Source organism: Jaculus jaculus, chromosome 5 (assembly GCF_020740685.1).
Source record: "Jaculus jaculus isolate mJacJac1 chromosome 5, mJacJac1.mat.Y.cur, whole genome shotgun sequence".
In the NCBI taxonomy this organism is placed as follows: Eukaryota; Metazoa; Chordata; class Mammalia; order Rodentia; family Dipodidae; genus Jaculus; species Jaculus jaculus.
Window position 1 is genome coordinate 18,383,224 of NC_059106.1, and position 72,089 is coordinate 18,455,312.

The following is a 72,089-nucleotide window of genomic DNA, read 5'->3' on the forward strand; positions in this document are numbered from 1 at the left end:
TTATAATGTTGCTCCTTAGCAAGTCTCCTTCGTACATATCAGATCCCATTTGGATGCTGATTTTCAACATATTTTATCCCCAATCTCTAGCACATATTGTATTTACTCTGGACTCTGCAGGTTTATTTCTCAACAAAACAACCTTATTTTCTTGAATTCTTTTGGTGATGTTTAAGTTGCTTTTAGAATAAACTTTAAGTTGAGTAGAGTACTCTCCAAATTTCTGCATTGTTTCACACTTCCTTATCTCTCAGGCTTCACTTCTCATTGTGACTTCCCTGGCTGTCTTCATTTAAACCACTTCAAGTTGGGAAAGAAGCCAAGCTTCCCCTCCCCCTACCTGCTGTTTCTTCCTGGGAGCTTCATTCATCCTTCCTTTATCACCTACCACCTGTAGGCTCTAGCTTTCAAGTGCTACTTGGAAAGAAGAAACTTCCATCTTCCACCTCTCTCGAGTTCTCCCACTACTCAACCCCGTTTCTCATGGTCCTCAACACATTTCTACCGCCCTTAATACAATTTGTCTGGCTCTCCACCAACCTAAGAATGACAGCTTATCTATTCCCTATCCCACTATATTCAGGGTCAGCGTGTTCTCTGCCATAACAGCAGGTGAGAAATACTTTTCTAGCAAACCCATGAATATTGTTAAAAATGAACTTAAAAGCAATATTTCACACCCCAAGTCAGCTTAACACTAGACTGTGCCATTTTTACTAGGGCATCCTTGCTTAAGGAAAGTAACTTTATTACAAAGATCAGATGGCTTATCAGAAGACAAACCTGATGGAGAAGACAGCTATTAATCTTCGTTATTTATGTGGGAACCTAGGAGCTTGTTGGAAATGCAAAATCTTATGCTCCATTGCAGGCAGACTGAACACTCTGGGGATGTGACCCAGCAAAGCATTTAACAAGCATTCCAGGTGACTGGTGCACACTAAAGTTTTTAAGACATTATTTCAGGCATTTAGGTTTGCAATGGAAAACACACACACCCACCCACCACCTTTTGTTGTTGTTAAAAAACTCATTTATTGGTGGTACTATGTTCAAAGTAGAATCCACTACTCCTGAAGGGAGTCCTCACCTCTAAATCCTGAATAAAAATCTACTTGTGCAAACCATATACAATAGAGAACTGCAAAGCACAGCTCCAGGAGCCCGGTGCAACTGCAATCTACGATGCAAACGTGTAACTTTATAAAAACCTCAGAACAAAGCCAAGGGCCAAGGTGCATTCTTTTGTCCCTCCTGTTTTCCAGCTGTGCATCCTCGTTCTTGCGTCCCACCCAAGCGCTAAGAACGACTGCACCTCGTTGACCACGTTTTCAATGAAGCTGTTTCCCCTCGGGCCTTGGAAGATTTTTCATGGCTGCGAGACTCCGCTTCTATTTCTTCCTCAACCTAGCACAGAAGCAACTGAAACCCCAAGACGATGGATTAAAAAAAAACACAAAAAAAACCAAACCCACAAATAAACCAGAAATAGAAGCTCGGGCGGAGTTCCCCGAATCTACTTTGCCTTGAAAACTCGAAGCAGATTTTCCGAAAATCGGGACCGGAGCTACAGTCCACCGGCGCCCCTGCCGCCGCCACCCCGCGGCGCATGCGCAAGCACGCTCGTCCCGCCCACCCGGAAGCGGAAGTGGGAGCGCTCTCAGCCCGGGGCGTCGGCACCGGCGGCCATCTTGGCTTTCCGGCGAAAGGCGGCGCGAGGGGGGGAAAGAAGAAGAAGTTGTCGGGTGGGGGCGGGAGTGAGGAGGAGGGAAGGGCGAGAGCCGGGAGGAGGAGGCCGCGGCGGGGCAGGGCGGGGACTGCCTGCCTGCTAGCCAGCCCGGGTTGCGGAAGTGGTGGCCGCTGACCCAGCCTGCTGCTCTCTCGCTCCTGGCCTGGGCGTCCCCTCCCCGCGGACAGAGGGCGTCCCCGGGCTCGTGGATGGTCGCACAGCCTGCCGCTGTCCTGCCGCCCAATCCCTGGCCGCAAGCAGCAGCACGGAGCGAGACGGAGGAAGATGGCGGGGCGGCTGCCGGCCTGCGTGGTGGACTGTGGCACGGGGTACGCGGGGCCGGCGCGGGCTTGCACGGAGGCGGGGAGGACGGCGGCGGGCCGGGGAGGAGAAGGGGCGGATGAATGGGGCGAAGGCGCCCTTGGGCTCCGCGAGGGCTGGGGCCGGGCGCCGCGGTGCCCCCTTGCTCGGTTCCCGCGGGCCCCCCGCCCCACGCGCGACCCCTAGCCCAGGCCCTCGTCGCCCCGCTACCCACGAGGAGAGCCCGGGTCGCCTTGCTGGCCTCGCCTCCCCGGAACCTGGCTTGCAGTCGCCGGGCTCGGGGACCCCGGGCAGCGGCCTGGCGGAAGGGCGAGGAAGAGCAGCGCTCCTTCGGAAGGTTTTGTCACATTGCTGTGACAACTCCGGGTCCTGGGTGTGGGTGGGGAAACGGACTGCTCAGGCTCTGACCGTGGGCACCTAGGATGGGCATTGCATATAATAGACCCACCCACCTCTTTTCGACTCCCCTTTGGCGATCGTTTCCATCTTCCCCCGGTGTCTTAAAAAAATTTTTTTTAAACCGGTGAAGGGAGTCACATTTTAATTCGAGAAAGATGTCATGGGTTACTTCTCTGGCTTCAAAAAAAGTCCCCCCCCCCTCCCCAGTGAGCAAGCGCGCTGCAACTTCCTTAGTTTTGTCAAAGCCGCTTCCTGCTTTCAGGCTTTTATGGCCTTATAAGGTAGTTTTTCGTGTCCAACGTGAGCACATCTTATTACAACTTTAAAAATTAAGCAGGTTGCACAGTGGCTGTGTGACTGGTGCTAGCTAGATATCAGTTGGTTTGAACTCTGTCAATGTTCTTGTGTTCACAGAGAGGGAAGGGAAGGGAAGGTGCACTCTGGAAAATAAACTAAGGTCGTATACATTCATTCCCTGACAGCTGAAGCGAGGTAGAAAGGAATGTGTCTAGTCTGAAGTTCTTGTTTGTGATGGATATGACATGAAGCTTGTTAAAATAAAGGATAGCTGTAAAGTAGTTTTTTTTTCCGAGTAATAGACATTTTAGAGAGCTATAACACACCTTTTATAGTGACCTAGAGAGGAGACTGTATATCTCTAATGGAATTCTGGGCTGAAATATTAGAATTTCTTTGCAGGGGGGGGATGATGCAGGGGAACATATGCTGATTGCATCCCTTTAATCCCCCAAACAGCCCAGTTTCTGAAGGTAGGTAGGGGTGATTGCCAACTCTGCTTTCCCTTTATTAGTCATCATCTACCAGTTACAAAGATGCCTTTCCTCTTCACTACTTAGCATATAGAAAATTTCTGTCATTACCTTTATCTCTTACCTTTAGGACAGCGGCAGTTTCCAAGATTCTACTCAGGCTGAGGTTATCAATGGACTTTTCGTTAATTTCCCTTGGAAATACTAGCTTAGTGTAGCCATGGAATTTCTATATATTTCTTTTAATCCAGTTTAACTTTCTTAAACCTGTATGTATGTATGTGTATATGACTGATGAATAATTTTACGTTTAGGGTTAGATTTGAAGTAAATTCAGTGTCAGTAGGGCTTTTCAATTGTGTTGTTAGAATGACAAATACTACCACATTATACTCATTGCTATAGAAATCACTACTAGTGAAAATTGTCACCCTTATAAATAAAATGGTAACATCTTAAGTGGATTTTTAATGTGTGTTGTTTTCGCCTTTTGCAGTACAGTTTTGGTTATTTTTGAATGAGTGTATTATGTATCACATTGAGCCTAACTGTCCTTAAGTGACCTCTTTTCTGAAAGGGCAACCTTGAATTTTAAAATACATACTGAGTGAGCAGGAGTAGAGAGAGTGATTCAGTCTGTACCTAGGCTGTTTTTATTTTAATATCTCAGTCGCTTAATCATTACATTGTACATTAATTTCACTGCATAAGCAGAGATGAACTGGACATTTCTTACCTGAAAGGAACTGATTAGAAGGCCCTTTCTCTACTCAGTATGTCACAGCTGGAATTCCCAGTTTAGAATTTTACTTATTTTAGTTCTCAAGGGGATTTTTGGGTTTTCCAATTGCCTATTAAATGTACCTGGAAAGTTACACCTTCAAGGGTGTTTGTGCATAGAAGATAAGTCTTGTCAAGGACTCCTAAGATAACATCTCTAAGAATGGTCATAGCAAGGACTTTTGCATCTAAAAAAAATAACTATGGCTCCCAAGTGCAAACTATATCCATACAACTTATGCATTCCTTTTTATGTTTTAAAAGAATGCATTCATCTCCCAGGTATCTAATTGTAGTTACCACTTAGTGTAAGTGAGAAATTATAACCTGAATCAAGTGTGCATTCCAGTTCTGTATCGTTATAGAATTCAGGCAGTAAGTGGCAGTCTGCTGGATTTGTTGGTGGCCTTAGAAGTGGTAAAAGTTAGGACACATTAGACTTAATTTCAAAACGTTAGGTATCCTCCAGCAAAATTCAACATCAAAGAATCACCAATCATGAAAGAAAATACTCTCTCTGGATAGAATTTAGAAAGAAATTCCTCATATTGCTATCAGATGTACATACCTTTTTGGTATATATTGGAAAGGATTGTAGAATGGTAGATATTTGGGCAAATAGTTTTCCACTGACAGGGCTGGTTGCTTAAAAGCTAAATTACATGGGTTGGGAGCGTACCTTAGTGTAGTGTCATGCACAAGACCCTGGCTTAGTCCTCAGAAGCCTAATAAAGTAAATGACAGTTATGAGAAAAGCAAATTTTAAGGCATTAAAAAATGTAATATATAGTAAAGCATAAATTTTGTTTTGCCTTTTACTGTAGTTTCTCTAACATTCAAGGGACTTAGGGAACTCCTTATGTTTTTCAACAGTGTCTGGTTTGGTTACAAAGCTTTTCATTGTGAATTTTCTCCTCTTAACATGCATTTTGTTTTTCAGTGATAAATACTATTTTGGCAGATCATTTCCATTGATTGTAATAACAGGCTAGTTGCTTTATTTTGCAAAATCCTTGGAGAAATTCAGATCTAGAATGATAGGATTTTCTGACACTGACTTAAACTGTTTAGCAGTTTAAAAATGTAAGCATAAATTTTTTGTTGGAGTTGGTGAATGGGGAGTCTCCTTTATTCATTTGTGGCCAAATTCCAGAAGTTAGTACAGATAAGGATGATCTTGTTTGGAATTAGCAAGGAGAAGCCAGGTGGATGCAGGAAAGCATACCTGAAAAGTTCATTTTTCTTAGTGAGTTCTGTATATGTCTAACAGCCTGTCCCTGTAGCCATCTCCAAATGCAGAAACATTTGTGACACCTTGTTAACAAAAAATATTTCTTTGCATGTTATTTGATATGACAGGTTGCTGTTGAGAAGTGTTTGTGATTGCTATTTGTTTATGTATTAGTGTGTGTGGTGCATGTCTGTGTTTGTACACAGATGCATGCCCCTGTGCACATGTGTGTGCTGAGACCAGTGGAGAACTAGGTGTTCTCTGTCACTCTTCTGCCTGATTCTTTGAGATGGAGTCTCTCACTGAACCCAGAGTTGTTGTTTCTGGCTAGACTGATCAGTGAACTCCAGTGATTCTCTTGTATCTACTCCTCACAGGACTGGAGCTGTTAGAGGCTTATGTTGCTACATCCAGCTTTTTATTCAGGTGCTAGGGAGGTGGTCTCATGCTTGTGCAACATGCACCTCAGATTCTTTTTATTTTATTTAATTTTATTAGAGGTGTGAGAGAAACAGATAGAGAATGGATGTGCCAGGGCCTGTAGCCACTCCAAATCATGTGCCGTCTTGTGCATCTGGCTTTATGTGGGTACTGGGGAATAGAACCTGGGTCCTTAGGCTTTGCAGGCAAGCACCTTAACCACTAAGCCATCTCTCCAGCCCCACCTCAGAAACTGGTTTGGTTTTTTGAGGTAGAGTCTCACTCTAGCTCAGGTTGACCTATGTAGTCTCACGGCGGCCTGGAACTCATGGTGATCCTCCTGCCTCTGCCTCCCAAGTGCTGGGATTAAAGGCGAGCACCACTACACCCAGCTATCCTACCTCAGGTTCTTAATGTTCATTCAAGTCTTAGTTTCCCGCCTGCCAGCTTTGTGTTGAAATACGTATGTTGACTTTGGATTGTGTATGTATTTTCTCTAATGAACTTTCCAGTCTTGTAAAACAGTTCAGGATTTTTATTTTTTAAGAAGGAAAGGTTGTCTGGTGGAGAGCATAGTGACCAGGCTTTTTATTTGCCAGGTCCTATTTCACCCATGATAGTGATTTTTTTGCTTCATTTTATAAGTAGGAAAGAAACAGAATTTTAAAATATAAATTATTTTGTTAGTGTTAGTAAATTAGTAGGTAGTGGAGTTGCTTTTTGTGTGTTTCCATTGTGAGTTCTTTTCCTTTTTTGTTATATTGTGGGGATCCCTGAGCCTGTTTTAAGAACTGTATGTATGCATTGCTTTGTTTTTTGTTAGTAGAATTCTGTTTTCTGGTTTAAAGTGATCTTATAAAAGTAATTCTATCCATATGGGTTTGATTCACTTAATTAGTGAAATCTTTTGGTATTTTTTTTTTCTGGAAATGTAACTTCCTAAGCTATTTTGTTGTAACTTTGCTTGATAAGAGTGAATATCAAGAGTGAATATCAATGTAACTTTGCTTAAATTTAGTCTGATATATATATATATATATATATATATATATATATATATATATATATATATAAATATAATTTTCCCCCCTCTCTAGGGCTTCTCAGGCAATGATAGCAATCAGTTTGTAAAAGCTGTGTGTAAGTCCCTCAACCTGATCAGTATTAGTATACTGACTGTAGACAAGAAAAGTTAGGCTCTGAGAGATTAAGCTACTGCCTGATGTGTTGTAGCAAGTCAGAAGAGTGTGGCATCTTCCCCTTGTAAGGGATGAATGAACCTTTGACAGTTTCAATTTGATTTGAGGGGGATAACTTATGATAGTATAGAGACCCAAATCATGGTTAGTAACTTGAAGATGACTACAGGCAGCCAAGGAGATATACTGTTCATTGAGGCTGACTATACCCAGCAGGAAGCCAGTCACTCTTATTACAATGAAAATGATTAGTATAGTCTGCTCTTGTGACTCTTAATCACATAAGAGCTAAAATCATTAAATAAAGGTGGTAGATAAGAAGAAACTCTTCTCTGTTTTCTTTTTGTTTGCTTGCTTTTGTTGTTTGAAGCTGGCTTTCTCTCTTAGACACTTGGTAGCTCAAACTGGACTGGAACTCACTATATAATTCAGGCTGGTCTCAAAACTCACTGTGATTCTCCTTCTTTGACCTCCCAATGTCGGGGATTACCTAGCTGATATTGGCAGTTAATCAAATGTTAGGATATGTTCTTTTTAAACAATAATAACTATTTGTTGTGGTCAGGGAGTCAGGAACATTGCAGTGAACATCATATTTGAACTAGTCAGTGCAGAATATTTTATGGATTTTTGAATAGGAAGACATGTTCAGTTGAAAGGGAAGTAGGTCCCACTTGTTTTTAGCCTGACATACTGTATACTGCTTCCTTCCTGTGTGAATTGAAGTCTATTTAATGACATAACATGGATCTAGATTTTGTAATGTGCATTAACATTTTTGGGACACCTAGTCTAATTTAATGAAATAACATGGATCTAGATTTTGTAATGTGCATTAACACTTTTGAGACACGTGGCAAAGCTTTGATTGCAAACGAATTTTACTTGATAGGAAATGAAATAAAAATCTTCAGCTAGAGGAATGAATGTTAAAATAAGGCTTTTGGTACCTTTATAGAATGAAACGTAGTAGAAATATATGTAGAAGAGGTTTGAGATCAAGTTATAGGGCTGGATGCATAGAAGGAATTTAAATCTTCATTGAATGAGCAAATGAATGAATGAACAGATGGACAAACAAGAATCAGGAGTATAGTTTTGTTTGTTTTTGAGACACACTGTAACCTTCAACTATATAGCCAAGCCTGACCTTGAATTTGGGATTACTCATGTCTTCATATCCAAAGTTGGTTGGTTTTTGAGGTAGGGTCTCACAATAGCTCATGTTGGCCTGGAACTCACTCTGTAGACTAGGCTGGCCTCTGTCACAAGGGAGCCCTCTGCCTCAGCCTCCTATGTACTTTCATGCCCAGTTTCCTAGATGACTTATAAGTAGCCCACCAGCTTTGCAAGACCAGCTTTGTGGAAATTCTGTGATAGAATATTGACACTACTGATGACTGAAGATACACATTTGGGGAAGACTACCTCTTTTACTCCTTCCTCATGCTGGGAGTGCTTTGCAGTCAGTTGTGAGTCCAAGCTCTGCCACTTCCTACTTATATGATTTTGCACACTTGAAACTTGGTAGGTCTTATTTTTCCTACCTGAATCAGAAATCATAATACCCACCTTATTTATTTTAGTTTTATAATGCATTCAGTACACAGAGTCTAGCACACAGCAAGAAAACAGTCCAATTATAATCATCGGTTCCTTCTCTTTTTGAATTAATGTTCCTGAGAAAAGGAACACAATGTCTTGTGTCTGCTTATTTTTTAATCTCACACTGGCCTTGCTAATACAGTTGGATGTTATCAGTGTGTTTTTGCTGATTTAAGGGATGAGACTGAGGCTTAGCCAGGATTTAGACGCTGATTGTAGGATTCTAGATGGCATTATAAAGATTTCAAGATTGTGTTATTGAGACAATCAAGGGGTTAATTTTAGTAGCCAGCAGAATTGGAATTTATTGTTGAATTTTCAGTGATGCTTTCTAACTTAAAATAAAGCTAGTTAAAAAAAAAAATTCAAAGAGCAGAAAGAGTGAATATCAAATTTCTTTAAAACATGTGGGCATGTGATCCAGTGTCTTGAGCATCCTAGAGAATGAGTGAGCACATTTGGCTGGTGTTGCACCACCAGTCAGTCAATCTTTCCTTCATCCTGTTCTCTCAGAAGCCAAATCTCTAATCAGGAGAGTTGAGCTTAAAGTAGTGCTATGATTCCCTGTCCAACAGGTTCCAGTTCCCCTCAGTGAAAATAGTGTTGGCCTAGAGGCAGAAGTATTAATGGTTAAAATGTAGCTTCAAGCAGTAAGTGACTTGCAACAAAATTCCACTGATTAATAGAAGCTTTTGAATGCTCCCTGTAATTCTTTTAGAACTTGTAACCATTTTCTTAATGATACTACCTGTTTGTTCTAGCTACATGCCTGAAAAAGCAAGAACAAAGCCTGTAACTACTAACACTACAAAATGTAGAGAAGCTTACCAAGCACTTATATTCATGAACTAAACAGTGTGAGAAAGGTGATATTATTGGTCTGTTTTAAATTTGTTGATTTAAATAAGATAGTGATTAATATTACCTTGCATGTTGGTTGTTGTATAATTTTGGGCCTATACATCTTAAAACAAAGGATATGCGTGATTATTACTGGAGCAAAAAGACTAATGATGTTATTATATTTCTAAAAAGCTATTGTAAAATTTGATAATTTTATTTCAGAATCCTTTTCAATGTTGCTTTAAAATTAACTTTATTTGTACTTACTGCTAGCAGAAAGAAATAGCCATGACTTTGTGTAGTCTGTTTTTTTTTTTGTTTGTTTTGGTTTTTGAGGTAGGGTCTCTCTCTAGCTCAGGGTGGCCTGGAACTCATGGCGATCCTCCTACTTCTGCCTACTTCAGTGCTGAGTGCTGAGATTAAAGGCATGCACCACCACATCCTGCATTAGTCTGTATTCTTTTACCCAATTTTTCACCCCAGCACATACTTAATGTGTTTTGATACAGAGTATTCCATCCTTAAGCATCCTTCTGGATTTGATGCCTCTTGTCCTTGGGAAAGGATGTCTTTATGCTGTCATTAATAGTTAACATGAATCAGCCATTTCTAAATGTGGTATAAAAGCCCATAAGGAAAATTAGAGCACAAAAGACCTTACTTGGTTTAAGCTAGTTTCAAACTAAAAATCTCAGCTATGTTTTTTAGTATTGGTCTATAGTAGAACACAAATATTTACTTAAGTTGTAGAGATTGTTAGGTGTTTTTCTTTAACTATGTGATCATTAAGAAAAGTCAATTTAAGATAGTATTGAATGTATACTTGTGAAATTTGCTCTAGTGACTCATGTGAAGTGTCTATAATGCTTTCCATAACATTGCAGACCTGAGGTCTGGGGCAGTGGCTCAGTGGCAAAGTGCTTATCTACCATGCACAGGCCCCTAGATTCCATTCTAGCACCGCAGAGAATTCCAGAGCTGAGCATTTGAGAAGTAATTTAATCCACCATTAAAAAAATGTTTAGTTTTCATGTTTATATCATGTATACCTTTGATGAGAATATATTCAAGTTGTATATACTTTTTTCTCCCGATATTGAGGATTGAAGTAAGGGACTTGGGCATGGTAGGCAAGCATTCTACCATTAAACTGTATCACCATCCTTTAACCCAAACTGTATTGACAAAAGAAGTAGGTTCAGAGTTGAGAAATGTCTTTTAGGAATGTACCCAGTTACTAGTTGATATTACTGTTAAATTCTTTTAAAATCTTTATTGAGTTTGCAGTAGTTGAAATTTCTTCTTGGTAGTTGGAATAAAATAGTACATAGTATTTATAACTAAGGTAGTGTTATTTGAAGCCTGGTCCGGCTCATCAGATTTCTTTAGTGTTTTGTCTGAAGAATAATGTGGGGTACAAATTTTTAAAAATTGTGTTATTTTTAACATTTTATTTATTTGATGTGTGTGTGTGTGTGTGTGTGTGTGTGTGTGTGTGTGTAAGATAGAGAGATAGCTATGTAAATATTCTGGAGAGCAAACCAAGACCTCACACATTAGGTAACAACTTTACCACTAAGCTGTGTCCCAAGTTCTCTCTAGCATTTATTTATTTATTTAATTTGGGTGAATACTTTTCTTTTTTGAGGCAAGCCCAACAGACTGACCTTTGTTTTTAATGTGGGGGTAGGAGAGAAATGAATAAATTGGCATGCCAGTGCCTCCAGCCACTGTAATCGAACTCCACATGCATGCACTGTCTTGTACCAATGTGTGACCTTGTATGTCTGGCTTATGTGGGATCTGGAAAGTAGAAGATGGGTCCTTAGGCTTTGCAGGCAGATGCCTTAACTGTTAAGCCATCTCTCCAACCCAAGGGTGACTAGTTTGAGAGAGAGAGAGGGAGGGAGAGAGCAAGAGAGACAGACAGACAGACTTGTTATGTAGCCCAGGCTGGACTTGAATTTATAACCTTGCCACTCCTGTTTTCCCAAATATTTAGAATAGAGACATACACCACCTTGTCTGGCTTTAACATAACATTTTAAACCAAATTTAGAAAATTAGTTTTTCTTTAATCCAGAGATACAACAAGGAATATTTGGAGTATAGTCTATTTTACAAAGTAATTACATAAATTGAATATTTTGTTGTTTCTAAGTAATAAAACACTGGAAATAATGCCTGCTTTAGGAAGCTTACACATATATAACTAATGCAACCTACTATAATTCTGCTGGGCATGATAGTTTATGCCAGTACTCGCACCTTGGAAGGTGAGGCAAGTAAGGCAGGAAGTTTGCAGGTTCAAAGCCAGCCCCCAAATCAAAACCAAAACAGTAAAAAAGAAGAAAATTATATAAACATATATATGTGTGTATATATATAATATATATATATAACTATATATATATATATTTTTTTTTTTGAATGCCTTAACAGATATAAATGAGACTTTCTTGGAGTCATAGGCAAAAGGAAACTAACATTTTCTAAGGAGAATGGGAAAGGCTGCCTGATGGAAATGATATGATTTAAATGGCTGTTTAAGGTTGAGTGAAAATCATGGTAGGTAGAGATCAGGCTAATGTACCAGGTAAAAGAAGAGTGGGAAGAATGAAAGGGAGGTAGGAATATCTGGAATGTGGCACATGATGTAGTGAAGGAGCGATAGATTGTGGCACTTCATAACTGATACTAGCATTGAATTAAATTGAAGACAGCTATGGCGTGGGGTTGTGCAGACCTGTAATCCTAGCCCTCAAGAGGCTGAGGCAAGAGAATTACATATCTGAGATCAGGCTGCTTAGATAGGAAATCTCACAACAACAACAAAAATAGCAAAAAGGATGTGTTGGAGACTAATTAGAGAGATCTGAAAGTTTTTGAATTCTATACTTGGGTTATTTATGTTGTAGACAGTTTGCAAGGCCATGACTTATGAGAACAAGAAGCATGTATCTGCTGACTTCAGTCTGGTGACTTGTGATGGTAAAAATAAGTCACACGTGTACAGTGCATACTATATGCCAAACACTGTTCTAATTGCTTCCATATGCTAATTTATTGCATTCCCAATCCTATCAGGTAGGTACTGTTTTCTTTTATTGATGAGGGAACTGGTACTCAGGGCAAATTGCTTACCAAAGATCTCATGCTGTGTGATCATGATAAAATTTACCCTTTTATAATTCAGCACTCTTTAGATTATTCACAAGGTTATACAGCCATTCTCAGTTAGTTTGGGACGTTTTCAACACAAAAAGAAACCTAGACCCGTTTATAACCTTCTATTCCATCTACCCTTAACCTTGGTAAACATTACTTTCTATCTTTATGGATTTACCTATTTTTGGCCACTTCATAAATAGAAACATGTAATTTGTGGCCTTTTTTTTTTTTTTCCTTTTCTTTTCTTTTTCAAGGTAGGGTCTCACTCTAGCCCAGGCTGACCTGGAATTCACTATGGAGTCTCAGGGTGGCCTCGAACTCACGGCGATCCTCCTACCTCTGCCTCCTGAGTGCTGGGATTAAAGGCGTGCGCCACCATGCCCGGCTCTTTGTGACCTTTTTGACAGACTTCTTTCATGAGACAAATGTTGCTGCAATCTATGTTTTTAGAGGCGATGAACTGGTGTAGCAGCACAGGGGTTGGGAAAACCTGAAAAATCTTGGGAGAATTATTACAGGAATGGCTAGATGGATAGTAGTCCTATGGCAGAAACAATGTCATTCAGGAAAGGATATGTTTACTGCATACTTAGTAACTGTTATATCTTAAATTTTTGACAGCCTTATGAATTTAGGCTGCTATGAGCATGTTTGGGGACAGTGATATGTTTATATGATCCAAGCTAATCATTGGTAGAAGAAGCATCTATTACTTGTATCTGATTGTCTGACAGCCTAGCCCAGTAGAGCTGGGGCAGTTTAGTTTGGCATGGAACTGGCCATCTAGCACAGGCTTGCCTCAAACTTATGAGCCACAATACTCAGCTCATTCACACCTTTGTATTCTATGCCTCCCCCATTTCTCTCTAGATTTTAAGAGTTAGGCTTGAGAAAACTGGAAGAATGTTTTTTCTGTTGACATAGGCATCCAGGTTGTCCCCACTCTGTATTCTATCCATCGTTTGTGTAAGATTAAACATTTACTTCCATGGACTGAAAAAAAAAAAAAATGGAGGTCCAGAATTGGAAAAGCTTTCTAAATAGTTGGAGTTTATCCTTATATTTGCTACTCTACTTGGGTAATTTCCTTGCAAATTAGCCATTTTTATTCTAAGAGTTCCTAATACTGGATTGCTTTTTGGGTTTTGTTCTAGTATGAAGAAACTTTTTTTCTATACTGAACAAGTTTTTAAAAATATTTTTTTATTTATTCATTAGAGAGAATGAGGAAGACGTGACTCAAATAGAATCTAAGCAATATAGAAATTATACAGATACAAACCATTACTTAACAACTTGGAAAATATTAGGATTGTACTGATTTTGCTGGGGAGTTACTATGAAAATTAAATGTATCCAAAAAGTATTTTTTTGTTTTGGTCTCTTATTTTTATTATATATTTAAAATATACAACATGATACTGTAAATATACCTGGTGTAATATACCAACAAATTAACCTGTCCTTTACCTGGCAGTTACGTTTTATTTATGTGTGATAAGAATACTCAGTAGCTCCTTTAGGAGATTTCAAATATGTAGTGCATTACTACTGACTGTAGTTACCAAGCTGTTCCTCACCTCTGTAGTATTTATCATCTCACAACAACATGTGTACTTTCTGATCTGCATCTCTCCATCCTCTCCATCCCATCTCAACTACCATTCTCTAGTGTTTTCTAAATGTGACTTTTAGTTCATCTTTTATTTTCCATAGCTTACCTTTGATATACAGAAGTATGGTTTTCTTTGTGCTTATCTGCTTTGAGTTTTCTCAGTCCTTTTACTAAATTGGGAAAGTTCTCAACCACCTCTCCTAAAATATATCACTTGGCATTATCCAATGAATCACTGAGGTCATTCCCTCTCTCTCTCTCTCTATGTTTAACCCTCTCCTTTCAGAGTTACTAATTTCTCCTGTTCTCTTGCGACAAACCCAGTCACTGCCATTGTGCTGTTATGTTTATTCAGTGATTTTCTTTTTATAATGTGATACTGTGTTTTTTACCTTTAGTATTTCACTTGTCCTTTGTGTAATTTTCATTTTGTGGCAATTATTCTATCAAATAGAAGAATTGTACTGGTATTAAATACAGGTAGTTTCTTGTTTTACTCATTATAGTAGTCAAAGTTCTTAATCTATCTGATAATTCTCGCATTTGGATCACTTTGGGATTGCCTGGCCTAATAGGTCACATCCTTGTTTTTCGTATATGGATCTTAATTTGAGCTGATTATGGAGTACCTCAGTACTCAGCTCAAAAATTCAGAAGATCTTACAACTGTTTTAATCTGCTGGGCCCTTTAGGAACTATTTTATAGTAATAATCTTGAAGAAACCAACAAGATTGTACTCTTATCTTGTAGGCAGTAGATTATCTTTCGAAGAGGTTTTAGTTAGGCAGTGATTTCTAGAGATTACTTTGTTCTGCTTTCAAAGATCTTAGAATTCAAAGCAAGACATCCTGTTTTAGAGTATTTTGGTTTTAACAGTTTCAGATTATCTGTGTTAAGTGTCTTTGGTATGGTGTGTTCAGTTGCAATTGTAAATCATATATTTCAGGCTCCTCTTCCTATTAGCAACCTATGCTGTTTTAGGTATGGTTTTATAAAAATCTTGTCTTTTTTTTTTTTTTTGGAAGGTATCCCATTCCTGACACTGAAATTTTCTAGTAACAATCCCTATCTTCTAGGCACACATTCTCCACCTTCACTCAGATAGGTCTGTCCAAACTCTCTCTCTCTCTCTCTCTCTCTTTTTTTTTTTTTAACATACATATTACTGGCTAGTAAAGAAGTAATCTTCCATATGGCCATCTCTCCAGCCCTTCTCCATTTCTTTACTGCTACACAATATACCATTTTAAAATCTTCCCCTTTTAATGGGCATTTCCATCTCTTCTTATTACAAGCAAGATGGTAGCAGATTATCTTACTATATTTTATTTCACACATGTGCTGACATTCCTAGGTTCAGTTTCTGAAGTAGAATTCTTTTCAAAATCTATGGACATGAGGCTGGGAAAATAGTTCAGTGGGTTAAGTACATGGTACAGATAGCTAGTCTAACCTAAGTGCTTAGTTCTAGGCCATTGTCTCACAAAGGTAGATGATATTTCCTGAGGAATGTCATCTAAATTGTCCTCTGGCCCCTGTGTGCACACACATGCAAAGAAAACAAGAAGGCACTCTGGGCATTTCGTCTGAGGGTATAGCTCAGTCATAAACACTTTACCTAGCATGCTCAAGGCACGATGGACTTAGGCCGTAACTCAACACACACACACACACACACACACACACACACACACCCCAAACAAATAAAACCAAAGCTGGGTATGGTAGTGCATGCCTTTAATCCCAGCACTCAGGAGGCAGAGGTAGGTAGATTGCCATGATTTCAAGGCCACTGTGAGACTACATAGTTAATTCCAGGTCAGCCTGGGGTAGAGAGCAGGACATTACCTTGAAAAACCCAAATCAGTCAATTCAAATCAATAGGCCAAAAACAAAATTATGGTCATTTATGATTTTGATATAATTTCAAATTATAGATGTTATATGAACTTAAGTTGGAATGTTATATACAATGAAATTTTGCTTAATAACATAGGAATCTAAGAGTATTCACTAAAGTATTAGTAAAATTTTATAACTTTTTTTTTTGCAGGTATACAAAACTAGGATATGCTGGAAATACAGAACCACAGTTTATCATCCCATCCTGTAAGTATTTCTTTTCATTTACAAATTAACTGATTTAAAGATTTTCCACATAGTCAAAGTAAAATAAGTAACCATGTTTGCCATTCCATCAGAATCAGCCCTTAGGAATGTGTGCCAGTTTGTAGATGTTTTTATTTCTGTATCTCTGGACTATTGCTCTGCTATGTATACCAGTTCTAGACAGCATCTTTTTAAGGGAAACAGAACAACAGAAAATAGGCAAAGGAATGGTAATTGAGTATTTTCTGCTTAGAGGCTATTGCTGTTGCTAGTTTCTGGGCCTAACTTTCCCTGCATACAGCTAGAGCCTGTCCTTCGGTTTATGCACGTGGTGGTTGTAGGACCTGTCCTTGTGGACATTCCCAGTGACAGCTCATGCTAAGATGAAGACAGCATGTCACCTTTGAGATAACAGTCTCAGTAGCTTATTAGTTTTCTAATATCCATAAGCATACTGTTTTTTTTTCAGACTGTTTTTGTTCTGTTAAAAAAGTATTTATTCACTTGAGAGAGAGAAAAAAAGACTTAACAGATCGATGAACAAATTCCAGGTACATGTGTCACTTTGTGCGTCTGGCTTTACATGGGTACTGAGAAATCAAACCCAGGCAGTCAGATTTTACAAGCAAGTGACTCTACATCTCTCTAGCCCCTTGTTTTCTATTTTTGTTAACCTTATCTTTAATACCAGTTGTGTGTTAGTAATTTTTGTTTGCTTATTGTTTTGTTTTTTTTTTGAGGTGGGTCTTGCTGTAGTTAACACTGATCTAGAACTTAACTATGTCGGACTGATCTACAACTTAACTATGAAGCCTGTGCTTGAACTCACGGTTATCATCTTACTTCACCCTCCCAAGCACTGGGACTGATGTTGTATACCACCATGCCCACCAAGTTTATTATTATTATTATTATTTGTTTTTTAATTGTCACATTGGTTGGTTAGAACTTCTTTATTAGTATAGCTTAACCTAACTATACTATTGTACTTTTTAAAATTTTTTGGTTATTTTTATTTATTTATTTGAGTGCAATAGACAGAAAGAGAGAGAATGGGTGCCCCAAGGCCTCTAGCCACTGCAGATGAACTCCAGATACATGCGCCACCTTGTACATTTGGCTTATGTGGATCTTGGGGAATTGAGCCTTGATTTGGGGTTCTTACTCTTCACAGGCAAGCACTTAACCATTAAGCCATCTCTCCAGCCCAATTCTTGTATTTTAGATTTTCAAATAATTCATCTTTTTTGGGTAGATTATACTGATAACACTTCTTATCTATTTGTTCTACTGCCATATTGTCTTGTGTTGTATGATAAACCTTTTTAGCCAATGCTTATGGATGCTGTGTGCTAGTTCAATTTTAAGAGCATCACTAATTTTTTTGTAGCAATATTTGACTAAATATATTCTTATAATATTGTTCATTTATGGAAATAAAAAGGAAATGCAGAAATGAATATTTAGAATTAGAAACTGATCAGGGTTCAAAGTCAGTGCAGTGGAGAAAGAGTAAAACATTTTGCCTCAGACTACAAGGTATTTAGTCTCAATTGGACACTGAATAGTTTCGTTTTGGGTCGTGAGGATATTATTTTTTAAAAAATTTTTAATGTATTTATTTGAGAGCGACAGACACAGAGAGAAAGACAGATAGAGGGAGAGAGAGAGAATGGGCGTGCCAGGGCTTCCAGCCTCTGCAAATGAACTCCAGATGCGTGCGCCCCCTTGTACATCTGGCTAACGTGGGACCTGGGGAACTGAGCCTTGAACCGGGGTCCTTAGGCTTCACAGGCAAGCGCTTAACCGCTAAGCCATCTCTCCAGCCTGTGAGGATATTATTAAATGTGTGAAATATGATAGGCTGAGAAAATTCTCTAAAAGAGAAGTGCACTTAGGGTATATGTGCATACCTGTACAAATACACATTTTTTTTTCATTTTCTGAAAACTTGCTTGATTTTTATACTTATCATTTTGTAATTTACTTTTCTAGGAATTGACTATATGTAAACTTAACTTAGGCTTCTGCTTAAATCTGATACTTTTAAAAAATCAAGTATATTTTAGATGACTCATGGAAGTAGTTCATTAATGTGAATCTTGTGGATTTAGTTTAGTGATATTACTGCTTCCCTGCCCTTTGAGTTAGAGAATGGCCTCAAGCTCACTATGTAGCTAAGGATAGCCTTGAACTTGTGATCCTCCTGTCTATATCTCTAGAGTACTGAGATCACAGGTATGCACATCTTGGCTGGTTTATGCAATACTGAGCATCAAACACTGGGTGTTCTATACCCTAGCCCTTTGTATTTTATTCATTCATACACACACACACACACACACACACATACATATACATACATACATACATACACACATTTCTGTACTAAAGAACAAGTTCACTGTTATTTATATTTTTTTCTCCACAGATATATATCAATATGTTGACTTTTTTTTTTCTATTTTAAGAATTTTATGACTGGTGTTGGCTTGATGCTGGCTAATGTAGATGTTCTGTGGGCTAGTACTTGAGCTTAGCTACAATTGTGTTTAATGTTAGACCATTGTGTACACTTGCATTATCTTGGGTTCCTAAGTCTGTTATAACAAAATGCCAAAAACCCAGTGGTGAGTGGCTTATATCGAGATGCTTAAACTCCTGGAGCCAAGGGGTAAGTAAGGGTCATGCTCGTGCTAATGGAGCTCTGGTCTAGAACCTGTGCTGTCTCTGTCCACACTTCCTCTTTTGTAAGGGGTCTTAACTATGCTAGATACAGGGCCATCACAGTAACTCCATCCCTATTTTCAACTCAAAAGTTCCTATTAAGGTTACGTTGTGAAATTCTGGGTATCAAAGCATCAATATAATTTACTCCAAGTAATGCTAATTCTGTGCTCACTTAATTTGTAACATCTGAGACATTTTGTTGTGGTTGTGATTGGGATTATTACAGTGTTGCTACCATGTTCTGTGTTGTTTCTGTTCACAAAGAGCTTAGTTTTTGTTGGAGGCCCTTATAACCTTTATCATTTGGACCTTGGGATCTCATCTCATTTAGATCCATTCTTTGTTTCATCTCTCTGCCAAAATGTTCATTCTAAGTTTTCATTCTCTGACGAGAACTTACAGCATGCTAGCACTTCTCTGCATACTGGGAGCTGAGTTTTGACTTTTGAGCTCCCCCCATTCAGCTTCAGTGCTGCAGCTGCTGTGTTCTTAGTCAGCAGACACAGACATTGCCTCTGGCTGTCACTAATAAGTACAGGCATGTCTCCTGGAAAGCCAGTGGAGATAGTGTGACGTTCTTTCACATGTCTATGTTTTCCAGGAAATGTACTGTGAACCATCTGGATATCTAGGTACAAAATATAAATTGCTGCAGAGATTCTCTTACATGGAGTAGAATGGATTTATAACTTTGTTCCTTCAGTTATTCTTAAATGAAAGAAACAGTAGAATGTCAGATCACTTTAATTTTGTTCACATAATTATTGTGAAAGAAAAGCTGCTTAACTTGAAAAATTCAAAAAAATCGTAATTTAATTTAAAAGCACATAACTGGTTTTGCCTCTGGAAATATACTTGAGACTTGTGAAATTATGTAAGTGATTATTGTGAGTTTTTCCTAAATTAATTGAGAAAATTTTATGTGATGAAATTTTAACAGATTCCTAGTACATCTAAATCACTAGACCATTGTAATGATACAGTAAAGATAGGAAGAAAGATAGTGTTTAAAAGTTCTTGCAGATTTCCTCTTTTCAGTTGTTGGTGGTTTGTACTAAGTATATATTGACTTGGTGGTATTATAATTTAAAGCTCAGGCTTGGTGTTACAGTCCTGTATTCCAGTCATTTGAGAGGCTGACACAGGAGCATCCCAAGCCTGCTTTAGGACTTAGTAAAGCTCTATCTCAAAAAAAAAAAAAAAAAAAAAAAAAAAAAAAAAAAAAAAAAAAGGGTTGGTGATACAGCTTAGTGATAGAGGATAAGCCTACTGTGTATACATGAGGCCCTAGCCTCGGTGCCCAGTGTAAAACTACAACACACACACACTCAGAGTCAACTTTACATAGTTTTTGGAAGTATAACTGAAACATTGCTATAGTAGTTCCTTTCCTTGGTATTTGCACTTGAGACCTCTCTCTCAATGGCAATTGAGGCTTCATTCTGTAAAATGAAATTGTCACAGGTTTCTTGTGACTGTTGTTCAATAGTTTTCTAGTTATACTAGTGGATATAACATTTTATAATAGAAAAAGGACAAGTTAAAAGTGTGTCTTTTTTGAAGAAATGAAATTTTTGAAATGTACAAATAACTTATTTTCAAGGTATTGCTATTAAGGAGTCAGCCAAAGTAGGCGATCAAGCTCAGAGGAGGGTGCTGAAAGGTGTTGATGACCTAGACTTCTTCATTGGTGATGAAGCAATAGAAAAGCCTACGTATGCAACAAAGGTATGTTTCTATGGTTGATGTAAGTAAGTAACATTTCTCTTACAAAAATTAGTTTATTCAATGATTATGCCCTATGGCATTTCACTCTGTTACAGACCTAGCACTCTCATCCTTTTAGCCACAGAAATTTCTTCTTCCCTATGTCTTTGATTCCCTGCACACACCTGCCCAAGGAAAACATCCAGCTATTTAAGTGGGCAAATTGACTTTTCTGTACTCTCCGGATGTCACGGCCTCAGTGGGGTGGGCTTTGCTGTCACAACCACATTGACTCCAGAGTGGCCTCCTTCTTTTTCCAAGTATTTGTCATTTCTCTTTCAAGGTTAGGTCACCTGGAATACTGTTCTTTCTCTGTTCTTATTCTAGTTTTCCTCTTTTACTTCCCTGCCTTTTCTCTCTGTTTCTTCACTGAGATATAATTTATACAGTCAACTGTGTAAGTCTTCATTGTACAGTTTCAATTTTTGTGACTGATAATACTAGTTTTAGAATAAATTTAACAAACTTGCTTTGTTCATGTCCACAACCAGCACCCTAGTCTTCTCGAAAGGAAAGTCCCTCTGACCACATCCATCTTGATTTTGATGTTGACCTTCCCTAACCTGGCATACTTTCTCCTTGGCACTTCTTCCTTCCCTTCCTTCATACTGTATTTGTTAATGGGAACCACCATCTACATAAACATTGGCAATTTTGCTGTGTACTGAGAATACAGTGGTAAGAACAACAGCTTTCTTCCCTGACTTTTTAAGGCTACTTATAGTGTAGAAGAAAGGGAGACATTGAAGAAATTACAAATGTTAACAGGGTTAGTAAGAGGAAAGCATAGGATTTTCGGGACCTGATATCATAGGAATAGCTCACCTCTTTAGGAATATAGCACTCCTGGGGAAATAAATGTTTTATTTTTGTTTCCTGAGGTAAGCCCAACAGACTTCCATATTTTTTTTTATGCAAGCAAGCAAGAAAGAGAGGGTGAGGGGAGAGTGAATTGGCACATCAGGGCTTCAGCCACTGCAGCCAGACTCCAGACACACGTGCCTGCCATCTTGTACCCAGGGGTGACCTTGCATGCTTATGTCACCTTGTTTGTTGGGCTTATGTGAGACCTGGAGAGTAAAACATGAATCCTTAGGCTTTGCAGGAAAGTGCCTTAACCACTAAGCTATCTATCCAGCCCAGAATAAATTAATCTGAGCCTTGTCGAATGAAACAGAGTTAGCTAGGTGAGACATGCAGGCAACCTTAGGCGAAGAAGCCATATATTAGAGGCTTTCAAAGGTGAAGGACAACACAAACCAGTGAGGGTAGCATAGAGAAAGAACTACAGAGACCCCATAGCTAGGCCAGGAACTGTAACCCAGAAGCAATCACAGGTCTGCCTTTGCTTGTTGGATTAGGTCTGTGTTGTGTTTAACTCTGCAGTGTTACTCAGTGACTTAGCTTTCTGCATTTGAATTTATGTATCTGTGTGGGAGCATTCTTAGTACTGCAGGGTTTCTCTGACCTTAACCAGGTAAGAAACTGCTGCAGTTCTTTCAATAATGACAAGTTGTTTGAGGGAAGTACTGTGATTGTGGAAACGCGAGCGACAGCATGGGTGTCATTGACTTAGATGACCATGGTGGCAGTGGGGAAAGAGAAATGAGGACTCTGTGCCCATGTTCACACATATATGCATTAAAATTTTATTATAAAAATATTAAAAGACCCCAGTATGCCCATCACTTAGTCCTGACAGCGACCTACCTGTAGATAATCTTTTTAGTTCCTTTTTCTCTAACGATTATACAGTAAATCACAAGTACTTATCTATCTCCTCATCATGTAAACCTAATATCTAGTTAATCCATGGTAAATTTCTGTTTAGTTCCTATGTTGGTAAACCTCATTGAATATATATTAAAATAAAATTTAGTCATTGGACTTTGTTAAGTCTTTTGATCCATAGTTCTCTGTATATGTATTTTATCTTTTTTCCTTACTATTTTCTTAAAGAAAAATATGTAGTTGTCAGTTTCCATATTCTGGGTTCTAATAACTCATCACATCCTCATTGAGTCAGTTAACATGATCTACCATTTCTTAGGTTTTTTAATGTAAGTTATTTATTTATGAATGAGAAGGAAGGAGAAAAAGAGAGATAGACAGAAGAAGAGGCCGATAAAATAGGCGTGTCAAGGCCTCCAGTCACTGTAAATGAACTCCAGACTACCTTGTGCATCTGGCTTATATGGGGCCTGGGGAGTCAAACCTAGGATCTTAGGCTTTGCATGCAAGTGCCTTAACCGCTAACCTCTCCAGTCTACTACTTAGGCATTTTTGCTATACAACGGTATTTAAAAGTGAAAGTCTGATATAGAAGTACATGAAGGTTTTACCTTTTTAAAAATTTATTTTATTTTATTTTTTATATTTTTGGTTCATTTTTATTTATTTATTTGATAGTGACAGAGAGAGGGAGAGAGAGAGAGAGAGGCAGAGAGAGAATGGGCGCAGCAGGGCTTCTAGCCACTGCAAACGAACTCCAGACACATGTGCCCCCTTGTGCATCTGGCTAACGTGGGTCCTGGAGAATTGAGCCTCAAACCGGGGTCCTTAGGCTTCACAGGTAAGCACTTAACCACTAAGCCATCTCTCCAGCCCGGTTTTACCTTTTTTTTAAAATTTTTAAAATTTTTATTAGCATTTTCCATGATTATAAAAAAAATCCCATGGTAATTCCCTCCCCACCCCCCAAACTTTCCCCTTTGAAATTCCATTCTCCATCATATTACCTCCCCATCACAATCATTGTACTTACATATATACAATAGCAACCTATTAAGTACCCTCCTCCCTTCCTTTCTCTTCCCTTTATGTCTCCTTTTTAACTTACTGGCCTCTGCTACTAAGTATTTTCATTCTCACGCAGAAGCCCAGTCATCTGTAGCTAGTATCCACATCTGAGAGAGAACATGTGGCGCTTGGCTTTCTGGGCCTGGGTTACCTCACTTAGTATAATCCTTTCCAGGTCCATCCATTTTTCTGCAAATTTCATAACTTCATTTTTCTTTACCGCTGAGTAGAACTCCATTGTATAAATGTGCCACATCTTCATTATCCACTCATCAGTTGAGGGACATTTAGGCTGGTTCCATTTTCCAAGCTATTATAAATTGAGTAGCAATAAACATGGTTGAGCACATATTTCTAAGGAAAGTGTTTTTATTTATATATTTGAGAGAGAGAGGAGGGGTCGAGAGAATGGGTGTGCCAGGGCCTCCAGCCACTGCAGACATACTCCAGATACATGTGCCACTTTGTGCATCTGGCTTATGTGGGTCTTGGGGAATTGAACCATTGTCCTTTGGCTTTGCAGGCAAGTGCCTTAACTGCTAAGCTATCTTTCCAGCCCAAGTTTCACTTTTAAAAATAAAATGGATATTTAAGGACTAACAAGGAGTGATGAATGATTACTGGTGGTAACTAGGTGTAGTAATTGAGTTTAATTTCTAGTTTCCATGTAGTCTTGTTCCTGTCTCCTGAGATTAGGAACATTAGAACATTTGGGTGGTGTAGAGAAGAAAGGATGTTACCTGTGAGACATCTTGACGTATAGCTGGACAGTCCTAAATGTGGTTTTTGAACTCAGAACCTGGTAGTTACAGACAGATTAGGAAGGTCATCAGTTACCTTGGGAGGTGAATGCAGTTACCTAAGGGTGGATGTAGTATGAGAAGAGCCTAGATGGTATGTAGAGATAAGCAGTGTACCATATCAAGTAAGATACAGAGTAAGTTGAGTGCATGTATCATTTGCTGTCTTTGATTATGAGGAGATCCTCCCTGACCTTTGTATAGCTTCAGAAGTGTAGTCCACTCTAGAAAGCAGGTTTATGAATAGTAAACCAGGAAAAGATGACAGTAAATGTCCAGTTCCATGAGGTTTGGACTATGACTAGAAGGGGGAGGTATCTAAACTAGAAAGGGGAGGTATTGGATGAAAGGACAAGCTATGTGATTAAGATGAGATTCGTTTGAAAATGCTTTAAACTCATTAGTAAAAAAATTAAAAGGAAAGGTGGGGCAGAATTAATGACTCCCAGGAAGCTAAAGGAACAGAGTTCAGATCATCAATTTCATATGAGGAGTATCTCTGATAGTAGAAGTTCCACAGATTGGGTGAAGTGAGGTTCGATTTATGACTGTTAGGTTCCCCTTTGTGAGTAAAGGACATTTGGCATTTTACTGCTGCTCAGAGACACTGTTCTTGGGAGAAGGTGAAATCAGTGAGGTCAAGAAAGTAATGAAAGAGTAAAGATGAGCCAGGTGAGCAGAGAGAAATGAGAGAGAGAGGGAGGGAGGAAGGAAGGGAGGGAAAACTGGTATGCCAGGGCCTCCACCCACTGCAGACGAACTATAGATACATACTCCACTTTGTGCATCTGGCTTTACATGGCTACTGGGGAGTCAAACCCATGTCATTAGGCTTTGTAGGCAAGCCATCTCTCCAGCCCTGACATTTAGGGTTCTGATCGTAATAAGGAAAACAGTTGATCCTGTTTCAGACAGTTTAGCACACCCAGGACCACCGTAGGGTCTCCTGATACCTATTTCATTTTAGACAACTTAATGAGAACTTTAAGGCTCATAGCATGAACTCCTCCATGTTTACTTTTATTGCTTAAGCCACCTGCCGATCTCAATCTTGGTGCTTTCAGTGGTAGTGTTGTAAAAGTAAACAAATCAGTTACCAAGGATTAAAGGCAGCTTTTTCTTAGAGGCTGTTACAGAAGACCTAGGACATATCAACACTGTATCATTCTGTGTATCTGCAGACACCATCTTAGAAGAGCTGAGTTGTTTATCCACCTACCTACATAATATTTTCAGTATTCTGGGAACAGACAAGTTTTTACTGTAGGATCATAACAGGTTGAGTTTGGGTAGATAGACCAGCAAAGGGAAATGTGAAATCAAAGGTCACTGGTGAGGTGTAAACTCTGCAATGTGTTTGATGACTAGGGAATCTTAGAACAGTGGAATGACGATCTTAATTGTAATCAGAGATGTGTATAGAGGTGGTGTCGTGTGCGAGAATAAGGAGCTGTGATCAGACGAGGAGTGCACTTGCATTTCAAGCATTGAGAGGTGATCAGGAGATCTAATCTGGTCAAAATGGAAAATCATGGAATGAGATGAAGTCAGTGAGCTAAGCGCAGTGGTTCCTTTCCACTGCTTCTCTCCCACACCTTTTTAAATCTTTGAATTGGTACAGAGAAGCCAAAGCAATAAAACTTGTCCAACTTTATCCTGTCTCTGTCCTCATCAGCTTAGCTATTGCTTTTTAAATGAATTTCAGCATATTTGCTCTTTGTTAAGTCAAATTATATGAAAAGTCCTTAGCGTTTTTTTAAGGTTTTATTTTTATTTATTAGAGACAGAGGGAGAGAGAAAATGGGCATGCCAGGGCCTCTAGTCATTGCAAACAAACTCCAGATGCATGTGCCACCATGTGCATCTGGCTTATGTGAGAACTGGGGAATCGAACCTGGATTCTTAGGCTTTGTAGGCATGCGCCTAAACCGCTAAGCCATCTCTCCAGTCCTTAGCATTCTTTGATTTGTCTTTGTTCAAGGAATCACTCCATTCTCTTCCTAACATAGACCATCAAAAAAAATTTATTTATTTATTTATTTATGTTTTTCCAAGGTAGGGTCTTACTCTAGTACAGGCTGACCTGGAATTCACTATGTAGTCTCAGGGTGGCCTCGAACTCACTGCCTCCCAAGTGCTGGGGTTAAAGGCTACCATGCCCAGCTAAAATTTTTTCTATTGTCATTGATTCTACCTTTGCTGACACTTGAAATGCTAGTATTCCTTAAGTACCCTCCCTTTCTTACCTTTCCCACACTCTTCCTCTCAATAATTTTTCCAGTGTGTTGGTATAATACTCTAACTCAAAATTCAATTTGTTTTGTCATTTCCCTGCTTTAAAGTTTCCACAGCAAGCCAGGTGTGATGGTGCACGCCTTTAATCCCAGCACTCGGGAGGCAGAGGTAGGAGGATCGCCGTGAGTTCAAGGCCACCCTGAGAGTCCATAGTGAATTCCAGGTCAGCCTAGGCTAGAGTGAGACCCTACCTTGAAAAACCAAAACAAAACAAAATTTCCACAGTAGCCTACTTATAGAATACAACCCAAATGCAAAAGCACACAAGCTTTATGAGGATCTTTTTTTTAAATCTAAAATAGGTTATAACCCTTCCTCTCAGGCTTTTACCATATGTACTTTAATTTTTTAGTTTTTTTTAATTGGTGTATTGTGCTGAGTTTTATTATTTTTTTCTATTCTTTGTTGACATGTCTCCCTCCCCCCCTACCTTGCCCCTCCAACCCAAGAAAAAGAAAATAAAAACAAGGGCTAGAGAGGTGGCTTCGCAGTAAAGGAGCTTGGTGGCAAATCCAAAGGACCCAAGTTCTGTTCCCCAGTACCCATGTAAAGCCATCTAGTACAAGGTGGTACGTGCGTTTGGAGTTCATTTGCTGTAGCTAAATGTCCCTGCATACCCATTATCTCTCTTTCTTCCTTTCTCTCTTTTACTCTCAATAATAAATAAATAAAATCTAAAAAACAAAACAAAATGAAAACAAAAACCTGAGATCTTTATTTTAAGACTCAGATAGGGCTTTCTCATTGGAGTTTTCCTTCATAAGCTAGTGTGGTTGGTCATTTGTTCCTGGGAATTTTATTTCTTTACAGTACATGAAGAATTATAATGTGCTGATTGTGGTGGCAGACACCTAATCCCAGCACTAGGGAGGCTGAAGCAGGAGGATCAATAGTTGAGGTCAGCCTGGGCTATATTGGCAGTGTGAGGACAGCTGATCTACACTATAGCAAGACCCTGTCTCAAAACCAAAACCAACCAACCAAATAAAAATCTACAATGAAACATGTGTTTATGTGTACTTTGTTCACTAGAATGAGTTTTTTGTACCAATAGTTCATATTTGGTGTAGTGTGATAATTGATGAAGTAACACTTGGAATATTTAAATGAGTAAACTTCATTAACATACAAAATGAATGATAAGAGTACATTATTTCCTTCCCTAAAGCAAACTGAAGACTATAAGTCTTTTGTTCTTTTGAGACACTATCTATCTCTATAGCCCAGTGGGTTCAGGATCCTCTTGTCTCAGCTTACAGCTATCTTAAAGCCATTTACATCATTAGGATCTAGCACCACAGGATATTGACCTTTTTACTCATTTATCCTTAGGTGTTGGATGTATTCTGTGTTTATATAAGGACACTTACTGCAAAATACCAAGCTTTTCAAGGCATTTAGGATCTCAGTAACTTTTTACAGTGCATGTATGTAGCAGTTAAGTAGCTAGATTAAGTTTAAATAATATAGTATTAATATTTTAAAGTACTTAAATTGAAAAAAAAATTTTTCTTTGTTGTTATACCATTAGTATGCTGTGGTCCGATGGTCCTTATACACTTACTCAAACATGGAGTCAGAGTGGATATTGTTACTTTTGTCTTGTTTACATGGCTAGTTTTTGTGCATGATGCTTTTTTTTTTTTAAACCACCAACAACTGAAAGCCCAGATTTTTATTTTATTTTTTTAAATCTTTTTTTTTTTTTTTAATTTGAGAGCGACAGACACAGAGAGAAAGACAGATAGAGGGAGAGAGAGAGAATGGGCGCGCCAGGGCTTCCAGCCACTGCAAACGAACTCCAGACGCGTGCGCCCCCTTGTGCATCTGGCTAACATGGGACCTGGGGAACTGAGCCTCGAACCGGAGTCCTTAGGCTTCACAGGCAAGCGCTTAACCGCTAAGCCATCTCTCCAGCCCAAGCCCAGATTTTTAAAGCGTTGTTGCCATGGAATGGAATATAGCATTATACTGTGTTGAAACTGAACTCTAGCCAAGTACCTCATGCAGCTCTAACTGATGCTCTCTCCAAGGGAAATGTAAAATCCTTGTGGGAATCATCCTTGCAGACTGTGCTGTAATAAACTGGGATGCCCCAGCATAGTTTGGGAACATGACTTTATGCAAATTTACATGACCTTTCTTATAAAATCTATGTGCTTAATTTTTATCTTATCCTAGCATATACTTACAAGGATATTTTACCTGCTTTTTAATTACTGCTTTGAGATAGAGTTTTACATGTTGCCCAGGGTGGTCTCCAACTTGTGGGCTTAAGCAGTCCTGCGTCAGCTTCTTGAGTAGCTGGGACTGTACACGTGTGCCACTGTGTCTAACTACCAAGTGTTTTGTAGATTATGTTTGCAGCAGACATTAGTTAATAAGCCAATAAATTAAAAATTAAGGGAATTGTGATATACTGTGATTTTATAGGCTTAATTTTAAACAAGTGCCTTTAATCACTGAGTTACTTGTCCAGCCCAATCAGCTTAATTTTAAATGGACTCATTTTTCTCATTACGTTTTCAAAAATCTGAAAGGTTAGGGGAAGATGGCTCATTGGCTAAAGGTGCTTACTGACAAAGCTTGTTGACCTTGGTTCAATTTCCAATCCACCCACATAAGCCAGATGAAAAAAAAAAAAAAAAATCTGAAGTCTATAACTATGACCTTTTGTCTAATTTTAAAATATCTTGACATCCATAAAAATTTCCATTGTGGAAATAATTTTATTTATAAATACTTAACTATATGTATGCTAAGGATGACCTATAGTATTATCATACCTAAAGAAATACATCTTTTTTGAATTTCCATTAATGAGCTGATATTGTCAGTTATGTATTTTAATTAGACATAATTTGTGAATTTTGTTTTAATAGTGGCCAATCCGCCATGGTATAGTTGAAGATTGGGACTTGATGGAAAGGTTTATGGAGCAAGTGATATTTAAATATTTAAGGGCAGAACCTGAAGACCATTACTTTCTTTTGGTAAGTACAAATTATAATTTTATTGGGGCTTTTTTTTCTTTTTCTTTTGGAGACAGGGTTTCACTAGGTACTCCACTCTGGGTTTGAACTCAGAATTGTCCTGCTTCAGCCTTCCAAGTGCTGGGATTACAGATATATACCCCCTTTGCTGACCTATGAGGAATATTTTTAAATGGCCTAGTGAGAATATTTATTATTACATCTGTTGTAACTACAGAGCATACTTAATTATTTGTTAAATTGTCATAAGCTTTAAAAGGCTGATACATAAAGCCATATTTTCTTTGTGATATCTAGTTGCAGGTTGTGACTCAACCAAGTCCATTCATCTAACTCATCAGGAGGTAACTTCATTGATGAGGTCAGAGCCCTCAGGATGCAGTCACCCTCAAATGCCCTTCAGCTGAGTCAAGGGCTTCACACATGAATCTTCACTAGCCATTTTATTTATTTATTTTAAATATGTTGCTTATTTGCAAACAGAGAGAGAGAGAGAGGAGTGAACGTGCGTGAGAGCAATGAGTATGATGATAACGATAATGGGCATGCCAGGGCTTAGTGCCACTGCAAATGAACTCGAGAGACGTGTCACTTTGTGCATCAATCTTTCACATGGGTTCTGGGAAATCGAACCCAGGCTGTCAGGCTTTGCAGTCAACTACCTTTTACCACTGAACAATCGCTCACCTAGTAGCCAATTTTGGATTAAACCATAGTTATAATATACTTGAGGCACTTTCCTCTCTTGAAAAAATATTTGTATTTTTTAAAGATTACATTATCACTTCATTGGTTATTATTAGTAGTAAAAATATAATTGAATTTTAAGCTCTTTTAAAATAATCGTTGTGCTATAGAGGTGGCTTAGCGTTTAAGTGTTTGCCTGTGAAGCCTAAGGACCCCAATTCGAGGCTCAATTCCCTAGGACCCATGTTAGCCAGATGCACAAGGGGACACATGCGTCTGGAATTCGTTTGCAGTAGCTGGAGGCCCTGGTGCGCCCACTCTCTCTTTCTCTCTCTTTGCCTCCCTTTCTGTCTGTTGCTCTCAAATAAATAAATAAAATGTTGCATGGACTTTTTCTGGGTAGATATGAATTTAAATGTTTTTCAACCCCCCCAGATATGGCATGATGGCCAATCAGAGTAATGATTCTATCCAAGTCTAACTTGGTGAATCATTGAGTTAGTAGGTAACCCCAAAGCAGCAGTTCACCAAAAAAAAAAACAAAAAAACATCCTCAGCATCTCAGCATGGATGATGACTTCCCTGTAGCTGTAAGATGGCATCCCCCTTCAGTTAATCTTCCTATACTGTATATACTCCATCACCTCAGACCCTGTGCAGATAAGGATGGAGCCCTCTCCCTTTGGTTTACCTTCCTATATCCTACATTTCTGTACCTCTGAAACCATGAGAGTTTGTGCATCCTCTCTCAGTTATCTTCTGTACCGTATACTCTAGTCTGAGACTGTGGGGGCATGTGCAGCCAGGCACAATTAGTACAGCTGCAGGAAGGCACAAGGAGGAGGGACTGAGTTTGCAGGTGAGGGTCCCCATCTCTCCTATATGGCCGTGTCAGCTTGCCCCGTCTTCATGGTGCTCTGCCTTCAGTGGGCCTTCATAGTAGTCACAGCTGCTCTGAGGAAGAATGATAATGGTGGTTAGTCCCAATGACAGCATTGGGTAACCATAGTTCATGTTCATAGCTTAAAAATATCAAATGGTTTTAGAATAATGTTTTCCTGTGTCATATTTCCTAACCTTGGTTTATATTCACCAAATGCCAACACTTTTATTTTTAAGAGTTTCTCTGATAGTTAAACATGTTTCTTTCATTTCTTCTGTGCTTTTTAAAACATTAAACATCTGCTAGCCTTCTAAGTAGGATAGATGAGGACTTTTTTTTAAACTTCTTTCACTCAACAGAGAAATAGCATCTTGTTCTCTCCTTCATTATAGTAACATCATAATTTTTTTATTAAAACAATATTCAATATTTTATTGTTTGCTTTGTGAAGACCTACAACCATACACCTAAAACCTAACATTAAAAGTTAACATTTTAGTATAATTACATTGTAGCGTGCTTGCTTTTGACATTTGTCCATCTGTTCCATCCATCCATCAATCCATTTGTTTTTGAATCATTTCAGAGTGAGTTGAATCATTTCGTGCCTAAGTACTTCAGCATGCATGTCGTCAGTTAATTATTTGCCTAGAGTTATTCTTTTCATATAAAATTTAAATGTGATAAATTAATAAATCTGAACCATTCTGTGGATTTTGACAAGGGATTGGAAAAAAGGCCATAAAAAGAAAGAAAAATAAAATTTTACTCTGTAGTTTGTTTGGTCACTGAAGGAATTGAGAGCTTAATGGGTTTCTGTCACAACTACTCACCCATCCAGCTCTACTGTTTAGCGCCAACGATACTTCAACAGTAGACCAAATGTAAATGAATGGGTGCCAGTAAAATTGTATTTGACAAGTAGGTAGCAGGCCAGACGTGGTCCCTAGAATGCAGGATTTAGTTTGATCCATTTTTTTGTTGTATTTTTCTCACAGTTATATACATACTTAGGAACTGAACCATTATCAGGATACCTAACATATTGTCAACCTGATAAATTTTTATATGTCCTTTCCTGGTTAGTCTATGCTTCTCGTTCCCTAAAGGCATCCTTTGTTCTGTTTTGTTTTTATTTTCCCCATGTGAGATTAATTTTGCCTGTATATGGGTTTCATATAAATGGAATTATTTAGGTGTGCTCTGCTAAAACTTGTCTCAAACATAATCTTGATTCCATTGTTTTTGACTTAGAGTTTGGTTGTACTGAACATTCCTGTACAGTCTCATGTTTGTGTTCTCTTGGGTAAATGTGTATATTTGATGGAATTCTTTGTTAGGTGGCTGGTACATATTTGGTTTTATGTGAATTAGAACTCTGTATAGGGGATTGACCCTTTCTACACACCCACTACCAGTACGTTAGTGATCTGATTGCTTGTGTATGCTATCTAAGATGTGTTCTTTTTAATTTTATTTTTTCTGTTAGGTGTACAGGCCTTCTCAGTTTGTTTTTAATGTGTTCATGGTGATTAATATATTGGACACACTTCTTTTGCTTATTAGCTATGTGTCTTTTTTTGAGAGGTTGTCTGGTTATATTTCATCTCATAGAGCTTCTCTGTTTCTACACGTTTGCTTAATTTTGTATGTACCTATCACTAGGTTATCTTCAAACTTTTTTTATTTTTGGCACAGAGACCAGTTTTATATTGCAGACTGGTTTCAAATTCTTGGTATCCCTCCTACCTTGGAGTCTGTAGTGCTGAGATTACGGGTGTGTACCACCATGTCCAGTGTCACTCCAGACTTTAGAAAAAAAAATAGTTCCAGTGTTTCCAAGAAAGGTGAATTAGAATCAAGAGCTTAGCTATCAAAACTTTCATGTATAGAAAATGTTGACTCATCTTTTTTTTTAACCTTATAGTAACTTTTTAAATTAAAAAATATATAGTGAGTTCAGCATCTAATTATTCTGTGAGTTGTGCTCTTTGAGTTGCAGAAGCCATTCTTCTGTAAAAAATACTTTTTTATTTATGTAATAAGGAGAGAGACAGAGAAAGAAATGGACAAAGAGCATATGGGCCCTCTGGGGCCAACTGCCACTGCAAATTCCATATGCATGTGCTACTCTGTGCATCTGGTTTTAAGTGGGTACTGGGGAATTGAACCTGGGCTGTCAGACTTTGCAAGCAAGTGCCTTTAACTGCTGAGCTATGGCTGTAGCCCCAAAGAAGCCATTCTTTTTTGTTTGTTTATTTTTATTTATTTATTTGATAGTGACACAAAGAGAAAGAGGCAGATAGGGAGAGAAGAGAGAGAATGTGCGGCGCCAGGGCCTCCAGCCACTGCAAACAAACTCCATACATGCACCCCCTTGTGCATCTGGCAAACGTGGGTGCTGGGGAATCGAGCCTCGAACCAGGATCCTTAGGCTTTACAGGCAAGCGCTTAACCGCTAAGCCATCTCTCCAGCCCAGAAGCCATTCTTTATCACAAGGAAAGAAGATTCTTCTGTATTTCTGAAATTAATCGGGTTTTCCTTTTTTAAATTTTTTTTTGTTTATTTTTATTTATTTACTTGAGAGCAACAGAGAAAGAGGCAGATAGACAGAGAGAATGGGTGTGCCAGGGCTTCCAGCCACTGCAAATGAACTCCAGATACATGCACCGCCTTGTGCATCTGGCTTACATGGTTTCTGGGGAATAGAGTCTTGCACCAGGGTCCTTAGGGTTCACAGGCAAGCACTTAACCACTAAGCCATTTCTCCAGCCCAGGTTTGCCTTTTGTATTTCTAAGTATTTGCAGTACCACAAAGGATTGGATTGTCAGGTCGGTCTGGAGAATCAGGTAATGTCTAAAGATCTTTAATGATGGAAGTGTAGTCAAGTTAGGATTGTCAGTGTTGCTTCCAGGTCCTACCTTATGGCTCTGAGATGCTCTAACAGGTACATGGCTCACTATAACATTTCCAGTAAGCTGTGCCATTCTGTAAATTCCTAGTATATTTAATGCCATTCTAGGCAAGCTAGGAACATTGTGCTAACATGACTGAAATGGAGATGCTGTCACAAAAGCATGTGTTTGCCTAGAGTTGTCATTACTGTATTTATATGATAATTCAATTGTACTGCCCTTACTCTTCCTCTGTTCTCTTCCTCCCTTTTCCTCCACATTCCTTCCTAATGTTCAGTCTTTATGAGTGTGTGATTCGGTGTGTCAGTTTTCTTTTAATGTAAATAACTTTTCTTTTTAAATCTTTTCGCCATCACCTTCCCTGCTCCCCATGCAGGGTCTCACCTTACCCCAGACTGACCTGGAACTCATTCTGTAACCCTAGGCTGGCCTGGAACTCATGCTGATCTTCCTACCTCAGCCTTATGAATGCTGAGACTAAAGGTGTGCACCACCATGCCCAGCCATTTTATTTTCATCTATCTGTAGGTCTGCTTTAATTCTCTATAATTACTATTTTATTTTTACCTTGTGTCTATCTACTATACATTTACTGCCTTTTAACACAATATTTTTAATAAATTGTTTCTCATTATAGACTTACAAAATTCAAGCCTGTTCTGATATTTTCTACTTAAAATATTGTTCAATTTAACAGACTGAACCACCATTGAATACTCCTGAAAACAGGGAATATACTGCTGAAATAATGTTTGAGTCCTTCAATGTTCCTGGCTTATACATTGCTGTACAGGTAATCAAGTTCTGCGTCCCTAAGCTTGATGTGTACTTTTTTTTCCTGCCTTAATTTGCTCCTAAAATGTACATATTTTAATGATTTTCACTGAATGATTAATCTTAACTTCAAAGCATTTCATAGTTGTCTTCTGAATGGATAGTTTAGAAGCAGTTCTTAGAATCTAAATAAAATGAGGGGTTAGACAGAATTCATGGAATTGTACTTGGGAATCCCTGCTTCTCTTCTCCATGCTAACTATGGTAGTAGTGTGAGGTACGAACAGACTGAAGAGTTTTGCCCCATTCTTTGTAATATGATGTTTCCCCTGTGTTCTTGGATGCTTTACGTCTAATCCATCTATATATCTGTCTGTCTACTTTTTAAAAAAATTATTTTATTTTATGTCTTTGAGAGAGGGAGATAGACAGAGGCAGAGAGAGAATGGGCACACCAAAGCCTTCAGCCACTGTAAATGAACTCCAGATACAAGTCATAACCTTGTGCATCTGGCTTACATCGGTCCTGGAGAATCGACCCTGGGTCCTTTGGCTTCTTAGGCAAACGCCTTAACTGCTAATCCATCTCTCTAGCTCTCTGTCTACTTTTTTTTTTTTTTTTTTTAAACACAAGGCTCTCCCTCTGTTGCCCAGGGGCCTTGAACTCCCTTTGTAGCCTGCACTGGCCTTGAACTTGTGGTGTTCCTCCTTGCCTTAGTCTGCCAAGTGCTGAGTTTGCAGCCTTGCTTTGCCCACTTTGCTTTCCATTGCCCCCTTCCTCCTCCTTCCCCTCGCCTCTCTTTCTTTGAAACTAGATCTTAGTATGTCTCCTTGTCTGGCTTACACTAAACTGTGACAACAGCTGGCTCAGCCCTCGCGGTCACCTCGCCCATGCCTTCCTAGAGCTGAGATGATAGCTGTTCTGCATGCACTGAGTCTGAATTCCTCTGTGCTTTTACTTCACTTGTTGTCTTCCGTTCTGTTCAGTGGTCTAATGTGCTCACATGCGCCTTTTCTAGTTTGGGATCTTAACTGTCTCTTAAAGACTTGTAAAATTGACCAAAAGATACCTCCTGGTTGGTTTTTGGGTGTTTTTTGAATTTTTTTATTTTTGGGGTTTTTTGAGGTAGGGTCTCTTGATCCTAGACCAGGCTGACCTGGAATTCACTATGAAATCTCAGGCTGGCTGTGAACTCAGTGATCCTCGGAGTGCTAAGAATTAAAGGCTGAACTGAAAGATACGTCACAATGATGTTTTTATTAGCAACCTTTCTTTTACTAATGCCAGAATGAGAATTTTCAAAATACTGTGGTGATTATGTGGTTATTGTATAAAAATGACTTTTTGTTAAAGTCAAGTGTAGCTCATGGGTGCCTTCTCAGGTTGGAGAGGGGAAGGATTACTATATAAGTTTAAAAAAATAATGTAGAGGTCTAGATACCTTTTTAGGTTGCTGTTAGCTATTGCATTGCAAAGTAGGTAAACTAAAGTCATTTTGTCACATTTTTTAGTTATTCATTATATATCTTGATTCTAAGAAAGTAACTTTTCAAAAAATGAACTCTATTATTGTCTAAATTTTGAAAATAAAAAGTTTTTTTTTCTGTTTTAAGAAAATAATTATATTGACTGCAGAGATTTTTCTTAGGAAAAATGTTAGCTTACCAGTTTTATTTTAATTAACTTGTAATCTTGGACATGTGCAATGCTTTTTCGGTTAAAGATAAGTTTAGTTAAAGTTTAGTTAGTGCTACCTCTTAAAATTTTTGTTACATAATTCTAATGTGGGTTGCTTTTATAATATTTGAATCTCAGTTTTTAAGGATGATACTTGCGGGCTGGAGAGATGGCTTAGCAGTTAAGTGCTTGCCTGTGAAGCCTAAGGACCCTGGTTCGAGGCTCGATTTTCCAAGACCCACATTAGCCAGATGCAAAAGGTGGCGCACACATCTGAAGTTCATTTGCAGTGGCTGGAGGCCATGGTGCTTCCATTCTCTCTATCTGCGTCTTTGTCGCTCTCAAATAATAAATAAAAATTAACAATTTTAAAAAAAGAACGATACTTGGTTGCCTAATAATTCTTGAGGGTGGGTCCTTATGCTGTAGTAGTTATAATAGGCCCACTCGTGTGTTGTCACATGTGAATCCTGGCAATTTAGTCCTACCATTGAAACTGTTCATGTCACTCTTGCTAGTGGTTTTGGCTTTTGGAGAAAACCAACTCTCACTAAAATCTATAATGCTTATAATCTTTTGAAAATATTTTTCAATATTTTCAGAATCTTTTTTCAATAAAATGTAGACTTAAGGAATTATTGAATTATATTCTTTCCACAGATTTTATACTTAAAATTGAATAAAGTATCCCATTGAACTATTCTTTTCTTATAGTAGTTCTTTTAACAGCTTTGTGTTTGCCTATTACATTTTCTTTTATCCTTTTCTAGGCTGTTCTTGCCTTAGCTGCATCCTGGACTTCTAGACAAGTAGGAGAACGTACACTGACAGGCACAGTGATAGACAGTGGAGATGGAGTCACTCATGTCATTCCTGTGGTAAGATTTATAAATTACTACACGTCATAAAATGCTACATCTGGCAATGCTAAATTATATGAAACAATGCTACCTCTTAAAATCTTCACCTTAAAATTTTGTGTTTGGCTTATATTTTGTTTAACTTTATAAAATTTTATAAACAAATCCCAAAGTTTTGTGGTAGGCTTTATTATAAACCGATAGTTTGCTTTTTCTTAAATGTGGAATTCTGTTTTCTAGTTGGGTGTGTATGTTTGTATATATGGGTTAGCCAATTGATGGCCCTTCTTATTTTTCATACATTTCAGAGTGGTTTTCAGATTAGCTATATAATATAACTATACTGTAAACACTAAATTATATTAACTATGTAGTCCATGAACTCTGTCTTTTTGCTAGCAATAACATTTGCATCGAGCTAGAAAAGAGCCCTTGATGTGTAAAACTGTGGGGGAAATATATACTCAGGATTCTCCAGAGGGGGATGTATGGATAGAGACATACACACAAGTTTACCTTTTAAGGTATATCAACTAACATTTAAGAAATGAAATTGTTTTAAACTTTAATTTGTTATTTGTTACTTTGAGTTCTTCTTTTACTGCATCTGGTTGCCTCTGTTGAGGATAGCAGCTTCAGGATGTCTACTATTGGATTATATTTCTTGTCTCTCAACCCTCCCACCCTCCTGATACTTCACTAATTGAGTAATCTCTGCTCCTCCTCTCTTAATCAGTCCTCTCTCTGTCCTTCTTGTGGTTCTGAAGATTGAACCCCAGCCTCAGACATGCTTAGGCAAACATTCTACCACTAAGCTCTACCTATAGCAGCTAATGAATGCTTTCTTTTGGTGTGTGTGCGGGGGGGGGGGGGGAGTCCTATGTACATGTGTGTATGTATTTATGTTTGTGAGCATGGCCACATGTTTTCCCCAGAGTGCATGTGCAGTTCAGAGGACAACTTTTGGTTTCATACCTTGCCTTCCAACTCAGTTGAGTCAGGGTCTTGTTAAGTGCTCCACTGGTCAGGCCAAGTGGACCATGAGCTTCCAGCAGATTCTCCTGTCTCCATGTTGGTCCTTTTCATAGTCACTTCAGAATTATAAACACCTACTACAGCATTTGCCTTTTTTTTTTTTTAACTTTGGTTCTTGGAGTCCAAACTCATGTACTCATGCTTCAAGAATTTAACCCACTGAGTCATCTCTGCCCCTGTAACTGCTATTTTTCATAACGGATCTATTGACACATAATGCACATTTAGAATATACAATTTATTTATTTAAAATTTTTTATTTTAGTTTTTAAAAAATATATATTTTAATTAAATAGTTTTGTATTCAGTAAATACAGTCAGTTTGGTACCATTATTAAGCTCATCCGTGACCCACCCCCTCCCCTTGGCCCCTCCTTGTTGAGGTATAGGGTCATACATTATGAAGTTAGCCCACAGTTATGGGTAAGATAAATGTCTCTGCATATCATGACTCAACATGTGGCTCTGACATTCTTTCCACCCCCTACCCCCTCTTCCGCAAAATTTCCCTGAGCCATGTTGGGTTCATTTTTGGTCTGCTTCAGTGATGAGGTGTTGGGGGCCTCTGGGGCTCTGACTGTCTAATTTAGTAGGAGTTGATTTTTCTCCATGTTGCTCTCCTTTCCCCTTGTGTTGGTATCCGGTTCATCAGGAAAACAGCACTCTTGCTTATTTCGCCAGTTTTTCTTAACTTTCAGCGGGGGCCCTATTGAGGTATCATGGAGTGACTCTTTCCTTAGGATCTGCATCTATCTGAAAAATAGAAGCTGATTCCCCAATGGAGAGTAGGTTAGCACCAGGACAAATGAGATAACTCTTACTTTTTTTATAGAGAATTTAATAGGTGTAGATCCTCTTGTAGCCCATGATTGATGGTAGCTTGATATTAGAGAGTGGGCTTATGTTTGGATATGGTTCTGACTTGTTTCCCAGCTCCAGCTATGGGTCCCATACCACTGAGGGAATCAGTTAGCCACATCAAGAGCAGTTGGTTCCCCACCATAGCTGTGTGCCACTATTGCACTTGTGTGGGCATCATAACAGGTTATTTGTTGCTAAGTAGGTTAGACCTTGAGTTGCTTGGACAGATATTGGTCATTTTCCCCTAGTCACCCATGTAGCACTTTCTGGCACTAGACACGCTGTCTGGGGACTGACTCTCTTCCAACTTCCAGCCATGCCGTTCCATAAGGTGTCTTCAGCAGTAGGGTCTTACCACTAACCTTTGGTGGGTCATCAAGTACTCAGACAGAAATCTGTCTTTTAGAAAACTTTGTAGGTCTCTCTGATCAAAAGCTCATTGTGGATGATACCACATGCTGGTACTGGGCGTTACAGGTCAGTGCCCCCCAAGAGAAGGAGGAAAAAGATAACTAATATACAAGAGTTAGAGAGAAGACAGAGAGGGAGATGGAGAGGAAGGGAGGGAAGATATAGAAGATTAAGGTAAGTCTTCATCATACCCTCTCCGGTGTCTTGTAGTCTGGGAGGGATGGGGAGGGAGGGAAGGGCATCGATGGGATGGGAAACACAAAACTAGACGCAAATGGCAATGGTATGACAAAATTCTACTTCCTAAAAGGCAGACCAAATGGCTGAACCTGCACCAGGCCCTTACAGGGCACACCTGAACTAGAATATACAATTTGTTTTAACATATTATAAGCTAAGTATATTACCATGATCGATTTTAAAATGTTTTGATCATCCTGTAAAGAAACCCAGTAAACATTACCTATTGCTTTTCACATCTCCCATGTTCTCAGTCCCTAGCCATGAGTCTTTCTATGTGAATCAATGTGCCCGACCAGCAGCTTCATCTAAGTGAAACCATGTACTATGTAGTGTTTTGTGATTGGCTGTTTTCACTCGCCTGCATTGCCAAGTCATATTTCATTACATGGATATTTCACATTTTGCTTAGCCCTTGAATGAATTTTACTGTGTTGATTATTAGTATGTCCAACATTTGATAACCATATAATTAATGTTTTTTTGTTTGTTTGTGTTTCTTAGTAGCACCTTAAACCAGTTTCATTAATTTATACCTTAAACTAGTCTGGAAAGCAGATTATTTTTTTCTCTAAGTACTTGTGTAACCCAAGCTTGCCTCAGACTTGAAATCATCCTGCCTCAGTCTCTTGAGTGCTGGGATTACAGGGGTGCCTTACTACACCTGTCTAAGAAATGGATCTTTAGTAATTTATTTTTATAGGTTATAATACTAACAGTAAATGTGATACCTCTTTTCCCTTCCACCTAGGCTGAAGGGTATGTAATTGGAAGCTGTATCAAGCACATTCCAATTGCAGGACGAGATATAACGTATTTTATTCAGCAACTGCTGAGAGACCGAGAAGTCGGAATCCCTCCAGAACAATCCCTGGAAACTGCTAAGGCAGTCAAGGTGAGCAGCACTGGTAGATTGTAACGCAGCCAAGCATTATAGTCACATACACAGCAGTGACATGAAAAACATTCTGAAGGGTACAATGATACTTAAAAGTCTTGTCAGCTACTTATAAATGATGACTTTGTATTTGGTTTCTCTATGTTTCTAGAAGAGAATTGCTGAAGATTACCAACTCTTGTCATATTGTTGCCATCTTTGCAATTTAATAAATGAATTGATAAACATTTTATGCTTATTAATTTTACAAAAGCAAATATTACTTCACCCTAGAATCATTACATCTCAGTTTATTCCCCCAAATTTTTTATTTTAATTTTATGTTTTGTGTTATTAAAACTATTTTGATGTAATTGGCTCATTGAACTCTATATTATAGGCAATGTTTAAATGTGGAACCTTGACAAAAATGTGAAGGCTGTGTAAGGTATTTGATAATTTTAGATACATAATTATATTACATCAGTGCATCATTCATGCTATCAGAATACCTTGGCCTTGTTTTCAACATTTATCCTTTACCAACATAACCAAAAGTTTTCAGCCAGTCCCACATGCTTTAAATATGTAAAAATAAAATTCTTCTTGCAAAATTAACTCATGAGGGATTCTTTGCTATTTAAAGTTATAAATGAAAATGTATTGAATATTTCCTAGCTATTAAACCAGTAAATGGCTTCCAAAAGTTATCTCAAGTGGTATCCTAAAACTAATTATGTAAAAAAAGTAATGTGAACACTTCTTTTTTAACTGTTTTGGGAAGTTTGTGTTGCTAAGAGAAAGAAAAGTAACAATTTAAGTTTATTCCAGGAAACACTAATGCTCAGGGTAAATTAAATGTCTTTTAAGGAACAACACTTCCATATAATTCTCATTTTCAAGGTTCATAGCAAGATTATAGGTAGGATAACCAAATTTCCTGCCTTCCTTAGTATTCAGTGTTTTTACCATCAGTGATATTTATATTTCTCTCAGAAAGATCTCTTTCCTTGATGTGTAGAATAGTGGGGAATAGGTACAGGTAGAGATACAGTAATCAACAGCTACAGATAATAGCAAGATAGTGTAGTTTATATTTTTAATGTATTTATTTTTTCATCCCTTTTCTTTGCTCATTTACTATAATCAGAATTTTTTTCCAGATAGATATTGAGTTATAAAGACCAAGTCTAAAGTAGTAAAGACTGAGTCTAATCTTTTTACATTGTAGTTTTGTTGATATATCAAGTAAGAAATTATGTATAGATGAGCTGTTCATTTGTTCAGATTCTAACAAAAATTTCTCTCACCAAAATTTCCCAATTTTATTTAATGAACATTTTTTTGAGTCTCATTTAATGATAGTATGCCATCCTAAGATAAGAAAAAAAGGTTGCTTTTGCTTCTCTCTGTTTTAAGGAACGCTATAGCTATGTCTGTCCAGATTTAGTGAAAGAATTTAACAAGTATGACACAGATGGATCAAAGTGGATTAAACAGTACACTGGAATCAATGCTATCTCCAAGAAAGAATTCTCCATTGATGTTGGCTATGAGAGATTCTTGGGACCTGAAATTTTTTTTCATCCAGAGGTAAGCTTAGCTCCTCCCCTTCAAATAGAATTGCTTCAAAATGTTCACAAGAAAATCATGTAGAAAATCTCAGAAAGAATCTCAGAAACTTTGTATAGTGTAATAAGGCATTACAGTGACTGTTAAAATTGCAAAACAATATTTTTCATACATTTGGAAAATGCTTATGGCTTAAAGTGGTGTGTGTGTGGGGGGGGTTATGGAAAAGCGTGGGAAGATGGAGCCCTTAAAAATTTTACAGTTAGGGCTGGAGAGATGGCTTAGCAGTTAAGCGCTTGCCTGTGAAGCCTAAGGACCCCGGTTCGAGGCTCGGTTCCCCAGGTCCCACGTTAGCCAGATGCACAAGGGGGCGCACGCGTCTGGAGTTCGTTTGCAGTGGCTGGAAGCCCTGGCGCGCCCATTCTCTCTCTCTCTCCCTCTGTCTTTCTCTCTATGTCTGTCGCTCTCAAATAAATAAATAAAAAATTAAAAAAAAAAAAGCCCTCATAGTTTAAAAAAAAAAATTTTTACAGTTATTTATTTAAAAATCAGCAAGCTCATTAGAAAGCATCCCCCAGTGCGAAATGGCCACTGCAGAAGGAGTCTTCAGTTAACTGTCATAAAATATCCAGTAGCAGAATAATCTCCTGTCTGTGAAGCCTTAGGAACACAAAGCTGTGTTGGAATAGTCAGTCAGTTGCTTTTAATGATGCATTCTCCTGGTAACTGAGTACTGGGAACGTGTCACAATCACTGATGTTACATGCCTACTCTGCTTATTTAGCATCAAGAGCACTTGTAACTTAATGCTTTTTCACTCAGCAAATAGTAATGATGATTTTCCTGGTTTCAGACTAAGCTTTGGGTATTCCAAGATAAAACATTCTTTAATCTTGCTCTTACTGAGCTCAAAGCATAAGAAAGACTCCTTAAATGGGCATAGCTGCTTTAACAAATGCACATGTCTGTTGAGGTGTAGGAGCTAGGAGTCAGGAGGTAACAGTTGAATTCAGGGCATGTGAACAGTTAACTGAGTATCAGATGTGTGTCACGGGTTCCATGCTGAGTAGAAATCTTTACCATGGAAGTGACATAGAATCATGTGCAGTATTTAGAAGGCTATTAGGGGGCTGAGGAGAGGGCCTAGTGGTTAAAAGAACTTGCTTTAACCTATCTACCCGAGTTTGATTCTACGTCACCCATGTAAAGCCAGATGCACAGAATGGCGCATTTATGTGGAGTTCATTTGTGCTCCTGGTGTCTGTCTCATAAACAAACAAACAAACAAATAAGTAAATAAATAAATAAAATGTTTGTAAAGGCTATTCTGGTGTGAACTGTGTTGGAAGCAGGTGGGTTTTATTGCAGTTTTTCACATGAGTAAATGCGTAGGTTAATGAGAATGGGCCAGTGTAGCAGTAATTGTGAAGAATGTGTGACAATTCTAAGCTTTATTTTTAATTTTTATTTATTTATTTATTTATTTTTTTGGTTTTTTTTGGAGGTAAGGTCTCACTCTACTAGCTCATGATGACCTGGTACTTCCTCTGTAGTTTCAGGCTAGACACAAGCTCATAATAACCCTCCTCGCTCAGCTTCCCAAGTGCTGGGATTAAAGGTGTGCACCACCACACCCAGCAGTTTTGAACTTTGTAAGTTGAGAGACTTAGATGAGCTGTCCAATGAAATGAGGGATGCTGAAGAGGACGGCTAGGTGCAAAAGGAACAGACGAATTTCTGTGCAAACTTGTTTTGGTTTTTCGAGCTAGGGTCTCACTCTAGCTCAGGCTGACCTGGAATTTACTATGTAATCTCAGGGTGGCCTTGAACTCACGGCAATCCTCCTACCTCTGTCTCCCAAGTGCTGGGATTAAAGGCGTGCGCCACCTTGCCAGGCCGAGTTTCTGTGTAAACCTTTTAAGAGGTCAGGAATGAACATTGAGCTAGGTCTGCCTCTGCATGTCTCTTATAATCTCAGCACTTAGGCAGAGGCAAGTGAATTAGAAGTTCAGTGTCATCCTTGGCTATATAATGAGTTTGAGATCCACCTGGGATATATAAGACTCCACTTCAGGACAAGAAAAAAAATGTGTCCTTTCTCCCAAGCAGTGTGAAAGGGAACATGCAAAACTCTTCCCCACAACCACCATGTGCTGTCAATACTTCCAGCTAGTATAAAAGTCCTAGAAAATGTTTTCTCTTCAGAGTAGGTTAGCCAGTTCTAACTACTTGTCTCCTTGATGAAAAGGAGGCATTTGATAAGCTCCTCTGTGGACAGCTTCTTACTGGGAAGCAAACTGTTCCTGTCTTGATTTCACCTTAGTTCCTCAGCCCGCAGGTACAGTGTCATAAAATAGGCTGGTCCTTGTGTATATCACCGGTGATTTGTGTTTTGAAGTCTGCAAGGTTTGTCTCTGTGCTTCTCAGTGCCTATCTTATCAAATTTTGCTGTTTCATATTTCTTCTCTCTTTTCAGTTCTTTTGTACACTTTAGATTTTACATTATAAATTAGTCTTTTTTACTTATACTTTCAGTGAAGTTTTGGGAGAGAAAATTAGATAAGTACTTTTAGTTTTCCCAGAGTAGGCTTTTTTTTTTTTTTTTTTTTTTTTTTGTATTATATGAACTGTGTCACCTCCCAAAGAGATTTTAAGATAGTTGTTCTTATAATTTTAATTTTAGGTATTTCTGTATCATAGCTTCCCTATCATTGGAAGTATTCATTCAGATTTTTAAAAAAAGATTTTTGGTTTATTTATTTATTTATTATTTATTTGAGAGTGACAGACACAGAAAGGGGCAGAGAGAGAGAGAGAAAGAGAGAGAGAAGGAGAGAGAGAGAATGGGCACACCAGGGCTTCTATCCACTGTAGATGAATTCCAGACTCGTGCGCCCCCTTGTGCATCTGGCTTACATGGGTCCTGGGGAATCAAGTCTCGATCTGGGGTCCTGAGGCTTCACAGGCAAGCGCTTAACCGCTAAGCCATCTCTCCATCCCCAGGTTTTTTTCTTTTTAAATTTTCACTCAATGAATGCTTGCGCATCTGTACTGACAGGACACTGATGATGTAATATATAATGAAAGAAGAAGAAAATTTAAAAGAAATAAACTTTTAACGCCATCCTAAGTTTTAAACTTGGGAAATATAAGACTAGGAAACATCATCCTTTAATATCCTCTTGATATTCTCAACCACCAGGTGTTAACCAGGTCCTGAACAGGGAGCAGTGACAGCTAGGACTGGCTCTGGATGGGAGCTGAAGGAAAGGCCTAACACTATCGTAGGACCAATTCAGTCTGTTAAAGGATTGAATAGTGGTTTATTGTTCATTCCGTTTTGTTTCCCTTACAAATATTCTCTATTGCTACGTTGTTACATCTAATACTGGTTTCTCATTTGAAGGTCTGCAGCCCAATAATTCCTGGAGCTTTTCCAATGACAAACTCAAGGCAAATTTCATTTCTTTCTTTAAAAAAAATTTTTTTTTACTTATTTGAGAGGAAGAAAGAGAGAAAATGGGTGTGCCAGGGCCTTCAGCCACCGCAAACGAACTCCAGATGCATGTACCACTGTGTGCATCAGGTTTAGGTGGTTCCTGGGCAAATGAACCTGCATCTTGTGGCTTTGCAGGCAAGTGCTTTAGCCCCTAAGCCATCTCTTCATTGCTTTCCTTATCAGGATTTCTATAGGTGGAGCCAGAGTATGTGCATATTTAAAGGTTTTGTGAAGTTCTGCTTTTCTTTATTTCAGATTAAAAACTCCTGTGCAATCTTGAGTTTGGTAGTACATGCTTATTATCCCAGCACTCAGGAAGTTAGGGTATGTGGATTGGTACCAATTCAAAGCCAACAAGGTCTACATAGAAAGACCCTGTGGGATAGAGGAGCAACTATGCAAAGGACACAGATACAACAGAGCAGTGAATGACCCTGTTCTTGTTGTTTAATGCTCGCTCGCATGTGGCAGATAAACTATCAAAGGCAGGGGAAGGAATATGGGGAAAGTTAGTTCTGTGTGCAAAGGTAAGGTGTGTGTGTGGGTGGAGGGGTATATGCTGCTGATTTAGGTAAATACTGGCTAGGACACAGGACAGTGTAGAGACTTTACAAGTTTCACATTAACAAATTAATAATGTTTTGCAAAATGAACATATTTTTCATCAGATTGTTAGTATTCTGTCTAGATTTGAGTGAATTAAGTGTTTTTCTTATAGTTAGAGCCAATGCCGGCTTCTCAGTTTGTAGTCTCACTGTAAAATCACTAAAACATAATGTTTTGAGAACTGAAGGCTTTTTAGAGAGTTCATCCTCTAAAGCCAGGAAAATTATAAGATCACCATGATCATGAATTTAATGTTAGACAGTGAGATTCCAGGATTTTCATTCTGCTGTTTATTTGCACAAAATCACTGACTAAACCTTTCTCTGTCCATTGGGAGCTTGTTTTTATTATTTGCTTATTTATTTGAAAGAGAGTGGGTGTGGGCATCCTGCCACAGCAAACTCCTAAAACATGCACCACTTTGTTAGGAATATTTTACTTTAAAAACAAGTGGTGAGGGGGGGTTGTATCATTTTGCTTTACCTTAGAAACATTCAGTTTTTTAGTCTTTGGCTTCAGTTTTGTGTTATATAAAATAAATAGGTTTTCTTATAACATTCCTTTATATACATCATCTATCTCATTGCACTTAGCTCATATTTACTCCTCCATTCTTCTCCACCCTAGTGTCTCCCTTCTGCTATCTCTTTCCTTCTTCAAAATGTCCTCTATTTTTTTTTTTTTTTTTGTTGTTGTTGTTATTTTGAGACAGTTTGACTGTGTCCAGGCTGTCCTTGAATACACGATCCTAGTACTTCTGCCCATTCAAGTGTTGGCATATGCCCTGCCAAAACTTTTCATTATATGTCCTTCTCAAGTAATTTAAGAGTAGCTTTTTCAAAAAAGAAAAAACGAAAAGCCTGCAAAACATTGACAAATGTCTCATAATTGTTACTACAAGTGTTTTTTGTTTTTTTTTTTGAGGTAGGGTCCCTAGCCCATACTAACCTGAAACTCACCGTATAGCCCAGTATGGCTTCAAATTCACAGTAATTTGCCCAAGTGCTAGAATTATATGCATGAGCCACTGTCTTTGGCATTAATTCAGGTTAGAATTAGTTTATCACTCCCATTTGAAAGACCTAATTCTAAAAATGAGAGGCCAAGATAGACATCATTTTAAACCTTACTTACGTTAATAAAGTACATAAAAAAACCAGAGATATATTTTAAGCTAGAAAAAAATCCCACTAGAATTTAGTTTTCAGTTCTAAAGACTAACTTTAATATTCAAACTTTTAAAAATATATGTAAACAACCAATTATAAATACATGACTTTAAATACTTTTGTAAAGCTTTAATAAAGTAGGCCCTTGCTTCAGAATATACTGAAGTTCTTAGAGTATAAGTTACCATATCTACAACTTGAAAAAGTGCTTGTGAGAGGTAAGTATGCATATAAACTACCAAAAGTAAGATACCATCCCTAATACTGTTTTTTTTCTATATAAAATCCTTTTTTATCTTCTAAATATCTTCATTGAATTTTTAAAAGTTTATTTTTAAGCTCTTATTTCTGTTCTATAGTGATTTTAACTTATAAACAATTTTCAATCACAAATGCAACTATGTACCTTGCTGGTCTATTAAATACTGAAAAAATTAGTGTCTATAATTATAGAAGTCCTCAATAATAATAACAAGAAAAATTTTCCATGTACTACAGACATGTGCTGGTATTTCCACATTTATATAGAGTTCTAGGTAATGAAATATTGAGGCGCACCTCCCTTTCCCAGATACTTCCCTTTCATCTATCTTCCTTTTTTATCCTGAAGAAGAAAAAGTTCATTTTAATGAGCTTGATGTTTATTCAGTATAAGCTTACTCAAAAATGTATGTGCTTTGATAATTAACATCTGTGAAATCATCCATATTTTCTAATTAAGTTTTTATGGGTATCTACTATTTGGAAATAGTTCTAGTTTGGCTATCACGTGAATACATAGCTGAGTTCTTTTTTTTTTTTCCCCCCAAAGTAGATATGTTGTAAAGCTATTTGGAAGCTCTGTAAATTAGTGATGTCTAAAGTACTGCTCCAGGGGTTACATTGTCATGTTTTCATCATTCTGTCTGTGTATCCTTGGTTTCTGTTCTGTTCTAGTGAAAGTTTTGATATGTATTCATTTATTGAACTAATAGCCAACAGCACTGTAACTCTTGTCCAAACAAAATGATCTGACTGGCATTTTCTCACTGAAACTTACCATCCAGCCTTCTTGGCACTAAGGAGCACCAACATTTAAGTTAGCTAACCCGCCAAGCTTGCTCGGAAACATGACACCAAGGGGACCCTGAACAGCGTATTTGCTTAGAGTGTAACAACTAGACGTGGCACAGGAGTATACACATTGGTGGACTTACACCTGATGCTTCCTCTGTTTGTACATGCACAAATAATGGCAAAAGTGCTTTACACATTGACAAGTCATTTTTAGGAAGTAGACTAGTTTGCAGACACGGAATCTAGACAATGAGTATTGACTTTGCAGCTTTTACTTTTGTTATCCTCTTATGCTGGAGTCATTGGTTTTTTTTAATGATTTTCCATTGAGTCTGTCTTATGTGAAGTGCATATGTATGAGAGTTCCCTTCGGAGAATGTTGTAGAAGTGGAGGAACTTATGTTTTCATTTAACTTTTTCTTAGCTGTTGCCAGATTGTCTTCCAGAGCAGAGGTTCTGTTGGACAGACACTCTCAGTGTACAAGCGCTCTCATTCACTCACGCCTTGGCCATCTCATAGTATATGGATGGCTTTACAAAACTGATCTTCTTGAACTTATAAAATGGTCACTAGCATCATTTTAATTGACTTTCTTCTGAAACCTCTGTTTTCATTAGCTCTAGTTTGAGTGTGTTACAGATCAGAATTTAGTTTCTGCGTGTTCTTTTGTTTTTGGAGCTGGATATTTCTTAATTTTCTGTGGTTGTGATGTTTACAAATTTACTTCTTTTTCAGTTTGCTAATCCAGATTTTACACAACCTATATCAGAAGTTGTAGATGAAGTAATTCAGAATTGCCCTATTGATGTCAGACGTCCTCTCTACAAGGTCAGTATTTACATAAAAAATTGTTATATATTTCTCATGTTATTAAATAGTATATTTAAAATGTCTGTGTTTTCTGTTCATTGTTGAATAGTAATTTAATCACATCTAAGGATATAATTAAATTTTTTTTACTATTTATCTTTAAACTTTCTCTTTAAAATAATGATCATACTTGCTTCTTTTTCTTTTCTCAAATAATACAGAATATTGTCCTCTCTGGAGGCTCAACCATGTTCAGGGATTTTGGACGTCGCTTGCAAAGAGATTTGAAAAGAACTGTAGATGCCCGGCTGAAGCTAAGTGAGGAATTGAGTGGTGGCAGATTGAAGGTTGGTTTCTCAGTTATTACCGAGAAGGCCCAGGGTGTTTGCTTACTGCATAGGCAGTGGCAAAGGTTGCCATCTTTTGCTCTTAGTTGGCAACATAAAGAACCTAGCACATGCTTTATATTCATGTACATAACATTCATGTCCAGTGGTTGTTTGATTCTTTTGGGAACATGTCTGTGTTGAGTTTTGTCTCATTATGACCTGACTGTACAGTAGTAGCTCAGGCAGTTTGCACCACTAAAAGTCTTTAGTTTATTTTTTACCTCCCCACAATCCACCCACACACTTGCTTACTACCCTTACACTCACATGTTTCTACCCATAAAATAAGCATAGTTTTAAATTGTGAGTATTGGAAAGTGGTATGACTGACTATAAAGGCATTGTTAAGCTACAGATGTGAGGTAGATGTCACCAATATAAATGCTTTATGCTCTGTAGTCCAGTCAAGGATGATGAATTCCATTTAACCCTGATAGTCCTGTGGCTTTCAGCAGTATTCTGTGCTTGTCTTTAGCCTCACCTCCTTGAAGGATACAGGCAGTGGATTTTGTAGAATGTTCTCAGCCTAGGCCTGTCCAATGTTTTTGCATGATTAGGCTCAGTTTATACAACAGGAGTGCTGTAGTATCATTTTAGTGCATTTCTTCAGTGAATTCTTGTGGTAATTTGATCATTTATTTAAAGTTGTTCCCAGCAGGGTTCTCCACTATATGGTCATTATTTTCCCTTTACAGTTAGTAAGAACCTTAGAGAGACACTTTCAGACCATATTGTCATATAATACTGTTAACATCATTGTCATGATCGAAATTTCTAAGTTTTGGCCACTAGGACCTATTCAAATAACTGTTAGGTTCTTTTGATGCACCCTTACCAAATTTCTGTACTTCCAAGTTGTCAGTCTTATCTTAAGGACTTCATGTTTTCTGACTCTGAAATTACCTCCTCCACTCCCCACACACACAAAAAAGAAACAACAACAACCCATTGTTTTTAGTGAAGAATGTTAAGAGAAACCAAGTTTTTTACATGCTAGGAATGCTCATTTCCACTGGAATGTCACATCTGGGCCTTCTCAGTGGTCAGGTTTGGGTGTATGCATTTGTGCATGAGTTCATGTTCATGTATTTTTGATTTCCAGAACACCAGTAGTTCATTCTAACCCTCTCAGTCAGAGATGTGTGTATGTACATGTATACCCTATGAGTTCCAAAATACTGTGGCTTAATTTTAGCATTGCATCTCTCCCATGTTTGTAAGATCTGTCCCTGACAATGAGAAAGCTGGCTCCCACCATCCAGTGTTTCCTTATGTGGGAGTGTGTGTTTAGTAGTGTGGAATTGTCCACTTTGAAACATGAGCCTACTTGCCTACTTACTCAAGTTCAGTATTTGCTTGTTTGTTTGTCCTCATTTGAGAATATTGGAACAAAATACTGAGTTCACAAGTCACCTAGGTTATCGTTTTCCTCACTTCAGCGTGGACGTGTTTTTAAAATATAGTTGGTTAAGTTTGTTTTTGTTCTGTATTTGGCTCCATGCATGTTTTTGCCTTTTAAAGTTGTATTTATGTATTTGACTTTTATGTTTAAAATTTAGTTTTCATTGGCCACATAGTAATTGTAATACTTAGGAGATACAATGTGAAATTCAATACATATATGCAATGTAGTAGATAAAAGCAAGGCAGTTAACATTTATGGCTCTTTAAACATTTATCATTTGTCTTTGGAGTTTCCAAACTCCGATTGCTTTATAAAATATATAGTAATTCTTGTAAATGACTATCCTGTAAAATGTATATTTTGTATCTGTTCTGTTCTATTTCCACTCTGACGTTTTCTCAGTATTCCATCTCTGTTTCTCTGTAGGTAGTCTCAGTTGTTTCTGGTTTATAAGATATCAATTGAATTTAATATAAGCATGATTTTCGTGTATACACATTTAGATTAAATGATTCAGAAATTGCTAGTTGACTTTACTCCTGAAGTGATCTTGTTGTGTCCCCTTTTAGCCCAAGCCCATTGATGTTCAGGTCATCACACACCACATGCAGCGATATGCAGTATGGTTTGGAGGGTCGATGCTGGCTTCCACGGTGCGTAGGGTGAAGCTTCCTTGTAAATTTATTTTATTTTTTAGATATAGAGGTCCAAAGGTACTTAACAGAAATACAAAACAAATTCTTGTACATTTTTATCTAAATATAGCATAGGAAACTATAAAAGTTATGTATGTATATACATAGAATTTTTAAAACTGTAAGTCATTTCAAATTAATGTTCATTTTAATTTGAGAATGCCATTTATTTCAGAGTGCGCATAGTATATTGTATTTTAAGATTGTTAGGAAAATCATTTTAAACTATAGTAGCACACTCATCAAAAGCTTTTTTTTTTTCTTTTCTTTTCATCTGAACTTGTTAACTTTGTCCTTTGAGAATGTGCAACACAGAGCAGGGGATAGTTTTTTATTGTATGTGAAGTGAGAAAGACAGGGAAATGTCTAAGTTTGTATCTCCTAACTGTGGCAGTTTGTCTGTGTACTGCTGTTGCTATGGATTGCTGGCTCCACCTTCTGTGTGGGAAGGTTGCAACAGAATAGCTCAGACATGGAAGTCTACCTTCTAGACCTCAGTGTTGCGAACTTCCAGGCAGGATGGGACAGAGGATGGCGAAAATTGAGTTGAATGCCTCTGTAGTTACAATACAGATTTATAGCTGATTTTTTTACTGAAGATTTTTAGGATTCTAAACAGACATTATAGGCTTAACATGTATTTTAAAGTATATTTAAAAAGAATATTGAAAGAATTTAGTTTTGGATCCTTATAAAAATGCATTTGCTTTGTTTGCTTTGTTTTGATTTCAGCCTGAGTTCTACCAAGTATGCCACACCAAAAAGGATTATGAGGAAATTGGACCTAGCATTTGTCGTCACAACCCGGTGTTTGGAGTCATGTCATAAAAATCAACTTAATAGTTACTGGGGTTAGGGAGATGGAAAAGAGATAATCTTTCTGATGAGCTGTTTCATCTGAATGGCTGGTTTGAGGTTTTAAAGCTGACTTGGAATAATAAGACCAAACATGACTGTACAGGAGTATTTTAATAAGTGTATCGACATGCAGAGGTAGAAGAAGAGCCAAAATGATTGTTTTCCTTTAGACTGAATCTTATGTGTATCAAAAAAGAAGTGGGTTTTAGTTCTTTCTGTGCCCTGATATTTTGTATATTATTGAACTGTCCAAGATTTGATGGATTTACCAGTGTGTAGATAGCTCTACAGAGCTTGAAGTGTACACTTCTGAGGGTGCAGTGCAAGAGCTTGTTTATATTTCATACTTTTTATACTTTGAGGAAAAAAAGTCAAAAGAAAAAAACTAGTATTTGAGGGAAAAAAGTGACCAAGTAAAGGATAAATTCAACAAATAGCCTCATGAGACTTGGCATCGCACTCACGGGGTTCCAGTTATTACGGATGGCTGCCAGTCCCCTCTCCCCACCCCACCTGTGGTTTTCTCTGCAAGTGTTTTGGGAACTAAGAAGCTAGTCTCTTGGATTAACTGATGCCTGCTAGTGCTTTCTGATTGCTCGCATTCTGTTTCTTGCTTTAAAAGAAAAGTAAAGACAAGATTGGTGGACCAGTATTGAAGTTCTGTAGTGTCATTTATTAAAAATGAACAAACAAACCATAATTTGATTACCAAACTTGATATATTTAAAGCCTAACACCATTCTAATAAAGGCAAAATTTTCTTTTTAATACTTGTTTCAGGCTCTTTGATCTCTTTATAAGTTAACTAATAAGTCTATTTTCTTCAAACTTCTGCAATAGTTCTTGAAATTCTTAACAGTTGGATAGCAAGCTGACTTTTTTATGTGCTCTGTACAAATAATTGTGAACTTTTAATATGTTGAGTGCTTTCATTTTGATAACTGGATCTCCATTTGATATTTTCATTTGTATAACTCATTTGCAGTCTGAAATTTTTTTTAGTGCCAGTCCCAGACATACCATGGAAAGTTAATTTTCTTTGCATTTTAAAATATCTGGATCTTGAAAAAAAGTGATGACAATAAATTAAAATTGAATTACCTTTTTGGTTTTTTTTTTTTTCCCCCATGCAGTATAGTTTACCTCATTATTTGTATATTTGATATGCTTTCTGTTTCTAGGGAAGCAACAGAATCCCCGAACTCTCTATCATATGCAGAGTAGAAGAATTTCTTGTGGACATAAAATTTTACCAGTTGCTTCTAGAGCACTAAGATGGGGTATCTTTTATAATGTCCTCTAGGACTTAGAGAGCAATGCCAATAATAACAACATTATTCCTAAAACACATAGAGTTAAGAATACCTCTATCCAGAGTTTAAACTGTAGAGGCAGATTTGGGAAGTTAACATTTGTTTTTATTTAGAGTATATCTAAATAGTTAAGCTTCTAAAAATAATTTATGTGAATCTTAAGTTCCTTGAGTATAGGAATGAAGGATAGATCATATGTCCTATATGAACAGTACATTAGCAATAACAAAGGTGTTTTTTTTTTAACTTGAAAAAGTGTTTTATGAGCATTTAAAGCAACTGTTTGAACAGTACCAAAGAATATGTAGTGAAAGTGGGTTTCCTTCTCATCCTCTCCTGCCTCCTTTTCTCATCAGTACATACTCAGAGTGTGTTATGTGGTGTTCTTTTCTACACCTGTAAAATATACTTCATATTTCATAAAAGAGACTCTTCCTGTATATATTTTTCTGTATGTTGCTTTTTTTCAGGGATCTTTTGATATCAAACTACAATATCAGCTAGCAACTCATCTTCTGACCCAATAAAATGTTGTTGGCTTTGTCATAAATATGACTTTTTACTTACAATGGTTGAGTAATAAAAGAATAAACATGTTTGCAAAGTCAGATACCTTAAAAAATTTGACATTACAAACTTAGGCTTCCACTTGTTCAAGGACACGAGCAAGCACCAGATTTTCCTATGTACATTGTGATACCGTTTGATCTGCTTTTAGGAGGATAAGGCTTGGAAATGACTGAAGCAGTACTCTCTTTTATTAGTTCCTATGATTGTATGTCATTTCCATGACTTACTGCAAATTCAGTTGTAAATTTGTTGTGCTTTAGCCAGGAGAAATGGGTGTCTGCATTGCCGACTCTTGTTTAGCAGTGCAGGCATAAAGCATCAAACTGAGGCCAGCGATTGGAATTTTTTTTAAAGTTTAATTTAGTTTAATTTAATTTATTTATTTGAGAGAGAATAGGCATGCCAGGGCCTCTAGCCACTGCAAATGAACTCCAGATGCATGTACCACCTTGTGCATCTGGGTTTATGTGGTAAAGAACCTGGATCATTTGGCTTTTTAGGCAAGTAAGTGACTTAACTGCTAAGTGATCTCTCCAGCCCCTGGAATTTTTATTCTAGTTCTCCTAAGTGATGACATAGCTCCTTCAACTTTCTTTTTGTTAAAACACAATCCTAGATAAATTCTTTGAACTCTGCCTCTGAATTACAAGGTAGAAATGTTAATGTTGAATCATATTACAGTTTCTTTTTATAAATATAGCCTAGTCTTTCTGATTCATTTGTAATACTAAAGGTGTTAAATGTTGGCTTTTGAATTAGCTAGGCTTTAATCAGTTGAGAAATAAAGTAAATGATCATTTTCTAACTTGATGCCTACCTTGACAAGAGTGTCTCAATTACTTTCTTGTTACTGGGATAAAACACCCAACTAGAAGCATTGTATGGGAGGCAAGGGTTTATCTTGCTTTCAGTGTCAAGGGAAGGTTTTGTCATGGTGGGGAAAGCATGATAAGAACAGACAGCTGGCATCTACACAGAGGAAAGGAGGAGAAAGAGTTAGCTTGCTCTGAACACATAGTGGGACTAGATGAATAAACCTCAGGATCCATCCCCAGTGATACTTCTCTAGCAGCCTCTCAAAGGCTCTACCAGCTGGGGATCAACTATGAGGTTTCATCACATACATGAAGCTGTGGGGGCATTACGTTTGTACCACCACCCACACTGTAACTAACAAACACATTAGAAGATACCCCCCCCCACACACACACTCTAATCTTAACTCCTGCTAACTCCCTGATATTTTGCTTTTCTTACTCTCTAAGCTCCAGTCTCTCAGATAGACCTCTGGGGTATCATCTCTTTTACTGGTTAGCACCCAGATGCCCACCTCAGGACAGTAGACAATATACCAGAATACATTCACTCTCAAAGTGCATACTCCATTTACATTACAATGCCATGCTTTTGAATACATTTGTATTTGAGTGTAGTGTGCTCGGAGTACACAGCTGGCAAAGGGCAGAATTGTTGAGGAATTTGTACCACAAACCTTGAAAGTAAATGCTCTGCTTTTGAAATAGGTTTGTAGCATCTAATAAGACCTTTAGGAAGAGGTTTAGACCTGCCAGAGATCTGAGGAGACATAAATTTAAGTGAAAAAGTGCCTGCTGCTCATTGTTGACAACTCAATACTGTCAAAATGCTCATACCTCTTCCACATAATATACATTTTTCAGTGGAGAATATTTGTTACGTTTCCCGGGTCTTGATACATTATTAACAGTTAACATTGCGGTTGTCATAGGTATTCACCATGCTATAAACTCAGTTAACATATACATTGGAAATTTGGGAGTTAAGTACAATCTACTATTGGATGGGGAGATGGCACAGTGCTTAAAGGCGTTTGCTCCGAAAGCATGCCGACCAAATTTGGATCCCCAGCACTCATGTGAAGCCAGACCCAACGTGGATTACGTGTCGAATCCCAACATGACTACAGCAGAGGGAGGTGGCGTCAGGAAAATCTGAAGCTCTCCTCGTCTGGCCTTCCTAGCAGCAAACAACAAGTGTCCTTGTTGCAAAAGAGATAGAAAATGAGGACCAACTCTCTAAGGTTGTCCTCTGATCTCCACAAGTACCAGGGCACATATGCATACACACACACATACTTATACAGTCTACCGAAGACTAAACATTGAGTTAATTTAGTGGCTATAGGAAAGAAGAAAGAGAACAAGAATAAAAATAGGTACCATAGGAAGAAGAGTAGCTAAAGCCCTGAGATCAGAAAATTAGAAGGGAAGCAAGCATTTTTTGTTTGTTTGGATGTAACCAATGATTTTTTTTCTAGTGCCCCTTCACTTTTGGTAACATTAAAATTGAGATGGTGAATTAAAATGCTATATATTTATTCAAACACGTACTTGCTTTCTATATATTGTGTCAAGTTTTTGACCTTCACCCCAGGAAGCACTTATTGACTTCCTACTGTAGTCCAAGCCTTTTACAGTCAGGTACACATTGCTGGCAGAAATTCCACAATGAAGAGCAGCTTGTGTGTGTGTGTGTGTGGGGGGGGGGTATTTTGGCTTACAGACTCGAGGGGAAGCTCCATCGTGGCAGGGGAAAACGAAGCCATGAACAGAGGGTGGGCATCACCCCCTACCCAACAGTAGGTGGATCACAGTAATAGGAGAGTGTGCCAAACACTGGCACTGTGAAACATAAGCCTGCCCCCAACAATACACTGTCTCCAGGAGGCACTAGTTCCCAAATCCATCAGCTGGGAGCCTAGCACTCAGAACACCTAAGTTTATTGGAGACACCTGAATCTGAATCAAACCACCACAAAGCCCTATGCATGATGACAAGGAAGCGATGAGCCTGGAGGCTGGCGTAAATAGAAAAAGTATTTTCAGGGCTGGAGAGATGGCTTAGCGGTTAAGCACTTGCCTGTGAAGCCTAAGGACCCTGGTTTGAGGCTCAATTCCCCTGGACTCACGTTTGCCAGATGAACAAGGGGACACATGCATCTGGAGTTTGTTGCAGTGGCTGGAGGCCCTGGTGTGCCCATTCTCTTTCTGCCTCTTTCTGTCTGTCACTCTCAAATAAATAAATAAAAATAAAGAAAAAAAGTTTTTTAAAAGAGGTATTTTCAGAGGTACTGGGAATAATTTTCTCTGAATAGGACTTGAGAGGTACATACATAATGGCAGAATAAGGTTTGGCAACAATGCCTTTGATTTTATGATGTTTGAATAGCATAAGACATTAAGTGTTTTTAAAATAATTGGGAAAAATTGATATGCAAACATTTCTTAACCTGTGTCCCATTGCTTTGAGAGAGCTGGTAGCAATATCATTAAGCTAGTTATTATTAGTTAGCATTATTAAGCTATTATTGAGCTGCTAAGTGACACTGTCAAACAACCTAGTTGCATGGTGCAGTTATTAAAGTCTGGACTCTGAGATGTAGCTCTAGGTGTAACTACCTAGCATGTATGGAAGCCCTGGCTGTGGTCGCAGCGAGAGGAGAGAGGGTCAGAAGTGACACGTCCTGTGTCAAAAATGGGGTGGCCAGGGGGAAAGACATTGCATGCACTGAGAAGCCACTGGGACTTCAAACTCCCTGGTCCAGGCTGAAGACATAGTTGAGCTTTGACATTGGAGCCATTTATTTCTAAGTCGGTACTGAATTTTTATATCTCCATTATGCAGATTAAGACTTCACTTTCCAGTGTGGACCTGGTCTTTTGTGAGTCGCCATGTTGTATTTGGAACTGGGAACATACTTTCTTAGGCACCAAATCAAGAAGTTTGTGCTTGAGCTGTACAGTTTTTGGCATTTGGCAGATACGTATCTTTTTGAATAAAGTTACCTGGATCAAAAAGATGTGTGGCCAGACGTGGTGGTGCACGCCTTTAGTCTCAGCCCTCGGGAGGCAGAATGAGGAGGATTGCTGTGAGTTCAAGGCCAGTCAGACTACATAAGAAGTTCCAGGACAGCCTGGGGAGGGGGAGCGAAGGGGAAGGAAAAGGAAAAGACTTCTGGGGACGAAATTTCTGATCCTAGCACTCATGATCCTGGTTCTTTTTTTTTTTTTTTTTTTTTGACAAAAAAAATCAAGGGTTTTGTTTGTAAAACAGTTTACATATTTGGTACTGTAAGGATATACTTACAGCTATGTTAAAATTCTTCTTTTATCATGCTCTGGTAAATTCTCCAACTGTGCCCATTCAAGCTACCCAGATTAAACTCTGGGTCATACCACAGAACAATAATAAAAGAAAAAAGACATCAAAGTAGAAAAGGGACTAGCTGGGAAGAAGGGGCTTAGTGGAATGGGGAAGGGGCCCAAGAGAAGGTAATGAGACTATACATGTATAAAAATTGTCAGTAGAAGTGTAAATATACTCCTTTTGAGATATTTAGTGGCTGTCCCACCTTATGTACATCTGTCTTAATTATTTCAAGAGTAAGAACCTGCTAGGGATCTCAAATTCAGATAACATTTTCGATTTTTGACTCAATTCACATGACACTGGTATACCTCAAACAAATACATATATATTTTCTTGGATGGAGCAATGCTATCGTCCTAATTTCTCACCCAATACAAAATTGATATTTGTGAGGGCACTGGAAGGATGAATAAAATGGTTTTGTCTTTTTTTCTTCATAGAGAAGGAAATGACTTTTTTCATCCAATCATTAGAATTTTGGTGTTTTTGAGACTGAAGTAGCTACTTTTCTTCAACCAATTTCACAAAGACAAATGATTTTTTTCCGAGATGTGTGGCAGGAAGGAAAGGAATGGGGAAGTGCGATGTGTGTGTGTGTGTTTGTGTGTGTGTGTATGTAAGTACATGTGGAGGTCAGAAGACCACCTCAGATAATCTCTTTCTGGCCTGGATCTTCCTGAATCAGCTGGACTGGCAGGAGAAGCCCTTTGCCATTTGTCATTGCTTCTGCTCTTCTGTGTTTAATATTGTCCCTAAAAGATGTGAGCCACTTCCAGGTGTGGCTGATACACAGGCTTAAAATGGCCACTCATTATACGGAGGCCCCTAAGGAACATTTTTCATTCAGTCATCTAAATTTTGACTGATAACTCTTTATTGTCATTTGGTGCAGATACTGCTATATACTGTGGAATGTTTCAGCTAATTTCACCCAATCCCAGTTTTTCTCCCAAACTATTAAGTACACAGTTCCATGTCTTTGAGTTTGTGAACAACTGTCCTTTGTACTGTTTGTCCTCTGGTTTACACCCACCAGACCAGTGCGCAAACAGCTCCTTGAGTGTGTTAACATTTCATGATGAAATGAAGTGGGAAGTGTTGTGTGACACAAAAGGCCTTTGCTGAAGGAGTACTGCAGGGTTAAGACCCACTGTCCCCCTTCGAATGCCTTCATTATGTTTCCTATAATGAATGTGATTGTCTAATGACAGATTTGGGCTGAGATGATTGAACATATTATTTGAGCAAATAAAAACTTTTGAGTTTGAAGCAAAAGCTTGTCCAGAAGCAAATTAACATATGCCTCGGGTAGAGTAAGACAGCAGAATCTTTGAGTGGGATCTAAAAGAGGCAGGTTTCAAAATGTACCGTTCATGGGAACAGACTATGCAGTTGTCCTGTGTTCATGGCTGTCAGCTTCTGTTGAGCTTTGAGAAACTGCTTTTGTAGCAACAACTTTGTTAAATGGGTCTCTACTGAAACCCTGCTCTGGTAATATTCTTTCTGTAGGAGGGAGGGTGACCTGCCTTCACTTGTGCTCTGGGAAGCTTTGTTGTATTGTAACAGAACTATCTAACTTACCACCTAATTTGGTGTATGTTTATTTATTTTTGTTTGTTTTTTATTTTTTTATTTTTTGGAGCTTGACATGACTGCTTCAATGATTTTGAAATACTGCTGCTTCCTGGTCATTAGGTTTTCTTCAACTTTTTTTTTTTTTTTTTTTTTTTTTTGAGAATCTGCTAATCATGGGACACTGTTAGAAGTCATTGAAGATACAGACTACTCTAAATTTATAGCTTAGCATGGAAGTATTCATGAGCATAAGTAATCAAAATACAGGACTGTGTGTAAATAAAAATTAGCTCATAGGAAGAACATGTAAACCTGCCTTGTCTTTCATCAAATGCAGGTGAAGTCGCAACAGTAACAGGAAACAAGCATTTTCTCCAAAGACAAGCTGCCACTGAAAGAACATAATTCTCCTCAAATGACTAATGCTTTCTTATTTTGTTAACCCAAAGTTATGGACTATCAGAAATTTGGATTCTGGAATTACATCATTAATAATGAGACATCTTTTGTACAGTTCACTCACGCACAGTAGCCTGGATTTCCTTTGGAAGTCTTTGGCACCACATTTCACATGGATTCTCAGTAGATTGCAAGGGTAGGCATTATTCAGTTTGCAAACCAGACTTGATAGTCAGCCCTTTATACAGAGGCATGTTTGTTCTAATCCTAGCAAAACATTTAAATTTCACCCTTTGCTCAAATCTTACACTTCACAGAGTTCCTTCATGTGTCACCCCCTTCATTGTCATAGGCTGTTGTAGTTACCTTCTTGCTGGAACAAAACACCTGACCAGAAGCAACTTACTGGGAGGAAAGTGTTTATTTCATGTGTACAGTTTTTAGGGGAAGCTTCATCTTGGCAGAAGAAGCTGGCTCATTTCGTCATACATCCACACTGTGGACCACCTCTGAAAAGAGTAGCCTAGATTCCTCAACCCCAAGTTCCACCCCCAGAAACACACCTTTTCTAGCTAGGCTCCACCTCTCAAAGTTCCTCCAACTAGGGTCTGAATAGGAAGCTTAATCAAAAACACCACAGGCTATGGGGATATTTACATTCATGTTTTATAGATACTTCCACATTGAGCCAAAGCAGTTGTTTTAGTGATTTCCTTAAGACTTTCCCTGAATTTGAAAGCTAACCTTGTCTGTGGTGGCTTTTTCATCACAATTCCACCTTTGACAAGTAAAGCACAGTTACCCTTAGGCAACCATGCACTGTGCAGTTGAAGCTTCTCATAGCTGTGTCACTGAAATGTCAACAGAGAGATGTGGTTGTTGCAGTATATGGTGAGTGCACGTAAGTCCCTGTTGCTAGTATTCTTAGAGATGAAATAGATAACCAAAGTAGGTGATAAACTATCAGATTGCACATAAAGAAAAGACAACATGTCATTTGCAATTGAAGATGTGCTGAAGTAAATACATATTCACCCAGGTATGGTGGCACATGCCTTTAATCTCAGCACTCAGGAGGCAGAGGTTGGAGGATGGCTGTGAGTGCAAGGCCACCCTAAGACTACATAGTGAATTCCAGGTCAGCCTACCTCAAAAAACCAAACAAATAAAAGTAAATACATATTCACTCCAACTTTTATGTTTTCAAACTGTGGCATGTTTACATTTGTACATCCCTTACTTTGGCTATCCTAAGGAAATAAACCATTAACAATAGCTCAAAATAACTTCTGAGGAAATAAGTAGATCTGAATAAGGCAGCAGCAGAAATGTCCCTTCAAGGTGGGCTGTGCCCTTTGGAGAAGTTGGTGGAAAAGCTGAAGTCCCTTCCACTCCTGCCTTCAGTGAAACTTCCCTTCCTGAAACACAAGCATACAGTGACCTCAGCTATTCATAAAATCCACAGACAGAGAAATTAAAAAAGCCTTTTGAAGGGGCTGGGGAGATGGCTTGGTCAGAAAAATATAAGCATAAGGACCTGAGTTGAGTGAGATTCCCAGTACCCACATTAAAGCATGCACTTATAAACCCATTTATGGGAATGTGGATATGGGGGGATCCCTAGGACTTGCTGTCCAGGTAATCTAGATGAATTGGTGAGGTCTAGGTTCAGCAAGAAAACCCTGTCTAAAAGTGGTGAGCAATTGAATAAGACACTCAGTGTTGACCTGTGGCCTCTGCTTGCACGTGTGACCACACAGCACACGAGAAAAAGAAACTGTAAGTTGGGAGAAAGGATTTGATGAAATTTTTGTACTAAAGTTCAATCCATGCTTCCCCCCTCAGTGCATGCTTGTTGGATATGCAGTAGGGAAGACCTGTTGTCTGAGATTTGGCCCCGCCAGTTGTCCCTACATCAGGTTTAGAGCTGGTCTATACTTGTCTATACTCCTGCCTCCCAGTTCCTCTAGATGAAGCCAACGCAACAACTGAGGTCCACATCTGATAAAATTATTCTCTCCACTACCTGTATGAAAGAACAGGAGGGAGTGAACCCCCCCCCCCTCTCCTGTTGAATACACTGTTAAATTATTAAAATGGCATTCTCAAGTCATTTCAGAGATTCTGTCTCCTACCATGAACTCAAGCTAGGTTTAAAGAACCTAGAACTTCAAGAACATGGGGCTAAGGTCAGCCTGGAGAGCTACTGTGCTCTATTTATTTATTTACTTTTATTAGTTATGTACACAGTGGAAACAGCCATCTTGGTACCATTGTTAGCTTCCTCCCTGTCCTCCCCACTCCCCAGCGACCTTCCACATTGGGGAATGTGGGTTGTGCATTGTGGAGTTAGCCATCATTCACATTCAAGCCACTGCAGATTATGGGGAAGAGGCAATGTCTCTGTGCATAATGTCCCAACTTGTGGCTCTAACAATCTTCCTGCCCCCTTTTCTGCAAATTTCCTGAGCCATGTTGGGTTCGTTTTAGGTCTACTTCAGTGCTGATGTCTTGGGAGCCTCTGTCTCGGGATCTCTGGTTTGGTAGGAGTTGAGTGTTCTGTGTCTATCTCCTTCACCCTTGTGCTGCTATCAGGATCACCAAGACAGCAGCACTCTTGCTCATCACCCCAGTTACTCCTGGTTTCTGCTGGGGCCCTGATGATGTGTGATGGGCTGATTATCTCCTCAGGATTTGCATCCATCTGAAAAAGAGAAGCAAATTCTCCAATGGAGAGTGAACTCAGCATCAGGTAAATGGGATAACCATTATTATTTTCGAGGGAATTTAATAGGTGTAGGCCCTCTTGTAGCCCACGATTTATGGGAGATTGATAATGGAGAGTAGGCTCGTTATTTGGATATGGTCTTAACTTGTTTCCCAGTTCCAGCTATGGGTTCCATTCCACTGAGCGGACCAGTTAGCCAAATCAAGAGCAGTTGGTTACCTACCATACCCACAGCTCTCTTTATCCACTCCTGGTTGAAGGCCACTGCTCTGTGCATCATCATCCAGATTTGCCCATTTTTTGTTGGCATAATAAAATGCCCAAGGCAAGCTACTTCTAAAGAGAAAGTTGTTTCCTTCACAGTTTGAACATTAGGGCATGGTGCCAGTGTCAGCTTGGCTCTGGGGAGAACCGCGCAGTAGATGGCAGGAGGGCTGTGGGGAAGCAGACTACATCAGGAAGCCAGGGAGGATTAGGCAGGCCAAGCTCGCTGTTGTATAACAGTCTTCTTCAGAAAACTAACACAGGGCTCCCCCAAAGGGACTCCAAAAACCTCCCACTAGGCTATATTTCTTCATGTCACATCAAATTAGTTTATAGACTGGTAGCTCCAGGATTAATTTAGTAGCCTATCAACATCACCAGAGGCTGTTTTCCCCATCTCTCAGGTTCTCTCTTCCTTTAGTTAATGTCAACAGTGGTTTCTGTCTGTGGCCTCACTCCCAGATATAATCAAATCCGCGGGGGAAAAAAAGGAAAGAGATACTATTCTTGGGTGGTCCTTGGTAAGAGAAAAAAATCTACAAGCCTCCCTGAAGAGTTCTCACAAGTCGGTGATCAGAAGTGATTTCTCCGATAAGTGTAACAGTGGAGCTGGTATCTATTTCTGCAGTTGGCTTCTCTCCTAAATAATACTGGGGTATATAATCCAAGTGAGAACCCCAAGTAGATTTGATCAGAGAAGAACCCATCCACAACCTTTAATCAAGATGTCAAAAACACAAAGTGGCAAGCTTAACTGTAAGGGAAAACTCCGACTCACCTACAAAGATTACACGTCAGAAGCACATCAGCTCTCACAGCCACAACCCTAAAAGCCAGGCAAGCATGGCAGGATGTAGCCCAAGCCTGAGAGTAAATAACTGCCAGCAAGATCACTGCAGCCACCAAAGTTACCTTTTAAAATTGACGGGAAAATAAGAACATTTCAAGATGAACACCAACTAAGGGAATTCATGACAATTACTCCAGCACTGCAGAAAACACTTAAAAGAATAATATAAACAGGATGGGGGAAACCAGTCTTGTCCATGAGAGCACAGGGATACATATTACTTGAGGGTATGAATAAACAAAGACCTTAGATAAATACACTGTGGGGCTAGAGAGATGGTTCAGTAGTTAAGGTACTTGCATGAAAAGCCTTAGGACCAGGGTTCATTTTCCCAGTACCCACATTAAGCCAGATGCATGGGGTGGCATGTATGTCTGGAGTTTGTTTGTGGTGGCTAGAGGCCCTAGTGTACCCATATTTTCTCGATCTGCCTTTCTCTCTCTCCTGGTCTCTATCTCTCTCTCAAATTAATAATATATATATATATATATTATTTTTTTGTTCCTTTTTTATTTGTTAATTTGAGAGCAACAGATACAGAGAGAAAGGCAGACAGGGGTGGGGGGAGAATGGGCACCCCAGGTCCTCCAGCCACTGCTAAGGAACTCCAGATGCATGTGCCCCCTTGTGCATCTGGCTAATGTGGGTCCTGGGGAATGAAGCCTAGAACCAAGGTTCTTAGGCTTCACAGGCAAGCACTTAACCGCTAAGCCATCTCTCCAGCCCAATAAAATATTTTTAAAAAGCAATCCATTGTGTTCCACAGAATAAACTAGCAAGGCCCTATTACTAACATGAGAGCATATATGTGTTTATCTAAACAATCTGTATCTTTGTAATGATAAATCTTCTTACCTTCATGGTTAAGCTTACTCCTTTTATACCTAGACTATATTCGATTTTATCTTTGGTTGACCTTGATAGTGATTTTATGAACTGTATTCTTTTATTAAACTACTATTTTGTTTAGTCAATATAAAGTATGTGTTTGAATAACTTGGTGTACCCTGAGTGCTTTGATATCAGAAGTGCACTAATGATGTGTAAGTAAAGTTTAGTAAACCAAAACAAAGGGTTCCATTAAAATAGCACTACCATATGATCTAGCTGCGCCATTCATGAAAGGACTCAAAGTTAGAGTACCACAGAGATACCTGCACACTCATGGTTTCTCTGACACTGATCACAATCATTGAGTCACAGAATTGGTGTAGATGGCCCTCAACAGATGAATGGTTAAAGAAAATGTGATGTATATTTTTAGATGAGGAGTTTTATTTATATTATTTATTATAACAAGGTTATTCATTTACAGGAAAAGGGGGGGGAATTGCAGATTGTATTAAGCAAAATAAATCAGTGTCAGAGATACAAAATATCTCTTGTTTTCTCTCATATGTGGAATTTAGATTTTAAACATGTATGGACACATGATATGAAAGTAGAAGGCATACTGTTTAGGAAAAGAAAGGACTTATTTGGAAGGGAATGGGATAAGAGAGGGAAATGAGGGTGAGTATTGTCAAAGTGCACGGAATACTTAAATGAAAACATGAAATCCATCACTTTGTATAATGGATATATGCTCATAACATTTTTTAAAAAAATAAATGAAATAGGGCTGGAGGGATGGCTTAGCAGTTAAAACATTTGCCTGCAAAGCCAAAGAGCCCAGGTTCTATTCCCCAGGACCCACATTAGATAGATGCATAAGGGGGCGCGTGCATCTGGAGTTCGTTTGCAGTGGATAGAGGCCCTGGTGTGTTCATTCTCTCACTCTCTCTCCCACTGTCTCTGTCCAATAAATAAAAATAAACAAAATATAAAATGCCTAAATCTTATTAGGTATTATAAAATTATTATAAAATGTGAAACTGGTTAAATAAGGACAATATAAAAAGTTAAAGAAATCACTGGTAGAACTGGCAAAGGCAGAAGAGAGTTGAAAATTAAATAAAAGGTCATTACATCATCACAGTCCCAACAAAGACTTCTATTGGCCCCTGACAGGTCACCTTCAGAAGGGAGATAGGAATGGAAACAGGTTGCAATGAGCTGTGGAGAAGGACAGGGCAAACACATGGTGGAGTCCTTCTTGAGTAGCTTTGTTCAAAACGTGTGTGTAGAAGGAAAGCATGCGCTGGGCCACTGGGTAGGGTTGAAGGAAGGTCTCAATCTCATCTGGATTTGTTTCTCTGGGGAGCTGAGAACATGGATGAGTGCTGAGGTCAGGAAGGGATAAGGGTATTTTGTTGTTGTTGTTTTCTGGCTTTTGGTCTTTTGAGGTAGAGTCTCGCTGTAGCTCAAAGCTGACCTGGAATTCACTCTGTAATCTCAGGGTGGCCTTGAACTCATGGCGATCCTCCTACCTCTGCCAACCAAGTGCTGGAATTAAAGGCGTGCACCACCATGCCCGGCAGGGGTGGTTTTTAACATAGTGTCTCAGAAGATCTCTGAGTGGTTCCTGGCTAGGATAGCACCAGAGCAGGAGAGGGTGGATGGTACAGCCCACCACAGAGGAAGCAACACCAAGCCTCCTTGAGATTCACATTTTATGTCTGTAAAGTGCTTGGGATGGAACTCTGGGTCTCAGGCATGCTAGGCAATCACTCTACCACTGCTACACCCAACTCTGTCAGATTTGTTTTTCCACATGTACTTGAAACAGATGAGGTTTTTAAACTATTTTCTTTGGGGACCAGGAGTCAGGATTTTGAAGCAGTCCTTACAGCAGCCATTCCCTTCTGCTCCAGGCCAGGTGGTAAAGATGGCCACCCCTCCCCAGGAGAGGATCAGTGATCATTCTGTTGCATTTATGACAAATGGCAGCAAGCCCCAGCTTAGCAACAAAATTGTACCATGTTCATAAGTGGCACTGGGCACAGGTCCTTGAGCCAGATTAATAAAGGAGCAAATAGGTCATTAACAATTAAGATTAGCATTGGCTTGGTTGGCTGGCAAGGTGAAACTGAGAAAGGCCAGGCTTTGAATTCAGCCACAACCTGGTCTGCATGCATTTCCAGAATTATGTCTCTAGCACAAAAGGGGCTCCCAGCAGACTGAATTGGCTTTGCAATTAGCACGGTGCTTGTAAGCATATGGTTCTAGAATCACTCTGCTCCCCAGTGCACTTCCGTCACACGGCAGTGGTGCCATGGTGCTCTTAACTGACCTCCCATAGTCCTGATGCTCCTCTGGAAGATTAGAATTCTAAAACTCTGATGACCCCTGTGTGTGCGTGAGGGCATGCTCCTGGGTGTACAGGTGCACATGGACCTGTGCGTGTGGAGGCCAGACAATGACCTCAGGTGTTGTTTGTCAGGCACCGTCCAACTTTTTTGAGACAGGGTCTCACTGGCTTGGAAGTCACCAACTAGGCTAGACTGGATGGCCAGTGAGCCCTCAGGATCCTCCTGTTTCTGGGATTACAAGAGTGCCACCATTGCTAGCCTTTTTTTTTTTTTTTTCAACCCATTGAGCCATCTCCCTAGCCCTTCTTTACTAAGTTTTACAGACTTAATCAAAGGGAGATACTTAGTGCCTCTCTTTCCTACTTAAGTAGATTTTAAGAACTTCTGTCAGTTTTTTTTTCTTACCATAGTGTCCTCAGTTCAAACTACTTGTAGTGGGTGTGACACCTGCTAACACATGGAAGAGACACTGGGGAGTAGCTCACGTGACGGAGAGCTCGGCTTGCGTGCAAGAAGTCCTGGGGCCTCCAGCATCTATCTCATGAACCCAGTGTGCAGCTCGAATCTCAGCACTTGGAAGGTGGGGGCAGGAGGATCAGAGATTCAAGCTCAGCATTGGCTACAGAGGAAATGAAAAGCCAGCCTGGGATATATGTGACCCTGTCTCAGAACAGAACAACAATAAAAACAAAAGAGCAAAGAGAAAAGGAAAGAAAGTAAGCATAGGCAATGTAGGAATCTCAATCTAAGTTGCTGTTTTCGTCCTGGAAGCTCACTCACTGTACTGGAAGATATTTTAATTTTTCTCAGTGTTCATGAATCTGTCCTGGAAATCCTGTCATGTAAGACAGGAGGGATAATTTAGAGACCGAACCCTGCTGGCTGGTCTCCTTCCAGCTCCAGCCTTCCTTTCCTTCTTGCCATGGTTGGGGTCTTACAGTATGTGAACTGCATCTGCCCGGGCTTGGACAGGCTCAGTGCCGAGCCCCTGGGAGGAGCGATATGCCAGGCCTCCGAGAATGTGTACAGGATGACAGACGGTGGCAAATTAAACTGGCAATTGAAAAAACCGGAGTGTTTCCAAGTCCTTTACTAGAGGAGCTTTCCAGAGGGCCCCAGTGCAGGAAGATGGATAGCTGCTAGCCTCAAACACGCCGTGGACATCCGTTTGTTCAGCAAACTGTTACGCAGAAGGTATTCCAGAGCAGGGAGGAGATGCATGATGGAAGGGGATCTTCTGCCTTACACCCCGAGAATACTGACAGCACACTGGACAGACCGGTAACAAATCTGGGCTAGGCAGGAGTAGGATCAGAGATTTCTTTGAGGGAGATCCCCAAGTTATATTGCTGTAGTATGGCACAGACATGGATGTGAATAAGTGAGCTTTTGAAGTAGCATGATGGGGATGAGCCGGGAGAAACCTCAGTGTGGGTGAGGGGATATGAGGCCGATTCAGGAAATTCCTTCACTGAAAGATTGATGGGGACTGGGAAGATGGCTGTGTTGGTAATGCGCTTGCCTCACCAGCATGGTTGATCTCTAGAACCCATGTACAGATTGTAGACATGATATAGTGCACCTATAATCCCAGTGCTAGAGAGGCTGAGACCAGAGAATGTGGGGGGTTAAGCTGGTTAACTACAAGAGCCTAGCTGTGAGCTCTAGACAACAAGGGACATGGAATTCCCAAGGATGACATACTTGGCCTCCAAACACATGCACACACATGTCACACACACACACACACACACACACACACACACATTCATACACTTACACACAAAAGATGAGAATGGGATCCCTGTACTGTCCAAGGTCGAGGTGAGTCAGTAGTAGTGCTCAGTGTAGAGTGATATGAATAGTTTGTCAGAGAAAGCTGAGCAAGCCCTTGCTCTATTTGCTGCTAAGTGCATTAGGAATATTCACTACAAACTGACTGTATCCTTACAGTGTGTTATTTCCACCTCCATTTGACAGATGGAGGACTGAGGCAGAAGATAACCACATGGTCTCGAGTCACAGAGCCCGTGAGTGGCAGGGCTGAGGGAGTGCAGCGACTGGGTTCCTAGGTCTGTGCTCTCACCGTGCCCGGGTGAGCTACGTGGCCCGCAGGGCTATGAGTCCTGTTCATGACTGCGTGTCTTTGAATTTAGCATCACGAGACCAAGGAGATCTATACTCTTTGAAACCGGAAGACATCACCAAGGAGAAATTCTCAGGGTGCTTTTGGCAGAGCAAGAAGAAACTGTTAAGAAATGGAAAAAGGAAAAAGAGACATGATGGAAGAATTGTCCAAATTCACTCGCGATGGGGCTGGAGAAAAAGATTGGGAAGCTCTCTTCTTGCAAACACAGAGACTTGAGTTCTGTTGCCAGAGCTCACATGAAAATGGCAGGCATGACTGGGCGTAGTGGCGCACGCCTTTAATCCCAGCACTCAGGAGACAGAGGTAGGAGGATTACCATGAGTTTGAGGCCACCCTGAGACTCCATAGTGAATTCCAGGTCAATCTGGGCTACAGTGAGACCCTACTTCAAAAAACCAAAAAAAAAAGGCAGGCTTGGTTGCGTGTACTTTGCATCCCAGCACGGGGAAGGTAGAGGCAAACATAGAACCACATACCTTAAAATGTTTGTGTGTGGGCTGGGATATGGCTTAGCAGTTAAGCGCTTGTCTGTGAAGCCTAAGGACCCCGGTTCAAGGCTCAATTCCCCAGGACCCACGTTAGCCAGATGCACAAGGGGGTGCACGCCTCTGGAATTCGTTTGCAGTGGCTGGAGGCCCTGGTGCACCCATTCTGTCTCTCTCTTCCTCTCTCTCTCTCTATCTGTCTGCCTCTTCCAATCTCTCTCTCTCTTGCTCTCTAATACATAAATAAAAATGAACAAAACATTTTAAATGTTTGTGTGTGTGTGTCATGCATATGCACATGACATGTTCTTAAGGCCTGAGGACAAGCTTGGGTGTTGTTCCCCAGGCACGGTCCACCTTCTTTGAGAAAACTCATTGGCCTGAAACTCAACAAATAGGTTACACTGGCTGGTCAGTGGTCCACAGGGATCTGTCTGCCTCCCTAGAGCTGGGATTATAAGTGAGTGCCACCACACAGGGCACTGGATAACTGGTCCTCATGCTAGGAAGTCGAGCTTCAAGCTTCACCACTGAGCCACGTACTCAGCTCAGTTTTTACCATTTTGATTGACATGTAATGACTTCACATATTTATAGGGTGAATGAGGATTCAACACAAGTATGCAATGTGTAATGATTAAATCAGGATAATTAACATTTGTCTCCTTAAACGTTATTTCTTTGTTTTGGGAGGTTGTAAGCATCTGTCTTTTAATTATGTACAAAATACATGTGGAAGATAAAACCACGTTGCATAGTTGAGGGATATCAGCCGGTCTTGTCTTGAGTGCTGAGCTCCATTCAGGCCATTTCCAGGGGCGTTGACAGGCAAGCTGTCCTCAGACATTCATATCCACGCAAGTTGCATGCAGTTTTACAAATAGCCACCAGATGGCACCTTCCTACCAGAAATTAGGCTACTGGTTGTGGCACTATAAATTGTTTTGAACCTGCAAACACACTATAGAGTTAGGTGCCTGTTCTGGTTACTGTCAAAGGAAAGAAATCTGATCAGAAAAAACGCCCAAAGAGCAATAAAGAATGTTCCTAAGCTGTGGAGTGTGACAGAGAACTTTGTTGTAGTGGGAGCCATTGCTGTAGGAGTAGCACAGATTCATGGACAAGACCAGGTGTGGGTGAGGCTTGCATCAGCGCCTCAGGAGAACTTGTGATGAAAGTCCTTAGTGACTCTGTGTGTAGAGTGTAGTGTGCGTGTGCTGTGAACATGCATGTTCACTGATGTGTAGGAGCATGGGTGTGAGGAATGCATAGATGCATATGTGTATGCATGTGTGCACATACATGTAGCGGGCAGAAGTGAACATTGGATACCATTACGAATAGATCTCCATGTTATTTGTTGAGACTGGGCGGCTCATTGAACTCTGTGTCATTGACTCAGCTCTCCCAGCTCGCCAGCTTGCCCTGGCATCTGCTTATCTCCACCTCCCCAGTGCTGGGATTACGGCCACGCACCACCACACACAGCAGTTTTACATAGGTTTTGGGGATTAAGT

General features: G+C 39.1%; 1 protein-coding gene across 1 annotated transcript; it reads left to right on the top strand.

Moving 5' to 3' along the window:
* Positions 1–1,829: 1,829 nt before the first annotated feature.
* Actr3 (actin related protein 3) lies at positions 1,830–53,628 on the top strand. Its single transcript, XM_004659728.3, has 12 exons — positions 1,830–2,058; positions 16,138–16,193; positions 20,527–20,651; positions 29,467–29,577; positions 34,762–34,857; positions 37,287–37,394; positions 40,675–40,818; positions 42,220–42,393; positions 49,439–49,531; positions 49,735–49,860; positions 51,877–51,960; positions 52,735–53,628. The coding sequence occupies exons 1-12, from the start codon at positions 2,015–2,017 to the stop codon at positions 52,828–52,830; spliced, it is 1,257 nt and encodes a 418-aa protein (XP_004659785.1). The 5' UTR covers positions 1,830–2,014; the 3' UTR covers positions 52,831–53,628.
* The last annotated feature ends 18,461 nt before the right edge of the window (positions 53,629–72,089 follow it).

Bases quoted from the DNA above. Each gene is read 5' to 3' on its own strand.
- Actr3 (XM_004659728.3), top strand. From the start codon at position 2,015: ATGGCGGGGCGGCTGCCGGCCTGCGTGGTGGACTGTGGCACGGG. The intron at 2,059-16,137 runs GTACGCGGGGCC...TTTTTTTTGCAG, and splicing joins GTGGTGGACTGTGGCACGGG to GTATACAAAACTAGGATATG. The intron at 49,861-51,876 runs GTTGGTTTCTCA...GTCCCCTTTTAG, and splicing joins TGAGTGGTGGCAGATTGAAG to CCCAAGCCCATTGATGTTCA.